At 42.9% G+C, this 67,500-nt stretch overlaps 4 protein-coding genes and 1 long non-coding RNA gene across 25 annotated transcripts in view; 3 read left to right on the top strand and 2 right to left on the bottom strand.

Moving 5' to 3' along the window:
- The window catches only part of LOC135102659 (ankyrin repeat domain-containing protein 29-like), a 93,335-nt gene extending 82,453 nt beyond the window's left edge, over positions 1 to 10,882 (top strand). The window contains exons 2-8 of the mRNA XM_064008012.1: positions 4,582 to 4,692; positions 5,763 to 5,861; positions 6,443 to 6,541; positions 6,780 to 6,959; positions 7,287 to 7,403; positions 7,614 to 7,709; positions 8,380 to 10,882. Coding sequence (XP_063864082.1) covers positions 4,582 to 4,692; positions 5,763 to 5,861; positions 6,443 to 6,541; positions 6,780 to 6,959; positions 7,287 to 7,403; positions 7,614 to 7,709; positions 8,380 to 9,069 — 1,392 coding nt within the window. The 3' untranslated portion in view covers positions 9,070 to 10,882. The remainder of the gene's footprint in view (positions 1 to 4,581; positions 4,693 to 5,762; positions 5,862 to 6,442; positions 6,542 to 6,779; positions 6,960 to 7,286; positions 7,404 to 7,613; positions 7,710 to 8,379) is intronic.
- A 3,887-nt stretch (positions 10,883 to 14,769) lies between these two features.
- Positions 14,770 to 22,733, top strand: LOC135102658 (uncharacterized). 7 transcript variants are annotated; one of them, XM_064008007.1, is made up of 4 exons: positions 14,770 to 15,548; positions 20,311 to 20,510; positions 20,917 to 21,117; positions 21,465 to 22,733. In XM_064008007.1, the coding sequence occupies exons 2-4, from the start codon at positions 20,311 to 20,313 to the stop codon at positions 21,631 to 21,633; spliced, it is 570 nt and encodes a 189-aa protein (XP_063864077.1). In that variant the 5' UTR covers positions 14,770 to 15,548; the 3' UTR covers positions 21,634 to 22,733. The 7 variants fall into 7 exon arrangements, with proteins under 7 accessions (XP_063864077.1, XP_063864079.1, XP_063864076.1 ...); XM_064008009.1 differs by lacking the exon at positions 14,770 to 15,548 and adding an exon at positions 18,098 to 18,244; XM_064008006.1 differs by lacking the exon at positions 14,770 to 15,548 and adding an exon at positions 18,918 to 19,017.
- Positions 22,734 to 24,139: 1,406 nt separating this feature from the next.
- LOC135102656 (uncharacterized) lies at positions 24,140 to 37,094 on the bottom strand. Of its 8 annotated transcripts, none has more exons than XM_064008003.1 (12): positions 36,946 to 37,000; positions 35,754 to 35,776; positions 35,066 to 35,265; positions 34,275 to 34,382; positions 33,579 to 33,785; positions 32,569 to 32,740; positions 31,612 to 31,902; positions 30,802 to 30,950; positions 30,372 to 30,441; positions 30,098 to 30,260; positions 29,471 to 29,521; positions 24,140 to 29,291 (listed from the first exon to the last, which is right to left on the bottom strand). In XM_064008003.1, the coding sequence occupies exons 3-12, from the start codon at positions 35,090 to 35,092 to the stop codon at positions 28,787 to 28,789; spliced, it is 1,743 nt and encodes a 580-aa protein (XP_063864073.1). In that variant the 5' UTR covers positions 35,093 to 35,265; positions 35,754 to 35,776; positions 36,946 to 37,000; the 3' UTR covers positions 24,140 to 28,786. The 8 variants fall into 8 exon arrangements, with proteins under 8 accessions (XP_063864073.1, XP_063864072.1, XP_063864070.1 ...); XM_064008002.1 differs by having other exon boundaries at positions 35,692 to 35,776; positions 36,946 to 36,980; XM_064008000.1 differs by lacking the exon at positions 35,754 to 35,776 and having other exon boundaries at positions 36,946 to 37,094.
- A 520-nt stretch (positions 37,095 to 37,614) lies between these two features.
- LOC135102651 (ubiquitin carboxyl-terminal hydrolase CYLD-like) lies at positions 37,615 to 56,557 on the top strand. 8 transcript variants are annotated; one of them, XM_064007975.1, is made up of 18 exons: positions 37,615 to 37,733; positions 39,354 to 39,464; positions 40,555 to 40,623; positions 41,003 to 41,145; positions 41,381 to 41,572; positions 41,979 to 42,158; positions 43,319 to 43,529; positions 44,306 to 44,432; positions 44,745 to 44,820; positions 45,433 to 45,586; positions 47,721 to 47,880; positions 48,121 to 48,317; positions 48,945 to 49,132; positions 49,545 to 49,653; positions 50,537 to 50,652; positions 50,764 to 50,832; positions 51,438 to 51,591; positions 51,791 to 56,557. In XM_064007975.1, exons 2-18 carry the CDS (start codon positions 39,428 to 39,430, stop codon positions 51,979 to 51,981), a joined length of 2,373 nt encoding a protein of 790 aa, XP_063864045.1. In that variant the 5' UTR covers positions 37,615 to 37,733; positions 39,354 to 39,427; the 3' UTR covers positions 51,982 to 56,557. The 8 variants fall into 8 exon arrangements, with proteins under 8 accessions (XP_063864045.1, XP_063864044.1, XP_063864052.1 ...); XM_064007974.1 differs by having other exon boundaries at positions 51,438 to 51,596; positions 51,796 to 56,557; XM_064007982.1 differs by having other exon boundaries at positions 37,623 to 37,733; positions 39,354 to 39,393.
- LOC135102655 (uncharacterized) lies at positions 56,367 to 58,039 on the bottom strand. The gene is made up of 2 exons (XR_010269720.1): positions 57,774 to 58,039; positions 56,367 to 57,279 (listed from the first exon to the last, which is right to left on the bottom strand). It is a non-coding gene; the product is annotated as an uncharacterized LOC135102655 (long non-coding RNA).
- Between the last annotated feature and the right edge of the window lie 9,461 nt (positions 58,040 to 67,500).

The raw sequence follows: 67,500 nt of genomic DNA, 5'->3' as shown, positions 1-67,500 counted from the left end.
TGTGTGTGTGTGTGTGTGTGTGTAAGTTCTTTGCCTAAGCTTTCTCATTTCCCCATTCTCTCTCTCTCTCTCTCTCTCTCTCTCTCTCTCTCTCTCTCTCTCTGCCAATCACTTTTCTACTCTTTCTTTCTTTCGCTAATCTTTTTTCCTTCCTTATTTTCCTTTCTTTTATCTTCATCTTTCCTCATTTCCTCCTTGCTTCCTTTTTTTTCTTCTCTCTCTCTCTCTCTCTCTCTCTCTCTCTCTCTCTCTCTCTCTCTCTCTCTCTCTCTCTCTCTCTCTCTCTCTCTCTCTCTCTCTCTCTCTCTCTCTCTCTCTTTCAAATCAGCTCTTTTATCAGTTGTCATTTTCTTTTCCTCCTTTCTTTCTTTCCTCCTTCATTTCCTTTGGTTTCTCTCGTTTCCTCCCTCCATGTTCTCTAGCTTTCTTTCTTCCCTCCTTCTCTCCTTTCATCTAACTCTCCTACCAGTTCCTTTCTTCATTTATTCTTTTAATTTCCTTCTTTTTTCCTTCCTTTCCTTCCCTGCCCTCCTTTCCACTTCTCTCTCTCTCTCCTTCATTTACTTCAGTTTCCATTCCTTCCTTTTTTTCTCTTCATTTTTCTTCCTTCCATCTTTTCTTTTCTTTCCTCTCCTCCTTTTTCACTTTCTATCTATTCTATCCTCCTCTCTTTCTACCTTTTCCTCCAGTTTTCCCTTCTTCCCTTCATCTTTCCTTCTTCTCTTTTCTCCCTTTATTTCCTTTCTTCCCTCTTCTCTTCTTTTACTTCCTCTTTCATTTGTTTCTCACTTTCATTCTTCATTCTCTTCTTCATTTCCTTCAGTTCCCCCTTCCCTCCTCCATCTTTTCTCCTTACCTCATTCTCTTTTAAAGCTCTTTTCTCTATTTTCCTTCCTCCCTTCCATTCTTCCTTCGTTCTCTTCCGTTTTCTCTTTTTTTCTTTTATCTTTCACTAGTTCCTCTCTTTCAACCTTTCGTTACCTTTCACTTTTCCTTCCCTTCATCTTTCCATCTCGTTCTCCTTTTCTTCCTCCTCCTCTTTCTCCTCCAGTTTCCCTTCTCTCCATCCTCTCCGGTTTCCCTCTTTCCTTCTCTCCTCCTCCTTCTCCTCCTCCTCCTCCTCCCTTATTTTCCTCAAAGCTTCCTCCTCCCAGACAGAATCATTTCCGTAGCGGCAAGACAGAGGTGGGTGAGTGAGAACCCGCCCCTGTTGCCTCCCCTCTGCACTCTACCACTGCCTTTACATGTCGCTCCCTCCGCATGTACTCCTCGTGTCCCAGTGTCCCAGTGTCCCCGTGTCCCCGTGTTTCCGTGTAAAATATACGGGATATTTTATTTAGTTTTGAGAGTTTGTTGTGTGTCTGTGTGTGTGTGTGTGTGTGTGTGTGTGTGTGTTTCGAGGCAAATAAGAGATTTTTTGAGGTTTTTGGGTTTGCTTTGTAGGGTTTTGTCTTCGTGTCTTCGTGTTTCCGTGTGTAAAAGATGTGTTTTTTTGGGGGGGCGGAATATATTTTTGTTTGTTGTGCTTTTTTTTTCTTTTTCACGCCAAACAAGAAAGATTTTTTGAGTGTTTGTCCTTGTTTTGTGGGTCGTTATGGTTTGACCCCGTGTACGCATATAAAAAAGACGTGTTTTTTTATTTTTTTTTGTGTGTTTTAGGCGTTTATTTATGTTTATTTATTTATTTATTCTTTTTAGCCAAACAAGATATATTTTTAAGTTTACCGTTTGTTCTGTGAGTCGTGAAGTTCTGTCCCTGTGTCCTCTCTGTGTCCTCGTCTTCCCGTTTCCTCGTCCCCCTGTGTCCCCGTGTCTGTGTCTCCGTGTGTTGGAGGGATTAGATCGGAGGGAGAGGCGAGGCAGCGGGGGAGAGAGGAGGGGATAAGGAAGGCAAGTGTAAAGGAGAGAAGAGTGAGGGGTTGTGTCGTGGCTAGGAGAGAGAGAGAGAGAGAGAGAGAGAGAGAGAGAGAGAGAGAGAGAGAGAGAGAGAGAGAGAGAGAGGGGGGGGGGTGTCTTTATCAGAGGAGAGGAGGAGGAAAAAAAGGGGAAAGGAAATGAAAAGGTAAATTTGTGAGAGAAAGGAAAGTTTTGGAGGAAGGGAAGGAGAGAGAGAGAGAGAGAGAGAGAGAGAGAGAGAGAGAGAGAGAGAGAGAGAGAGAGAGAGAGAGAGAGAGAGAATGTCTTTATCAGGGAAGGAAAGGAGAGCATGTAAAAGATTGTGTGAAGAAGAAAAAGAAAGAAAACTAAGTAAAAAAAATAAAAGAAGAAATAAGAAAAAAGTTTAGTGAAGGAAGGAAGGAAAAAAGAAGTGGAAAAGGAAGAAAAGAGAGAGAGAGAGAGAGAGAGAGAGAGAGAGAGAGAGAGAGAGAGAGAGAGAGAGAGAGAGAGAGAGAGAGAAGTAAATGAGAGGTAAATATGATGAATAGTGAACATTCATTTGGAAAGCAGGAACAGAGGGTAGGAAGGAAATTATTGGCGTATGGGGGGAGGACTAAGTTAATAAGGAGTTGTATTGGCGAGTATCCGGTGAAGTTTAGCGTGTGTGAAGAAAATGGTGGAGAAACAAGTGGACCTGAGGAAAAGATGGAAGGGAGAGAAGAAGAAAAAAGGAGCACAGGAGAGAAGACGAGGAGGAGAGGAGGGAGAGAGATAGAGAGTCTGGAGTTTAGTCGAAAGAAGTGAATGAAGGAAAACAAAAAGAAAAGAATGAAGTAGGAAGAAGAGGAGGAAGAGGAGAGAAAAAAGGAGGAGGAGGAGGAAGAGGAGGAGGAAGAAAAAGCAAGAACAAGAGGAAGAAGAGGAGGAGGACGAGTTTGGTCGAGAAGCAGAAAATTAAGTTCAAAAAGAGGAGAATGGAGAAAAGAGAAGAGGAGGAAGAGGGGAAGGAGGAGAAAGAAGAAGAAGAAAGAAGGAAAGGTAGAGAGAGAAGCAGAATATTGCGAACAAAAAGGAAGAATGAAGGAGAAAAGGGAAGGGGAAGAGGAGGAGGAGGAGGAGGAGGAGGAGGAGGAGGAGGAGGAAGAAGAAGAAGAGAAGGTAGAGAGAAGCAGATAACTACGAATAAAAGGGAAGAATGAAGTAGAAAAAGAGAAGAGGACGAGGAAGAGATAGAGGAGGAAGAGGAAGGGGAGGAGGAGGAGAAAGAAAACAAGAGAAGGTAGAGAGAAGCAGAAAATTACGAAGAAAAAGAGAAGAATGAAGGAGAAAAAGAGAAGAGGAGGACGAGGAGGAAGAGGAAAATAAGAAAAAGAGGAGAAGAAGGAGGAAGAATAAGAATAAGAAGAAGAAGAAGAGGAGGAGGAGGAGGAGGAAAAAAAGAAGGAGGAAGAGGAGGAATGTGGGTTGGTTCCTGCACTTCCCCCCTTCCCCCTTTTCCCCCCACCCATCTCCCCCACCCCCGCGCTCCAGGTCTTCCGCATAAAGGAACTTTTATCAACCAACTATTTGACTTGTGCGGGAATTTAGACCTGTGCATTTGAGAGCCGAGGTGGTGGTGGTGGTGGTGGTGGTGATGGTGGTGGTGGTGGTAGAAGAGGAGAATGGGGAGCAGGAAGAAGAAGAGGAGGAAATTATATAGAGAATGTTTTGCTTTCTATCCTTATTTAATATTATTCGTTATATTCCGTGGTATTACTGCTAAGAGGATTTAGTTTTTAATCCTTCATTTATGTGTTCATTTATTCATTACTTTATTTTCTGCGTGCACATATATTCACCTTCTCAGTTATAAGTGTGTCTCTTTTATTCGTATGTGTATTTTTTGTAATGGCGCTGAGAGAACCGTGTAAACGTAGGCAGAGTATTGACAAACATTCCCATCCTCTCCCCTGCTTGCCGTGATACACACCCTGCACTGCCTGCTGGGAGAACAATGCTGACTTCAACTTTCTCGTCTCGGTAACCTCCCAGTGAAGGACAAGGAAACATTAAAGTCTCCTGCTTCATGTCTGTTTAGCAAGTAACCGTCCAGCACAGAAGCGCTCCAGGCCCTCTGTCACACCTCCCCCAGGGCCGCAACTCCTCCACTGGTACTTAAGGGAAAATATTAACCTGGTATTAGAAATGAATGAAAAAAAAAGGGAAAACTGTGATGTATTTTGGCAGCATAAGGAAAGTGTTAACCCTCAGCAGTAATACGACTTGACTCGACCCGGCACCCGAAGCACCGAAACCCGAACATGTGAAGCACCGAGTAACATAAACAAGACAGGCACAGTTGTGGCGCCTCAGCTCACGCACACTGGGGAGTCACAAGGAGGGAGGGAAAGGAGATGAACACGAGTAGCTAGCTATCTATGCAGAACATTGGCAAGTGTTCTGTGTGGTGGTGTCCTTGGCGTGGTGTTTGCAGTCACTACACTTCGTTTTTATGTTTTCGTCTTTGAAGTGGGTTCTTTTGGGGGGGCAGGGGTTTATGTACTGGTGATAATCTATACCTTGCATAATGTATCTGATAATCTTTTTCCCTCCGCCATTCCTATTCTGCATGACTCTCTCTCTCTCTCTCTCTCTCTCTCTCTCTCTCTCTCTCTCTCTCTCTCTCTCTCTCTCTCTCTGAGCTGACGCAGTGTTGTGTTTCAGGTGTGCACGAGGCTGGACCAGCGGCTGCACGCGGCGGCCGTCAAGGGGGAGGTGGAGGAGGCGGTGCGCGTGCTGGACACTGGCCGCGTGCACGTAGACTGTGCGGACCGCGTGAGTGTTCCGCCTCGCCTCGCCCCGCCCCGGCAAGACCCTGACGTGGCGTGGCGTGGCGTGGAGGTGTCCTGAAGGCATAATGTCGTGCGCCTGTGTGTCATGATCTTTTTTTTTTTTTGCGTCTCTAATTTTGTAAGAGGCATTTATGAGTTTAAGAGAATGCTATGAGTTTTCTTCCTTCCTCCTTCATATACTGCTACTTTTCTTCCGTGCTCCTTCGCTCTTTCTCTCGTACTTTAGCTCTTCTTGGTGTTCTAGGGTAAATACACATACAAAGAGAATGCAAAGGGATACCTAGTCTAACCTTTCTTCCTGTACATTTCTCTTTTTGGCTCAGGGCGAAGTGACCCAAGAATGCGAAATGCTAGCCAGTCTACTCTTTCTTCCTCAGCCTTTTCATTTTTACCTTTAGGCGGCTCACGTACAGTACACCATCTCTTCCCCCTATCCATCAGTATAAAATCTTGAACAGCCTTCTTACTGAGACGTGTTTGCTTAGTTTGTCATAATGCGAGTGAGTCTTTGTGAGGCTCATGAGAGGAAGCATGATTTAGCAGCGAAAGAGTTCATTTTTAATGCTCTGTCTTGCTTGAACGTGTCAGTAGGAGTTTTGTTTGATTCACTGACTTATAACCGCCTTTGTTAAACTGCTATAGAGGCTGACATACTGGAGATCCTTAAGTCATTATTTCTCGTCATCACAGGTAGCTATTTCTGGTCCACTGCAAAATAGACCCGTGTTTCTCTCTCTCTCTCTCTCTCTCTCTCTCTCTCTCTCTCTCTCTCTCTCTCTCTCTCTCTCTCTCTCTCTCTCTCTCTCTCGTGGAACTTTACTCTCCCACCTTCTTTCGTCTTATTTTTGCTTGAGTCTCATTTTTCACCCTTACCTCGCTCGCCATCTGTTGCCGCCCGCCTTTGTAACATGACTGCTTGAGCTTTACAGGTGAGAGAGAGAGAGAGAGAGAGAGAGAGAGAGAGAGAGAGAGAGAGAGAGAGAGAGAGAGAGAGAGAGAGAGAGATGTGTGTGTGTGTGTGTGAGGAGGCAGTAAACAAGTGTCATGCCGCAGGATGGGACAACGCCGCTCATCCTCGCAGCCGCCAACAGCCACGTGGAGCTGGTGCGGGAGCTGCTGGACCAGGGCGCTGAACCCAACGCCACCAGACACGTTAGTACCTCCACCTCAAGAAATTCGCTCTTTTCCACCCTTCAGGCACTCCTTCCCCCTTCCCCAGACGTTCTTTCTACCCCTCCACACCCTTCTCTTTTCCAGTACCCCCTCCACCCACTCCCAGTCACCCTTTCCCCTGCTCATACTCCCTCCTCTTTCCCCAAACACTATTCTCCCCTTCCCCACTCACTCTCCCCTTCCCAAAGCACCTTAAGCTCTCTCTCTCTCTCTCTCTCTCTCTCTCTCTCTCTCTCTCTCTCTCTCTCTCTCTCTCTCTCTCTCTCTCTCTCTCTCTCTCTCCCCCCCCAACACCCTTTCCTCCCCCCCACATTGCCGCCGCCCGATGAAATATGGGAGTATGCAATCATTAGTCTGTGACACATCGAAATTGTAGTGCACACCCCACTTTTTTTTTTTCGTAGTTTGTTATTAATGGCTTGATCAATGTGAATATATATTGTACTTTGTGAGTGATGCGAAGGACGGAGTAGTGATGATGGTGTGTGTGTGTGTGTGTGTGTGTGTGTGTGTGTGTGTGTGTGTGTGTGTGTGTGTGTGTGTGTGTGTGTGCCCCGCAGACCGGCACGGGGGCGCTGTTCTTCGCGGCGCAGGGAGGCTTCCTGGACATCGTGACGCTGCTGCTGGACCGAGGCTGCTCCATCAACCAGGCCTCTAAGGTACTCCCCCCTCCTCTGTCTGTCTGTCTGTTTGTCTGTCTGTCTAGACGTCTGTCTGTCACTCACTCTTGTTGTTGTCACAAAATACCTTGAGCACAACAGTCTTGCCACTCTGTAAACCCGCGAGGTGACCTTTGGCGGCACAGTTAGCGGCGTGCCGAGTGCAGGTGAGGTGCTGGCTGTGTGTGGTGCACGTGCCGCCTTGCAGCCGTGAGGTCAGTAGTGTGTGTCGCGGCAGGACGGGGGCACGGCGCTCATCGTGGCGGCCCAGTGCGGCCACATGGACGTAGTGCAGGAGCTGCTGCGTCGCGGGGCGGACCCTCACGCCGCCATGAAGGACCGCGCCACGGCAGTCTTCGTGGCCTCCCAGAACGGCCACACTAGCGTCGTCCGGACACTGCTGACAGCGGGAGCCAAGGTGTGTACTACGCCTCGTGCCGCCCCTGTAGCTGTTTCTCACTAGTCTGGCTAACACTGCCCTGGCGCAGCAGCAGCAGCAGGTGTCTCTGTTAACACATTGCGTGTCTCGTTGTCATGAAATGTTATAAGAACTGCTGTTGCATATTCACCAGAACTACCTTGCACAGCGCTGCTCTCTCTTGCTGAGAGAGAGAGAGAGAGAGAGAGAGAGAGAGAGAGAGAGAGAGAGAGAGAGAGAGAGAGAGAGAGAGAGAGTCAGCGTCTGGGCATGCAGGTGGTCGTGTTCGTGATGACGCCTCACCCTGACGTGTGTTGCGCCTTCCAGGCTCACGTGCGGCGGATGGACGGCGCCAGTCCGCTCTGGATCGCCTCTCAGATGGGTCACCAGGGCGTGGTGCGCCTCCTGCTGGGCCACGGAGTCAACCCTGACGTCACCAGACACGTGAGTCACCTCGCCTATCCACCTTAAAGATGATGTCACTCAGCGGGCCGCGGTGCCTCGGTGCCTGGGGCGGCGGGGCCTCCTCGGCACACCGCTGTGCCGCCACCCTGCCCTCAGCCACTGCTGTGGGAACCTGCTGCGTCAGGTTGAATTACCACTGATATTTATGCTTGAGATTGAGGTTCTGAGGTTGTGTATCTTGTATTGCAGGACGGCGCCACCCCGCTGTTCAAGGCGGCTCACAAGGGACACGTGGAGGTGGTACACGAACTGCTGCCCTACAACCCCTGCCTCGGCCTCCTAAAGGTAACACTGGCTGGGGCCTCCTGCCGTGCTGCCCGCGAGAGTGGTGCGGGGAGGGAGTATTTAGCACCGGGAGGAATGCACCGGCACCGTGGCGTCAGAAAATCGTGACTTGGGGGTTTGTGCATGAGGGATGGGTGTGGGAAGCTTTTCCTCCTGCCTCATCAGAGCTGGGCAAGGCACCGGCGCCTGTGTGGTGACGAGCCGCCGTGTCTTTGAAACTGTGAGCAAGTTGAGGTCTGGGCCGAGCCAGGCAATCAGTCTTCTTTAATGTGTGCACTTTTGTAACCCTAAGGACTGCGTGTTAGTACAAGTCTCTCTCTCTCTCTCTCTCTCTCTCTCTCTCTCTCTCTCTCTCTCTCTCTCTCTCTCTCTCTCTCTCTCTCTCTCTCTCTCTCTCTCTCTCAGCCAACACAGCAGTCACAGTGTCCTGTGTGCTCGCAGGATCTCTATCCGTGAAAACACAACAGACAGACACACGTACCTCAGCAGGGCACACTGGGACAGGCTGGGACATGATGTACTTGAGTTTTCTTACAAAGGAAGATGTGGGAGTGCTGCACAGCGCAGTCAACACTCATTGTATTAAGTGGTATGTTCATTGACTGTGACTGTCATTTAGAGGAGCATCTCGCCAGTCAGTGTCAACCTGTCACTTTCCTTCCACTTTCAGAATGGTGAGTCTGCACTTCACGCCGCAGCCTTATACGGTCACCTCCGCGTGCTGAAGGCCCTGGTGCAGGCCGGCGCTGACCCGGGACTCAAGAATGACCAAGGACTCACTCCCATACAAATCGCTGCCCAGGCTCGCCACTACGAAGCCGTCCAGCTACTGAAAGACGCCCTGGCCAAAAAGAAGGAGAAGGGTCCCCCCACCCCGAAGACGTCGCCTGGGCCACGATCCCCGCGGCTGGTGCACAGCACGTCTGGGGTGCCGGTGCCGCCGGGCATGCAGAGCCAGAGCAGCAGTCGCGGCTCGTCCAGGAACAGCTCACTGGGCACCATCGTGGAGACCAGCCCCGTGCTGCCGCGCTCCGTCAGCTCGCCCAGCAACTCCCGCCCCGCGCAGTACGTGTCCTGCGAGTTGAGCAACATGGTGGACGGCGGCGCGCGGCCCAGAGCCAACCTGGCCACGGGCTCCTGCACCTCCGTGGGGGGGCGCACGCCGTGTTCCTCCAACCCCTCCCCCTCCCCGAGCATCTCCAGCGAGCCCCCGCAGTCCATGATCGCCGCCCTTCAGAAGGCTCCCCGCCACGCCTCCCACACGGACGTGAGCAGCGTTAAGAATATTTTCCGCCGAACTCTCGCCTCCTTCCGGCGGCCCACTATAGTTAAAAGGAACGACAAGCCGCCAGAGCCATGACAGCCTTCCCCGCTGAGTTTTGCTTTGTTTGTATCTGTTTCATGATTTATTTTCAAACTGTGCAGGTTTCAGTACAAATGCCTAATAATTCACTGGTGATATTAGGTTAGAGATGATAATGTGACGATTCACTTGCTGGGAAAGTCACCGTATATCAGTTTTATGTTCGAATGACGCGGCGTGGTGGAGAGAGGTGGAATCCGGCCGCCGCCCCTCCGCGGCTTCCCCGCGCTGGGCGGCGGACCGGGCGACGGGCGGGTGGTGTGAGTGTTTAGGTACAACCTATGCAAGGTAATTCATATCAATTTTAACCTTTATTTACTCATTTGACTGTAATTATGATTTAACTAATTATTTGAATAATTGTACTGATCTGCCTTGGCGAGGAGGAAGCCTTGAGTGGTGGAGCCGTGCCGCCCTGACGCCAACACACCGCCGCCTCGCCCCGCGGCTGTCAGGCGCCCGCCCACCAGCGGGTCTTGCCTCTTGACTACGTCAAGTTCTTCCTTTTATAACTAAAAAACATATGCAACACCTTTAGCAGTTCTTTTCTTTTCTTTTCTTTTTCCCATACTCGCGGGCCTCGGCGGCGTCCCGCGGGCCGCGGCGGTGCTCAGGCTGCCGCGCGCGAGGCTGGGGAAGCTCAAGGTTGTGATGGTGGTGGCGGCAGGATGGACGTAACCCTTTTTTAATACACACCTGAGGACAGTTGCGTGAAGCTGACTCACGAGCTTGCATCGCCACTTGCTGCGGCACGAGAGGAAGCGCCCTCGTGCATACTCCCCCCCCACGGCGCCGTGCTGCGGGTCCCTGCCTGCCACCCACTGTCCGGGCCGCCGCCTGGGGCTGAACCATGTGCCTGGTGGTCAATACTCTTAAGAGCTCACGACGCAGGTTTTGTAATGTGTGTGTGCGGTACACGACGCGTGGCTCCGGTGCGACGCTTGGCCAGGAACACCCTCGATCACATGTCCAGTCCAAATCAATCTTCATTGCCTTTCTTTTCCACACCGCTGCTAAACACTAAATATCCAAACTCAAAACTACTTTTTTTGACAGCGTTGTGCAACATTAATACAGCGTTTGATGAATGAACGCTGCAGTAATGTTGTAGCTGACGTTGTGGAGTGGCTTAGGCAAACAGTGTCTGAGGAGGAGGCGAGGGTGGCCGTGCTGGCCTGCCGCTCGCTCACTGGAATGCTGGGATGGAGGGAGGAGCAGGAGGAAGAGGAGGCGCCGCATGTCACACAGGAGTCCGTAAGCTTCAGCAGAAATATTAGCAGGTTCTAACATGTCTGCCTATGTGAAGAACTGAAACTGTAACAGACAAGATAATGCTTTAACAATAGGACAATATATACACCCGTTGCTTGCCTTGGATATCCACGTACACCTTGCCGAGCTGCTGTGTGTTAGCCTGTGTGATGCAGACACCCGAGTCCACACCACTGGCGGCAGCGGCTCCCTGCATCGTAAAGCTGTGTGTGTGTGGAACCTTCACCGTGATGTGTAGTTACGTATATTATTCCAGCCAAGGCACTGCTGCTGCTGATGATGTTGTTGGAAGCCGAGTTTGTAGCCACCGTCCAGTTTGTGCCGCGACTCGCTAATTTCACGTTGTTGTTGGGGAGAGTCGCGCACACAGCCAGTCTGGCGAGGCGTGTCCCGCCGCAGGGATCCTGGGTTGTGAGGAATGTGTAGTGTATGTACGTATGTAGAGGTCACGGTAAGCTTGATGGCGTCTGAGTCACATCACTTCTCCTTTCCTACTTAATCCTGTAGCACCCAAGAAATATAATGAATGATATAAAAACACTTTATGCATATCATCTTCAGTCATTAATTACAGGAATGTGCCAAGCCCTGAGTGGTGGCGGCTGTTCTGTGACCTCCCAGCCTCCCCGTGCAGGGCGGCAGTGGAAGGCGGTGCGGTGCTCGGGAGGTGCTTCTCATGGCCCGGCCACGACCCTGTGCTTCGTGCGAGGCTCAGGGAACTGAAACACTTTATTCCTTAATTAATCTAGAGCGACAGACGATATTCCACTGTCGCCCTGCCGCGGGGCGTGCTGGCCTCCGCACCCCGCCTCACATGCACAGGGCGGGGGCGGGGGTGGCCTGACGGGGCAGAGCGACCCACGCCCGCAGCAGACGTGAGGATATTGACTGAATGTTTTGAAGGATCTCTCAAGTTGTCACCGCAGTAATGTTACGCACAATGACGTCCTCAGGGGGCCTGGGAGGGTGTTGCTGCCCAGAACCTCAAGATATACCTGTGGTCAATTATAAAACAAGAACCAGTCTGCTGCTTCATTTATCATGTGTGCGAGTGACAAACATCCGTATTGGTTATCATGGAACTGGGAGCGGGGTCTTCCTTGCCAGGCTGTGGGCGCCACATCCATTGTTTTTCCTTTTGATTTTTTTATTTTTTTTTTTTTTCATCTGTTTTCCCCGCCTCGGTCACCTGCCAAGGCTGAGCGATGCGCCCCCTCCCCAAAGGTGGACCTCCCCCCTCAGGGAGAAATTACCTTTTCTTGTCGCTGGAAGCAGGTACTGAAGCTCCTTGACCGCTAATAAGAGCATATCTCAGCTCCTAAGCAACATAGTTAACTTGATACAGTTGTCTCCAGCATCACAACGTGGTCAGGCTACATCGTTTGAACACCTGAGCTTGACCCCGCAGCTCCGCGCCTCACCACCGGGGAGGCGCGGCTGTCCAAGGAGTCCTGTTGATAAGTCTCCAGTTTGACAATCCTGAGATGTATAGTGGACAGCAACCAATTAAAGCTTTTGCTAGAAAACAATTGTTAATATTATAGATGAAGCTCCGTGCCTCTAGTTTTACAATGTTGTGACTAAACCATTTTTGTTCGGCATTCATTTGCACTGAACAATAAAAGTAACACTAACATTCTCCACGGGGCGGAGGTGACATCATGGCAACCTGACTGGTGGAGAGGATTTTAGTCCCTCGCGTGCTCTTACATGATTTGATAAACAGATAGGAGACTCCCTCACCTTACGCAGCCTCGTCTGACACACTGCAAAGCATTACCTAACTGACCCAGGAAAATGTGCCTGACTCCTCAAGAGACGTCCCACATCGCTCCGCCTTGACGCTATTGATAGATTTTCGTTCACCAAAAAGTAACGAAAACCGACCATTTTTTTACTTTTTTTTCTTTACTTCTCCTCCACCCACCCCCCCATCTGTGTGTGTGTGTGTGTGTGTGTGTCTGTGTGTGTGTGTGTGTGTGTTAAAAACCAGTCTCGCTCACCAATCAAGGAGACCCCGCCAGGAGACTTCCCCATCGCCGCCAGTGCCTACAGTCCTCACCGGTAGTAAGTTCTTTAGTGTGTTGACGGACGAGGGATTAGGAGAGCTTGCACGTCAGGAGAGGAACATGGTCTGGTGTGGCCTTGCATACAATAAGAGTAAAGGAGGAAGAAGAAATGAATAAATAAATGAAGATAAAATAAAATTCGTGTGTAGGTATGGGTGAGAATGGTTAATATCTGAACAGCCTAATCACTGATATTCCCGGCCTGAGAAGCGTTTTATTACAGCAGACTGTACACACACACCAGCCAGCAGGGCGGTGCAGAGTAAGTCTCAAGTACCGCAACCGCCTGTCAGCAGAAAATATTATAAGTCCTGTAGTATTCACTAGAAAACAAGCAAACAGTATATTTGAAATAATCAGATACTTTAATCATATTTATTAAATAAAAACAATGAATATAAACTATGCGTACACTAATCAATTAAAAACACTTGCTTGACCTTGGAGGAGCGGGTGTAAACAAACACTACAGCTGTGAGCGGTCACTAGTGATGAGTGAGTAAGAGTGTGGCGTGAGCCGTGTTGTGCCACGTGCAGGCAGTGTGTTTGAACCAGGCACGTCTAAGGGTAAGAGGTGAGGGAAGGCAAAGAGCGAAGTGAGCGGCCTGGTACGAGTATATGTGAGGGACACTTCTTCCACAACCACTAGTTATTTTGGTGTGAACACGTCAGTACTGATATTCCAGTTTCTCTCAAGATTTCAGTGCCACAGCCTCCCTGCACTGCCCTTTGAGATTCTGAGATCAACTGTATGGCCCACGTGCACGAAAACTGCTGGAAAGTTAGGGTGTCTTGGCCATCTAGTCGTGGGATAGCACTTTCATATCTGCCCAGCATCGTCAAGAGTTCCGGACGCCAGCTGGCTGGCCGCGCCGAGGGCTCGCCAGCACAGGGCCCATCACTGAGGACCCGGCGGCAGCCTCATCCTGATTACACAGACGATAAAATCTTGGCTGTTCAGTGAAGTAGAGAGGGAGAGAGGTTATGGATTCCTTTACTGAGCAGATATCGACAGACAAAAGAAAACGCCTGTGAGAGCAATGAAAGATTAAAAAACATGAAATACGGAAGAGGAGAATAAATACTAAAATAAAACTTCAAAAGACTTCAGTAAAATTGCTTGTGCAGGCAATGGGAGATAAAAAGAAGAAAAAAAACGAAATACGGAAAAGGAGAGAAAAGGGAAAAAATCATGAGACTTCCACGAAAAGGAAGGAACGAGTAAGACCAGGTAAGTCTAATTAATTGCGTGTTTACTCATTTATGATAAATGGATGGATAGGGATTATTTCTTATACAATAATGATATAACAGCGACACACACACTAATTATCTCAAGACAGGCAGGCGTCGCGTCAGTTCATTACCTACTGATGTGCGTGAAGGGTACATGGGTTATGTGCATCACCATTTAGGATTGACTTGTGTTTCTTTTAGGAGGATGCTTTCATGTCTATTATTATTATCTACTTATGTATTTTATATTACCCGTCTAACTGGCAGTCTTTTTTTTTTCTGTCTCTCCCTCTCTCTCTACTTCCCTACTGGTAGTCAAAGCTGCAGCCACCGCGACGTAACAATAATCTGAGCATCTCAACAAACCTGATCAACTTGAGCACGCACCAAAACATTAGTTCCTGTAAATCACGGTGACTGGCAACACACGAGGGAGCTCCTTTGTGGCTGCAGATCCTGAACTACACTTACTAATAGTCCTCATGAACAGCGTGTATTAAGCAGGGGGTTTCTCTCTCTCTCTCTCTCTCTCTCTCTCTCTCTCTCTCTCTCTCTCTCTCTCTCTCTCTCTCTCTTCGTTGCATTAACTTCGTATGAGTATATTCGTCTTGTTTTGTCTCCGTATCTTTTTAGCCAGTGTAGTTTTTGGTTATATTTTACGCTTACAGTATGAATGATCACACGCCACTCTTGAAGTATTAGTGAAAGGACGTAGTTTCATTGCATCGTCTCGTTTTTATTTACACGCCAGTAACGCAAAACATAGTAGCCTAGTTTGCAGTTGTTTTGGAAATTTCAAAGAAAACTAAAGAGGATGTGGATGGGGAGGTTACTTAGTCATACAAAACATACAGTAGGTCTAGCTTGCCGTTGCTGTTTTGGAAACTTAAAGAAGAGAAAGAAGTATAGAGGAGGTGAATGCCGGAGGTTACTCAGCCGTGCGCCTCTCAGGTATGCGCGATGTGCGCCTCTGAAGTGCGTCGTTAAGGCACTTTATCTCCGAGATGCCCAAGAAATCGATGCTTTCCACTCACCCCACGACCCACTAGTGACTCCCACAGCCTCACCAGTGCAGTAGTTCAGGGAGTGACGAGCGTGTGTGCGGCAACACCCGTGACGCAGGCCACGCTACTGTGGAAGTGCTGTGATGGAAACCACGCCACACAAAGACTTTTACTTTCTCTCTCCGAAGAGAATCCAAGTGTAATCAGACAGGGTTCCGGTTACTTATCTTCATAAGTGGAATAAGATTGTTTTTTTCTTTTTTTTTATGGATTTCGGTGTTTGCACCAATTAACGTTTGCAGTAATTGTGCAGTTTTATAGCTCGTCGTCGGTGTAGCATGTCAAATATCCTATAATATTTATGCAGCAAGAGCGCCAGAAAATTAAATGAACCTTTTTTCCGGAAAATATAGTTTCACCATGAAATTGGCAGGATGAGACTCATCGAAAATTTACCGTTGTGTTCTCTCCCTTCTTTCCCTGTTTTCCGTATTTTCTTTCCCCTTCCTTGCTTCCTCAACTCCTTCAAGGGACGGCTAAGGCAGAGGGCATCTAGGCTACATTGCATCATAGTTAGCCGCTTTGTCCTCTTCTGTGGTGTCCAGTGTATTCCTCTCACAACTTTAACGTGCAGGAGGCTGGGCCACGCCGCGCCTTCCTTCCTCCCTGCCCCTCATCGCCACTTCCGGGTCCCGCAGCACCAATTAACAGCTTCCGCGAAGTGCCTGGCGTGACACACACCGAACGCCGTCATGAAGATGTGACCGTGCTAGGCGTCAGCAGGCGGCTCAAGGTGACACTTTCACTGGTGAGGCAAGGAGCTGCTACATAAGAGACGCGCGGGGGATGGCGGCGCATTGGTGGCTCGTCCCACGTGAGTCGTGGTACCGCAAAGGTGAGTGTTGGCGTGCAGGACAGAAACATCAATGTGACGTGTGCAGCTCATTTACTGTCCCTCAAGGCGCTCAGGTTGAGAAGTTGTTCTGTACAGGTGTGAGGTGTGAAGCAGCGAGGCCGGGATGAGAGCGTACAGTCCATTTAAATGACGAGGTAAATGTGCACCGAGTAATCACCCCCTCACCGGTGTTGAGGACCTGAGGTGAGGCTCAGAGCGCCGGGGCGGGGAAGGAAGCGTGTGCAGCACAGGTTGCACGTGTTGTAGGCGCCTGCGCCTTGACTTGAACCTGTTAACTCTTCTGATATTCATATTTTTTTTAGGAACAGTTTTCAGTGGTAGGACAAATATAAAAAAAAAAAAAAAAACATCAATTTTCAGCAAGATGCTTTCATAAATTACAGCAGTTTTGAGCGTATACTTCGGAAATTCCGACTGTTTTTGGTCTCAAGACAGGACCAGAGCGTGGCCAGGCTATACGTAGGTATTGGCTGCCGGAGAAAGGCAGTGGCAGTGCGCGCAGTGGTGGGAGCTTGGAGGATAGCAGGCCCATTCAGCAAGTTTTATTCTACTTTTTTTTATAGTTGTGGAACAAAATGATGCCTATCATAAAATTTAATGGAACAACACGAAACTATTTCTCCCTTCCGAAGTGTGTGTGTGTGTGTGTGTGTGTGTGTGTGTGTGTCCAGAGTGGCAGAGGCACCGTCAGAACAGATCAGCTTGCGTCCCGGTCAGCGCGGGTCTGAGGGCGTGGTGAATGTTGCTGCCGACACTTCTGCCATCTCACGCCTCACGTGGCGCTGAGTGAACTTCATCACTGGGACATCGCGAACTGAATATGCAGCTTTCGGACATTCTGCTCTCTCTCTCTCTCTCTCTCTCTCTCTCTTGACTTTTTTTTTCACTGTTATAGATTGTTTTTCAAGTAATACCACTATTCAGACGCTTCGGTGCATCAACACAACTATTAAAAGACCAGTGGAAGTTATGAGAATCTTTCATGGATGCCTTCATAATTCCAGTATTAATCTAATCACAGTAGGAAAAAATCACCACTGAGAATCCGACTTTAATAATCATCTCTGTGTCATCTGAAAATAGCCCTGATGAGTCCGAATCGTTTCAAAGTATTTACCTGCAGGCCTTAGTGTCTATAATTTGCGTCTCAACGAATAAGTAAATTAATAGAAAATAATATAAACCATTAGATAAACAAATAAACCATTCTCCCTAGCATATACAGCTGAACACAAGACTGGTAGGTGCAGTGGCCAGCGAAAGGAGTGCTTTCCATGGCGTGCGCTGAACATGGATGAGGAAACGATGTGTGCTGAGGTAACCTTCCCACAAGCGACGTAAGGAGGCGACGGCTGGGTGTAGGGAGTTGTGTTGGGACATCCTGACGAAAGTAATTCTCTCTCTCTCTCTCTCTCTCTCTCTCTCTCTCTCTCTCTCTCTCTCTCTCTCTCTCTCTCTCTCTCTCTCTCTCTTTTATTCTCATCGCTAACTTTCTTGTAGATGTTTATAAAAAACTTCACGCATTGCTAATTGTTTCGTGTGACAGTGAAAGGGTTAAATTAATAAGATATCAAGCACTCAATCATGTTTCAGTGTTTCAAACAGCCACCCTTTGCTGCGATAGGAGTGTGTAGCAAGGCATCTGTGTAACACGCGTGTCTGTTTACTCTAGACTCCTTGTGTGTGTCCCTGAAGGCCTGTCCACTCTTAGGAAACATTATTTGGAAACAATGTTTGCAAACAGTTTGCAAACTGTTTGTAAACAGTTTACAAACTATTTGGAAACATTATTCGAAATTGTTTGCAAACTGTTTGGAAACATTGTTCGCAAATTGTTTCCAAACAGTTTGCAAACTGTTTGCAAACAATCTTTCATGCGTATTTGTTTCCCATCGAGAATGGGAAATGTGTGTGTGTGTGTGTGTGTGTGCGATGGAGGTGACGATGAATTAGTAGTGTTGCCAGATTGTCAATAATCTCTGGGGACCTGAAATTTTTATCTTTTGTCAGGATTTAAGAAATCAGATATTGTAAAATCTGAAGTTTTAACCTGTGGGATGCATATCTTTAAAAGTATTTCAGTCAGTCGTGGACATCCGAAGAAAACTGGTGAAACCTGCTCCATCTACCTCACTCCGCCAGAAACAAGTCACCATAAAAGGTTCCTTTATCTAAAAAATTCCTCACTCATCCCTTTTTCTTTTTCTTGCCCTTCCATGAATTTATCAAATGTGCCAAGTAAAATACAGAGGCTGCCGCAGCGCCTTTACACTCATCGCAGGCAGGACGGCAACTGAGGCCTGGACAGGAAACACTGCTTGGAAAGTTTGCTAACTGTTTGAAAACAGTTCTTACCTTCACTGGTCTCAACAGACTCCAATGGTAGTTATAGAGTGTCTTCATGATTCCAGTGATAGACTAACAAATACTCTCCATTATCGGTAAGGAAAAATAGCTATGAGAACCTGATTCATGATCCCTGAGGCTTCTGGAAACAGTCGTGAAGAGAGAATGGAGCGTTTAGAAATATTGGCTGGGCGTGGTGCGTGAGGGGAAAACCTGAGTTGGCTAAATGAGCTCCGTGGATTGTTGTTATTGTTTTCCTTGACGACAGAATGGTCTTGGTGGTGTGATTGCCTCGCCTACCATCAGACACCAACACAACTTCGGCTTTGGTTATTATTACAAGTTTCTGAGATAATTATTTGACGGTATTCTCTTCCTCTTCCTACTTCTTCTTACTATTATTATTTTTCATTATCATCATTCCTCTTCTCCCTATTATTATTATTATTATTATTATTATTATTATTAGTAGTAGTAGTAGTAGTAGTAGTAGTAGTAGTGGTGGTGGTGGTGGTGGTGGTAGTGTAGTGTTACCATTATTATTTGTTCATCTGAATGTAATTTGGATTTTTATATTCTGCTTACTTCTTAAATCTTTATTTGTTTATTTATATATTTATTTACTTATTTATTTATTTATTTATTTATTTACTTTTTTTACATTTAGGCACTCCGATTCCTTTCCCTGTTGACACACCTGTCAATCTCGTTATCGTCATGTTGTAGGACTGCCGGCCGGTATAAAGTCTGAAACACTTCTACGCCACTATTTTCAAAGGCTCAAGTTGAAGTTCCAAGGGTTTTTAAGGGTGTCTTTACGGTTCTAGTGACAGATTAACAAGACTTCTACGTTATTAATAGGAGAAACACTCATAAAAACCCGGCTATTCATCTCTGTAACCTTTGGAAATAGTCGTGGTGAAAGCAGACTGTTTCAGAATACGGGCCATAGGTGGAAACTTTAGTGTCACACGAGGCTTTTCATCTTTACTTCTCATTACATTTTTTGCTGGTAGGTTAGTGCCATGTAATTACCGAGGGGAGTAAGCTGTGGACCCAGACAGTGATGGGAACCCTCGCAGGTCTTGGCCAACTCAAGCTGGTGAGAGGCGCGCGGCTGTTGCAATGCCATGGTTCCCGTGGGGTGGAGCGCGGGCCGTTACTGCCGTTGCTAAAGTGTTTGCCTCGCACGTACTCCTCCATCCACCAACGGCCGCTTCGTGTCGTCAGAGTCGTTGATATTACGCGGAAGTATCGTAAAATAGTGGAAGCTCAGTCATTCTCAGCGAGTAAGTTAAGAGGTAATGGGGGTGGGATATACTAGATTAAATGAAGAAACTATTTAAGTAACGTAATCTACCTAAGTACTCGTAAGTGTTAATGCAGTTCATCTTCATGTGACCCGAGATTATGATAGGGCTGTACTGTATGGCCGGGTATGGGTCAAGTACTCGGTTACGTCCAAACTCATTTGAATTTACTGCGAGGTGTGGTAATCATAAATATCGTCAAGTTCTTGGAATCTCTGTCACTTTTACCATAAGTCTATCTTCCAAGACTTAAAGTGTAGACTGACGATTCAAATGATAAATACAGCCTGATTTTGGAGTTGATTATGTCCCAACACGTTGTCTGCTCTGAGAATATAAAATGAACACTAAGAAGTTGCAAGAAGCCGATAGGTCTTTACGTGGCATTCCCTTTAGCTCTTCGGGCTGTCCAATCGAATGCTGCCTGATTGCTTTTGACAAGGTACTTTAGCGCATTACTCTCGGCACAAGCGAAGCAGCTGTCCTACAACGGCACTCTTCGGAAATGGAGTTTACTGGGCATGAAAAGTGAAGGTGTGTGTACTAATGTGTAGCATGTGACGCTGTTCACTGGTGAGCACCGCGGCGCGACATTCCTCAGCAGTGCAATGGGTGCGTTAAGCCACAGGGATGCGCAGGCTTACACACAACACCTAGACAGTTACTTAACTTTATTTCAGATCTGCACTTTTTTTCGTAACCAGATCATTATATCCAAATAAATTACCGTGATATACGAAGCATGATATAATGATATGCTTATCCTCATCCGCCACACTCATCCGTCAGACACACTTCACTTTTTGGCGTCCCCTCTCAAGGCCACTCTATTGTCAAGTCCCTGCCATGCCATTTTCCCTCCCCTCCTTCCCTTCCAGCCAGCCATTAGATGCGGCACACGACCTACAAAAGAGTTAACAACGCCAATGGGAGGAAGTGTGGTGATTACCTGTGACGCATAACTCGCTGACATAAGAACAAAGATGCTTCACTTGCATTGTGCTAATGAGAGGGGTGTGAGATGTGACACACACACACACACACACACACAAAGTTTCATGGTTCTGTCACCTCGTCTTCCTCAGATGCGTGTGTGTGCAGTGGTGGTAGCGCTGTTCCTGGCGGCGGCAGTGGTGGTGGCAGATCCCCGTCCCAAGCCCCAGCGTGTTGGCGTGCAGATTGACAACAACGTGCTCTTCACGGCTGGCGCTGGCTTGCTGCTCGCCGGCCTCGCCTTCCACGCCGGCCGCCGCAGTGCCTACAACGAGAAGAACGGCGGTGGCTCGTGAGCATTCCACCTGCTCTTTAAACTAAACTGTTGTAATGCTGAGGCAAAGCTTGCACTTGATGCTTAGTAGAGAGTTGCAACACGGCAGCTGTTGGCTATTGACTACCGCATTGCAAATCTCGCCAGGATTCATCTGGAGTCTCCGGATGAACAGACAACAAGGAAAAGGGACTCAGTAATCACTCTGATAACATAAGCTTACATTCTTTGTTCTGCAGTCTTCCTGTTTTTGTTTAAGTATTTACGCTAAACTCATTCAAAGCAGAATTTATTGAACAGTACAGTTTTCCCGATCAGAAGAACGGAGGACGCGTAAACATTATGGTAACATTGTTATTTGCCCACATAATCTTTGCCATCAAAAGTCAGGTCTTAACTTACAATATGGTCACTATTCACCCAGCGGCGGATCATTCGGCTTCTTTCCCTTCCGCCGCCGCCGCCACGCTGGCCCTGAACCGCTGGATCCTCGCGTGGAACAAATCTTGGAGTCAGCCTTGGAGAAAGATCCGGCGGGCTGTGTCCTGCAGCTGACCTGCGCCGTGGGCACCATTCCCCAGGCTGCCCTCACTGGCCGCATCAAGGACCTTCACACCATACTGAGGTTGGTCCACGTTCTGTTATTTATATATATATATATATATATATATATATATATATATATATATATATATATATATATATATATATATATATATATATATATTTTTTTTTTTTTTTTTAGATTTTAATGCACTTTATTGGTGGTGTGGCTGACATGGCTCAGGAGCTCTTCATCAAGGATTGGGGACATCATTTATTTTGGCGTTTACCTCCGTACCTTTACTGACCTGAAGAGGGAATATGAGTGGAACGCGTTATATTAAATAACCAACAATTCAGTGACGTCTTTTGCCGTCCCCACGTAATAGAGATTTAATACATATAAGAGGTATGCATTTCTTAACACAGCTCAGCAGGCGGCAATGGGGCGCAGGACGTGGTGTCAGAATACCAGGCGGCACTGTCTCTGGGCCGGCGAGGCAGTGACTGTGACCGCCTGTTCCCCCGCTGCCCAGCGCCCTCCCCGCTCCTCGTGGATCAGTTCCAGACCATGGAGATTGTGGAGTATTACCCATAATCTCTCAAGATACGTACATTTATGTTTGTTGATTTATACAACTTATGATGCGGATGCGGCGCACACTTCTTGACCACACTAACAAATTAGTATGAGCTAGATCGGCGTTGGACAAATTGAATAAGTATCAGTGTGAGGATGCAGGTACAGTACAAAATGACACTTCAGTATTAGCAGAGAGAAATTTTAAGAAATTGTGCATGAAACTTAAATCAATATATTCAAATAGAATTGTGTTCTTTCATTCTTCATTCTCATAAGATCTAGCAAATGTTACCTCAGCTTATGAATGGTAGCTGTGAAAGTTGGTTTTTGCTGCATTGTGTTGTACATTGTATCCCTGTATACATCTGGGAGGAACACATTAATTTTATCTATCATTTTAAGTAGATTTTTTTTTGAGATATTAAAAGTAGTATTTATTAAGAAATTTTCAAATGATACTGTGGTTCCAAAATGGCCAAGTTGTATCATTACCAAAAGGGAAAGGTGTGAGAGTAGTTAGCTGTGTAGATCCTTTTCTGGATATCCTGTGTTTGTGTTGTACCGCGCTTCCTGCAGAGTACTCCAGGAGGCACTGTAACACACGAGTAAGGTGCACACAGGTCGGGGAGGATGTGTGGTTCAGGACTGCTGGCTCAGATCCACCACACACCCGCCTTCCACTCAGGGAACCAGCAATCTCTGCCCAGGATGCTTGTTACACTCCAGCCTCCACTGTGGCTTGTCCTTAATTTATTGCAGTGGATAGTTTTTGTGTAGTTATATTTACCTATTTGTTGTTCACAAGGCCTGGGATACACTTATGTGGTGCTGTCTGTGTTTGAACCGTTTTTCTCCCCAGTTGATGTACCCTCCATGCCTCATTCACCTCTTATCAATTTCAGATGTTTATTTTGATAGGGAGGCTGTATTTGTGTTATTCAAATGTCTCACCTTTTGTAGTCGATATGAAGTAACACTACATGATGTATAACCAGACACTCCTATGCTACCAATAAGATTCAGTCCCATGGCATAAGGGTGTAAGTTCCCTGTATGTACAGTATAGAGGAAGTGGCTTAGTACAGGCATGAAAAATAAATGTTTCCTTACTGATACATCATGTCATTCCTTATCATCAAGTTCTCTAGTCTTTAAATTACAGCACATAAAAAAAAAGAAATGTTGTGGTGTCAAAACTTAAGAATAGGATGGTGCCAAGGTGGACTACGTAGATCAAGGGTGTATGTTGGAAGAAATGTGGTTGCCCAGAACAACTCCTTTTTCCTCATACATAGAAGTCCACCTGGTGTTCTCCACTCTCAGCCATTCCATCTACTCCTTATTTTTCTCTTACACCCACTACCTCACTACTTCCTTTCCATTCATATGTACAACTACCACTGTCCTTCTCTCTCCTAAATCCATAATATCCTCATCTTCTCACTCTCTCTCTCACATCTTGTAATTACTGCTGCATACACACAAGTCCATGCATACCTGTCCATCCCTACTCTTCCATGCTGTAAGGGACATGATAAGTACATGTTTCTTTCCCTCATCCTTCCAGCTTCTCCTCATCCATTCACCCAACCTTTGCCCCCATTTCTCTTCTTGTTTCTGCTATAACTCTTCATTCCATCTCTTTGTATGCCCCAAAAATCTAAATAAAATGTTTCTCCATCCATTCCACATGACACCACTCTTCTTTCCATCCCCTCCCACACCTCTCTCATTTCCATTCATCCAGTTGCACATTTCAGGACATTTCAAGTCTTTCACTCCTAGTATGTCTGTCCTTCCATTCCATACACTATTACCTGCTTCTGTTCACTTCTAATCAGCATTCATTCCATTTACATTTATCAAGGTCTCTCAAAACTCTCCTGTCCCTCCCATGGCAAGATGAAGCCTCCTCTCTATCCATAGATGTGTCTTCCTCTCCACAGGGAATAAGTGGTTGTTGGCAGGGCTGGTGCAGTGCTCTTCCTGGAGGGACATGAGCCACCAGACTGTCTGCTGAAACATGCTGCTCAATTAAAGCTATCTTTTGCAAATCCAGCATCATAATAATTAAAAATAATAAAAGTGAGAATTAAAAATAAGATAGAATAAATGTGAAAAAAGCTGAAAATATTGAAAAACCTACTGGTGGTGGCTGCATTATCCCCCCAACTATGCTGCCTCACCTACACATTCATCAGCATTTTCTTCTCTCCAGTCTGCTGGGGCAGCTTGTGCCCTGGAGAGTGACCAGTCCCATGGGGCAGCTTTTGCCTTGCTGTGCCTCTAATGTGTGACTAGATTTGTATACTGCAACAGGACAGTGTGTGTTAAGAATGTCAGACTGGCTTGTATCCAAAGAAGTGTCTGTTTCTTTTTTCTTTCTTTTTTTTTTTTTTTTTTTTTTTTGAATCCACTATTATACACTGTTGGGTTAACATTTCACACATGAACACTTGATATGCATGTAGGGCTTGATGAGGTGTAATGCTGGAGCTAATACAATTCAAACACATTTGAGTAACAATTATATTTCTTCATTGTTCTTGCCTTGATGTGTGTTACAAGGGTTCACATTCTGATGAAACTGTATCAGCATACAGATTCTTTGTGTCATGATGTGTCTAGTGCTGCATGAGTATGGATCCATGTACCCTTCTAACACAGCAGTGTTGTGCTTGTGAATGTAACATGTTATATAAATGGTATACTGGTAATTTTACATTATTGTCGTACCAAAATCTGAGTGTCATGTGGCATACACAGAAAGTCTTGCTTTAGTTCATATTCTGTATTATCCTTTTCTTAATTAGTTGCTCAATTTAAAATCTTTTTGGAAAAAAAGTGATATAGCCATTGGTGTCCCCACTGTAAGTAAGGCCGCACTCCATCTCAGGGATACATGTCTGATTCCTACTGTGCAACTTTTCCCACCAAGTTATAGCCACTCTTCTTCACAAACCTTCACCGTGTTCCCCAACTGTTGATTTCCATCAATGCCTGTTCTTCTCTTTCATCTCTTGTACATCCACACAGTCCATCCCTTTCCAGAAACTTTATCACTGTTCTTCTAAACACATCCCATAACTTGTCCCAACATGCCCAGTGCCCCGTGCCACTTAAGTCTTCTTTCATGATCTTTCTGTGTTGTTTCCATAACCATTTCGTGTCTCCTAATTTCTCATCACATCACACTGTTACTTCACATATTCATCTCAGTATTTTTATTTATATCATATTCAGTTCCACTTGCTTTCTCACAAGTTGGATTTCTGCCTTGTGGCATCACAGGCCTTGCCAATAAAATATCTACATACCATATACATATGAAATATATCCATCTGCTTCTTGATACTAAGTATATATTATGTAATCTTTCAAGAATTCATATTTCATCAGTTGACAAAATTTCAAGAAAGGAAACAAGGGTTTACTGTACAGTTCTTGCATCACAACCTACGTACATTGTGCCATTACCTTGATCCCTCAAAGAACCCAAACACCTGAACTGAGGTGCTTGCACGTAGCACTTGAGAAGTGAGGCACTCCCGAGAGGTGCCTTGCCTGGTGCTGACAGGTGGCTGCATTGTTCAGCAAGCACTACTGTGTTTGGCAGCAAATTAACCTGAATAACAAGTAGTATTATCACCACATGTGTCTATGTGTTCACTTTATTCAGTAGTATTGTTAAGAAGGCAGAAGCTGGCCGTGACTTGATTCAGGTGTTAATCATCCAAAACATTTACCCTCAGACGACTCCTTGTCCACTAATTGGTGCAAAAAATTAATACATAAGCCTATTCTATTATGGAGGTCAAGCCTACATCTATTCATTTCCAAAACAAAAGTGGATGTGCAACATACAACATACTTCTCTGCTATTCTCTATACAATAGGAAAACATTGCAAAAGTCAGATATATCTATATAGTAACCTACATATGTAGAATCACAAACTCAGTGAAAAATCTATTGGCATTAACACCATAATTACTCAGATACAAGCCTCTCATATGTACCAATGTCCATCATTCATTAAAATTTTGAGGTTTACAACTTATGATTGAGGAATTTTGTGGTTTGTATCCCTGTTAATTTAGTTTAGGAAAATTAGCCCCTGAGGTGACACTCTCACTCTCACATCCACAGCTGGGGAGTCAAGTTGTGTGTTATGGTCAGCAAAAAAAATGAGACCTTCAGACATCGTCACTCTTGTTGCTTCACAGCCTGCATGCAGCTACACTACAGTGCTATCTATTTATTGCTGAAACTTACTGAAGTGCTGTGCATTACATTACCTCCATGTATGGGGGTCTGCTCTCCTCTCCCGGCCATGTATAGCGCTACACTACTCTTGATACGGAAAGAATATTTTAAAAAATTTTGACACTGTTCCCCGTGTCTTGGCCACAACCCTGTTTGTCTGTAAGTGACATTTTTTTTATTGTTTAGGAAAAGTATTTTTAGTAATCATACTAAATATGCTACTTCATCATGAACACTCCTTGTGGCACCATTCCAACAATGGGAGTGGAATAGAATCCCGTACATACATCACCTAACTACACGATTCCTTCACAGCGGCTTGCCCTTGTGTGGCAATGTGTATAGAGCAGCCAGGAAACAGCATGTCCTGCACCAGCACCACCACCACCACCAGGCCCAGATACTCCTTGAGATAATGTAATGCACATCAAGACAAAGGCATTACTCAAAAGTCTAGTTTATTAGCAAATATGTGACAAGTGACCAGTATATTTATAACAAACTGGTCAATCCTATCCAGCCATAAGAACATGACTAACACAACCTGCTTTACTGTTTTGCTAATGGTTGTAAGCAGTTACCCAGAAGCTTCCTTTTACAGCAGATAACTAGTGTTGCTTTGCTAATCATGCTTGATTATAGACAGTTTATAGCAGTGGCAGATCTAAAGGAAGGACGGACCACAGAGAAATAAATGAGAACCCCTGCTTTGGTGAGTTGCTGAGGAGAGCTGTGAGGAGTTTGTAGTAATGCTTCAGATTTGGTGTGAAATCACTACATAACACTACTATGGAACCTGAAAACTCTATTTTTTCGCTGAATTGTGGACATCTGTGAATTTTTTTTATCTATACATATTTTCTTTTATAGTCTAATGTATGAAGATGATGGAAATTTCTCTACTGACACCAGTTCCTCCAGAAGGTGTCAATCATCATGCAAGTCCCAGTGGAAAGTTATTAAAAAAGCCTTAGAGTTATGGAAGAAACATAATATGGCATTTATTTAAGAGGCAAAAAACAGCAAACGATATTGCTGCGTGGAGTTTTAAAATGGAGCCGTGGAACTGGAAATGTTATTGGTAGGATATAATGGCATGTAGGTAATAATTCCCCTTGAAAACCTTGGATCAAAATTTTGGGGAGTGTTTGAGTGCCTCTGTATCGATAATTGGAATCTATCTATCAAGGCTAAGTGGAGTCAGAAAATACAGAACTTGCTACCACTGCTCAGCTGCGTATGCCTCAAATAGTCACCCTTCCTTGTCTGTGTCACAATGTAACAAATGCTGAGTGTTCTACCGACTATGCTCATTTCCTTCAAGTATTGGAGTCTCCAGATAACTACAGCTTTATCCAGATAACCTCAAGTGGAAATGCACGTCTAACACCACACTCTACTTTCCTTCATAACAGTTATCACAAACGAGTCTCTTCTTTGTATTTGTACTCGGCTAAAACGCTTTGTGATAGAGTACCACTAGATACAAAAATAAGTTTTCTCTAAGTAGACTCACAAGTTATGAACGTAACATATACCACGTACAGTATAGCAACAAAGCAGAGCCAAATGTACCCACCACTCTGCTCAGTCCAGTGACAGTGGCACCATGCACATTGCACCAGGAGACACTGGCGGCACCAAGCTACCTTGCATTGTGCTCTGCCAGGGTGTTCCTCAACACATGAACCTGTGTCTATATTCAAAATGCACCGCTAGCACACAGCCTTACAGTGCTGCTGCTGAGGCGCTGGTCTGGTGCTTGCCGTGTGACAGGCAGCACCTCAGTTGTGGGTGTCCTCACCAGTGTGTCAGATTAACAGACTGTGTGGCTGCCGACAGCTGGCGGGCTGATTGTTCTCTGAATGCATCTCAATCTTTGTATGATGTCTCAATATTTTCAGAGGTACACCCAAAGTTCCCATCTCTCTACTTAGTCAATTACAAATAAGCTCACAGTCTGTACAAGGACTGAAGAGCATAACATATAGTCTACATATAATGAACAGCTGGGGACAGATAAGCACAGAAGAATCTTGCTTAAATGATGCTTCTGGTACTCTCCAGAAACCTTATATTAAGCTTTTCTAGTACAGTTGCAGGTAAAACAAAACTTACACCTTTCTTTGGTGACATAACCATTTCCTCTTAAAAATTCTTTAAAAATTTAAAGGCTTCATGATGAGCTATTTCATTCATGAAATGTGTTTATATCTCATTACAATGTGCATAGGTATACTAAGGCAAGGAATACACTACATATTTTCCTGCCTTACTAAGAGTACAGCATTACTGTACTGTTTCTGTTTTTGAAGCTCTGTTGATGCGTCATTCAAGTAAACAAGATTTTTCTGCACTTCCAACTTGTGCCTTCCCTTTATACACAGGCTAACTCAGGGTCTTCATATAAACCATTAAAACTTCTAGTTCCTCTTCAAATACTAATTAATCTTGGTCCATAGCAACACTCACACACTCTGTACATCAGATGAGTAGGTATTGTAGGTTATGTTCCATAAATAACGTGCCTAAGGTTTAAATAATTCTGCACTATTCCATTGGTGTAATGGAAGTAACTGAAGGTGTAATCATGGTAATGTAACTTGAGCCACTGGCACCACTGACACAATCATACAACAGTCTGAAATGACTTGTTACACAAATCATAAATATGCTTCAGTATAATTTTGAAACACTTTCTTTAAAATTCTGGGAAATGAATGATTTATGTTAGGATAAGACTGCCCCTCAGATATCCCACTTGCTCAAAATATGACTGTTTCTACTTGAGAGGAGATGCAATACTTCCCTCACATGGGGAAAGATTTCTGTTCCTTTGGAATTTCTTTTGTAAAGAAATGCCACTTTAGGTATAAGAAAAGATACAATTTAGAATTCTTTCATCACCTATTCTCATTGAATCTTTTCTTCACATCGGGAGGATATGAGACGTAGATGAAGCTATCGCTGTGTTCTCGGCTTAAACTAGAAGTGTCATAATACTTATCAGATTCTGGAAAATCTTGATAATTATCATAGTCGTCTAAATAGTTGTAGCGATTTCGTCTTAGTCGTCGTTGCTCGTAGTTGGGCATGAAGGTGGTGGCGTAGTTGAACATCCTTTCCTCGGAGATGTAGTACTTGTGTCCATGAGGATAGTCTTCTGGTGCGTATGAGAGTCTGGAGTCCTCTGAGTAGTGCCTTGAGCGGTAAGACTGTCCGTCGTAGTCGGTGTAGACGTGGGTGTCGCCCGCGTCGGGGTACGGCGGCCCCTCATTGAAGCCAGAGTCTCGACACTCACTCTCGGACTCTGTGGCAGCCGAGTGTCTGAGCTTGGTGGACCTGAGTGGTGGGATGTCCCCTGCCTCGTGCACGCTGCCTGGTGTGCTGCCTCCCCCGTCCTGGGACCTGCGGCCACACCACAAGCATCAGTCTCTGGTTCATGGTAGTGGGTCATGTAACAAATGGTTCACCTCTATGCATATTGGTGCTTGTTTTTGCCAGCAGCATAAGCATAAAAAAAAGCTTAAGCACTTGCATGATTTAGTCAATATTTGAAGCAATTTTTCCACTAATACAATGATTACCTCTTTTCAAAGCCATGTTCAGCCTTGGAAGTACTGTAAGAGTCTTGGCTTCTGTGTGTAACAGGGAAGCAAAAAAGTAAAAAAAAGTCCAGATACATAAAAATTCATCAAAATATTTTAGTACAGTACTGTCTCACAAAATATTTAGCCACTTGCTGCAATTGATTCAATGAATTTGTATACAAGTTTCTCAAAAATTAATATCATAATAATTTTTTATGATTGTTAATTGACAGGGTATTGACAGTGCAATACTGACAGCTATTTGTATATCAGCAACAATGAAAGTCATCAAAAGCATGACCCATTCTTGTGAATTACTGACTCATAATCAATTGGTGCAATTTCCTGTTACGCTCCTTCAGTTTTTGCAAAGGTGAGTGACTGGACAACTCTTGTGCTCAAGTGTTACTTTCATCTTCACTAATCATCAATTTATCTGTTGTTTCCTGTTGTTTGTGGGTTACAAGTATTCCTTGATCATATTTTAGTTTTAAACTGAGGATGTCTCAAATATTTATCATGTATTTTCAAAAAAGATATGCACAGGTGTGGAAATGTACATTATTAGACTGAAGTTTCCATTGTGAGTGGAGAGGACGGGACAGGAGTGAGGGACACACTTACTCGCACAGCACCCACACAATGTAGTAGGCGAGGGAGATGCCCAGTGTGAGCAGCAGCACCAAGCCAGTGACCAGGCCCCATGGAAACTCTGGCGGCTCCATGGTGCCCGCCTCCCAATAGCGGTCACACGTCAGGTACCAACACACCGCCCGGCTCAACGCCCCTGCAACACCACCAATGCTGCAATCTGGCCATCCCTTCATCACACAGACATGTGTAGCTTCTTCATACTGTTTCACATACAAGTCTAGGAGGCTGTGTTTCCATGCCTTACCTTCTACTTCCTTGAACTGCTCCAGTGTGAGGTTAAGCAGCAGACCTCCAATGCACTGCTGAATTAATTGCTGCAAAGGAAAATTAATTGTGTTGTCATGACCAGATATGTAAGTACTGTTCTTCATTTTTTATTTGGTTACTTATTTATTCATTTATTTATTGTTTTTTATGTAAGAGGGAACTCTGACCTAAGGCAACAAAAAGGTTATAAAAAATGCTCAGTGGAGGTGCCAGTTCCCAAAGAATGTAGTCAAATTCAGAGTGAATGAAGTGTGCAGGACAGAAGTAGACCCAGCTTGTGTTGGTTGCCACATCCAGCCACACAACATTCTCACTGCTGCATCCCACCTCCACTGCTCCTCACCACTGACAAGACTAATGAGTGTAGGAACAAAAACATAGCAATGGCTAACAGAACACTCACTCACCTGACACTTGACTCTCAGCTCGGCCAGGTGCTCCTCGTTGCAGGTGTCCCGCCAGGAGTGCAGGGGGTGGAGAGGCAGCTCCCGCGGGCCGCCCGTCACATGGCCACTTTCGTCTGGTGGGCGAGGCACAGGCGCCAAACAGTCAGTGTCTTTATAAGGATAAACTCAGTCTTAATAAGTGAATTACAAGCAGTACACAATTTGCAGCACAGAATTGGTCATAATAGCATATGTACACAGATTCAGTGCACCTAGTACATCTGTATATGGAATGAGAATCCAGATTTAGATGACTGTTGTACACCAATTGCTTGTTGAGTTGATGGTCTGTTTTGGCATCACGTCAGTTGGCTTGAAGGCTCATCAACCTTTCATTGTATCTCCACAATAAGGTAATAGCTTCTCTGCATTTTATTTCTTGGCTCTTCATCATAAAAGATCATTAATTTTTTTTCAATTTAGCTTGATTTGCCTTTCATTGGCACCAAGCACTAATGTTATTGTTGGTGGCAAGAGTGTGACAGTGCTGCAGGGCACAGCAGTGGAGGGGCTTGCAGGGGGAAATGTTAGCATTCAGGGGCTGAAATTATGGAAGAGGGCATGGCTTTTTAATTAAAACCTTAATATACCATACTTAACCTTAGAGATTTTTCAGAAAGGAATTTCTTTTGTACAGGACTCCATTAATGGTGGTGGCAGAGAGTGGCAGGTGTGTGATGAGGTAATGAAATGTGAGGAACCATCCTGAAGTGAGGCCGAGGCTCAGTGTGGGTGATGCACAACACAACACAACACAAGACATGAGCTCACTGTTGGTATCCTCTGATGTGGTGTGGCAGTCACCCTCATCGCCCTCACAGCTGCCGTGCTCCCCCTGCTCCACCACCTCCCTCCGCTCCTCCCCCTCATGTTCCCCAGAGAGGTCTGGGGCGAGGATGGGCTGTGGGGGGCTGGCGGGGGGCGGGCGAGGGGGGTCGTGGTGGCGGAGGCGGGACTGTCGGGTCCACTGGTACCATGGCTGTGACGAGTGTGAGGAGCGGATGAGGCTGCGGGGCAGGGCGCGCTCCACGGCTTGGTCTGGAACAACACTCCACTGCCAGTCTTGGGAATGACACCAGGGGCTTAATGTCACGTCACACACTCATCGGTTCACAGTATTTCAGGTATTTTTGCACTCATTATATGTTATATGCAAATACTTCAGTTATTATTATATGTAAAATCATTAGAGTACCTACTGGTAATTCATATGGAAACAGATCTTAAAATTGTAGCTTCAGGATGTACACTTTGTTTGATAATTATGGAGTGACATTTGTCAGTTGTGAATTTTGACAAAACATGTAAAAATAGGTAACTGAAGGTGTAATTATGGTAAATATGACTCGAGCTGCTGCCACCACCGACACAATTCTAAAAAGTATAAACAGTCAAAAAAAAAGAAGGTGATGTGCTCACTTGTGGCTGGGAAAGTGCAACAACAAGTGCATCAGTGTGTTTGTTTGTAACATACAGGACTTGCTTGTGTGTGTGTGTGTGTGTGTGTGTGTGTGCATGGATAGATGGGCAGGTGCATGGGTGGGTTGGTGTCGGTAGGTGTGTGCATAGGTGGATGGGTTTGTGTTGGTGGGTGTGTGCATAGGTGGGTAGGTTGTTGTCGGTGGGTGTATTCATGGGTGGGTGGGCAGGTGCATGGGTGGGTGGGTGGGTGCATGGGTGTGTGCATGCACCTACAGTATGCGTGCCTGTGCAGATATCAAGCTGTACCTGGGTGTGCCTGGGACTGGTGCATGGAGGGGGAGGACAGCAGGAGGGGTTGATGCCAGAGGTCCAGGGCAGTGGCGGAGGGAGGGGTGTCATCAAAGTCCCGCATCCTCTCCAGCAGCACCTCACAGCGCATCACGTCACAGAAGTCTGCCAGGCACACCACGTCCTCGCCCTGCAGCACACCAAAGATTTCAACACATTTATCCTTTAATTTCTGACGATTGCTTCTGACTGTGTTTGGGGACCGGCACCTCAGTGGGCCTTTTTTCCTTATAATTTTGTTACCCTTGGCCAATGCCCCTCCTACATATGAAAAAAAAATAAATAAAAATAAATAAATAAATAAATAAATAAAAAGGGGGAAGAGGTATTAGTTCTGCTTCTGGGACCCCAATGTGTTCAATCCAGCATAACTCACTAGGCAAGACAGGTTAACCTCACTAATACACTATGAAAAGTGTCAGTTTAATACAGCAGTGTGTGATCCATGGCTGGAGAAATGATACTAAAGGCACTGTGTTTACAAGCCTGTTCAAGTCAGGCAGTAGAAAGGAAAGTCCAAAGTTGCCTCACTAAAGATCAAAGATAAATAACAAATGATGTGGTGAGTCAGTGGCTAGGAAAGACAGTTTGTGCTTTCATCTATGAGAGACACACTTCATTTTACCATTCACTTCCAGGCAACTGAAAATAATAGGCACCAGTAAAACATGAAGCAATATATAATGAACAGATGTAGTGACAAGTACATAACACACACACTGCTGCTGCCACACGTCAAACTCATCTGGAAGCCCCGCCTCCTGCCCTCTTGCTACACTAGCCAAACAAAAACATCTAAAAAAAAAAAAAAAAAAAAAAAAAGTAGCAAGAGCATTATGCATCCACCAACTAGCTGCTCTGACTAAATATGGGAGCAGGCAGAGGGTGTGAGGGTGTGGCTTCTGTGTGAGCTAGGCCAGGGGTGACAGCAGTGTGGGTGTGTGGTGGGAGCACCAGCAGCGCCTCACATTGTTGAGGTAGTCCTCGTGCCGGTTGTCCAGGTGGCGGTCCAGGTGAGCCTCGTGGTAGAAGGCCTTGCCACACAGGCCACATGTCCACTGGGGTGGCACGTGCACCTTAGCGGCCTCCTGCTGGGCGAACACGTCCCGGGCGGCATGCAGGGGGCACTCTAGGGGCAGCGTCACTCCATACTTGTCCAGCACTGGCAGCCACCTCTGGCAGGCACAGGGAATGCTAGTACTCCACTCTTGTTGGTCTGTAGTGATCTTTGCACATTTGATACAGTAATCCATGATACTGTCCATTTCTACCAGGGCCAACTGGGTGAGAGTGAGATGATGTGTGTGCAGAGTGTGTGGTGCTTTGTCTGGCCACCCAATTTGGAATTACTGGCCAGATATAGAGATACATTCACAGAAAACTGACTGAATACTATGACTGATGATCATGAAATTTGCTGCTGTGAAGGCATTATACCTCTTGCACAGAAAAAAACAATAACCACAGACAAAATCATTAATCACAGGAATGACTGGATAAGCACTGAAAATAGCTGAAACACATTAATGTACTTAAACTTGCTGAACCTAAATCTGCAAGAAAGTGTGTGACAGGGTGATGCAAACTGTAGATAATGTGTTCCTCCCTCCCATGTCCTTCTGTGACCTGGCAGCCTTACCCTCCCTGCCTGCCCTGACACCCACCTTGTTAACCAGCTTCCTGACCAGTGCTGCCTTGTCTCTCGCACATGCCGGTCGAGGCTCCAGCGGGCCGGGCCAGGGCACCAGGGTCAGCAGCAGCACGACCACCACCTGCAACACACTCCACACTGGTCCACTGCCCTCCACCTCACACCTCACATGCCAGTCCTGCCTGTGATGAGTGATGTCCCCTCCCATGCAGTGATGCTTGGTCTGTTTGGTTTAATGGGCCTACAATTCATGTTATTTATCTCCATTAGGTTTAGTGTCTGGCTGTCCTGTTATGTGGTGATTTAATGGCAAAGTGATTCATGTCCTTTATTTCTTTCAGATGATTCCTCTTCGTGTCCTATTCTGATCTGTGCATTAATTTTTTAAGGTAGTTTAATAGCAGTGATTCATGTGCCTTGTTTCTATCATGTCATCCATCCCACTGGTCTGTTCTGGTCTCTGCACCCTTAGTTCTGTTGCATGCATTTGTTGTGTTATTCTATGTAATCGTTATTCATCTCAGCGTCCTAATCTGATCTGCACATTAATCTTTAAACAGGCTCAATGGGGAAATGATTCATGTTCTTCATCAAGTTATTCATCTCACTGACCTGTTCTGACCTGCACATCACTACCTTTGTACCATGCACTAATAAAACAATCCTGTGTTAAACCAAAGACTGCACAGGGACCAAAACAACATGTACTGCACCAAGGTGTTCCAGTACTAATTAGCCACGCAACACAGCACACCAGGACAGGCAGTACTGGGAGGGGGTGGGTGGCGTCCTGGCAGCACCTACCTCAACCTTCCGTCGGCAAGCGGCCATAGCTAGCAGCGGGGCGGACAGGCGGCAAGGAGAGCAGAGTCATGCGGTGTGGCCTCCGCTGCCGCCGCCACGGACACTACCACACTGCAGCAGCGGGCCAGCTCAGCCTCCCACCACTGCTCCACTCTGCCTTGGGGGCCACCGGGGGTCTCAAGGCCAGGAAGCAGAGTACACTACCGCAGGGGAACCAAGTCGTCAGGTTAGTGGCTACAGGGAGTCCTTGCAAATGAGTTAGTAGCAGTGAAGCAAAGTAAACTACACCAGGGAAATCAAATTGTGAGGTTAATGCCAACAGAGAGGTCTTGTAAGTTGATACCACTGCTAGTTAATGCCAACAGAGAGGTCTTGTAAATTGATACCACTGCTAGCAAGAAGAGAGTGTTAGTTTGCAGTACAGGTGGGCGAGGTGAGCAGCTTCCTCACTCACACCTAGAGATGTTAGTCAAATGTTCTTAGACCTGTCCTGTGTGTGTTTGGCATTACAAGGCACACACATACAGACACAACAGTACATGGCTGCTACACCACTAACTTCACTACCACCTTCAAGTCTCAAGCCACAGACTAGTGTAGAAATCTTCCCATCTCCTTCAGCTCACCGATAAATAGATTAGTTTGTGCAAAGATTCGTGTTGCCTGAGTATAGACACGCTGTTCATACCTACTGTGGTGGCCTCTGTACCCCTGGAAGTAAAGAGTGACACTTGCAGGTATACAGCACTCATGAAGGCTGCTGAGGGAGTGATTAGTGCAAGGATAAGACAATCACACACACACACACACACACACACACACACACACACACACTTGAAGCCTCACACACAGATCACAGTCACTAATAAAGGCTGATTAGAGAGTGATTAGAGCAAGGGTAAGAAAGTCACACACACACACACACACACACACACACACACACACACACACACACACACACACACACACACACACTATATCACTAAATATCACTCATACTGACTCACTCTACCTCTTACAAGAAAGAAGAAAATCACACACACACACACACACTAACACACTCCCATCACTCACACTGAATCCTACCATCTCTAGTGGCTGAGGTCAAACAGAGAAAGGCATGGCCTGACGTGACCTTGGCTAGCTTGACTGGCAATCTGACATGACCTCACATCACACACACACACACACACACACACACACATCCTGCCATCACTGGCCCATATCCCTTCTAGTGCCTGACATGACCTCCCTGGCTTGATTGACATGACCTCCTTACACACACACACACACACACACACACACACACCCTACCATTAAACATAGCCGCATCATTGGTGTCAAACTGAGGAAGCAAATGACATGACCTTGGCTGCACTGACATGACCTCACCTAAGTTCCATTATAACACACACACACACACACACACACACACACGTACAGGACCAAATTCATACACGCAGAAGTCACACACACACACACACACACACTCTATACAAACATTACACTACCACTCATGAAATCAAGCAAAAAACTTATATAAAATTACAACATACATGAAATAATTGATGTATGAGTTATATACAAGTTAACCCTTCATTAACCACGTGTTGGGCAGCCGGACGCACGCCAATGATAAGCCGGGAAGCTCTCTTGCACTAAACACAAGGCACAATATCTACTTATTCCTCCTCCTGAGATTTGTTTTGAAGCATTTCCCTGCCTTCCGAATTCCAGCACCAAACTTTGCAATCAATGTGGTTGAATTTTAATGTTTGGCTTACTAACAACCCCGCCAGTCTGTTTCCGCCTCTAATTGGGCTGGTGGATGCTCGCCTGACTCGACCTGGGGGAGGAGGAATGCCATTGAACATATTTACCTAACGCCCAACAGCACCGCATCCTCCAGGAATTTTGCCGATTTTCACGTCACTGGGATCCGCTGTCGTCTGCTGTCAAGGCGGTCGTGAGTGTAAAGTGTGGAGTGGTCTCTGGATAAAGGGACGTATTTGAGTGTGATTTTGGGCTGTGTTGGATTGTTTTAATTGTGTAATGATGGTTTTATGGGTATTTATTTTTATTTTAGTTTTAGTGGGGATGAGTATAAAGCTTGCTCTTTTGTAGGGTATAACAGAATTGACTTACATATTCTGTTCATATGCACAGTTATATTGAAAATATACATTCTCCCATTATAAATATTTACCATAGTCTTTACAGCCATTAATTAAAATAAATGCTTGTATTATACACATATCTGACTTAACTTGACAGAAGACTTTCACTATCAGACATGAAAGAAACAATAATCCGGCAAAAGACACTAAGCTGTCAGTGTACCAATAGTGTACCAATAACAATTTAAAACTAGCATAAATAAAAAAAAAAAGTGTCATGTGGAAAAGGCATTGCAAACGTACGCAACATAAAATAAGCCCAAGAATAATAAGCATGGTGGCTATGAAAGTCATAGATTCGACTAGCGAGTCCTGCCATCAATAAAAATAATCTAAAAGAGGCAGTGATATTTTTAGCCTCTTTACACTCCTAGTCCCTGGCATGTGCCCCAAACAAGCACCAATGTTTACGTCGATGAGTCAGTCGAGAGCTGAGTGACGGGAGGTGGGGAGCACGCTGTCATCCTCCTGACTTCCGGCTGTCACCCCAGGTATGCCCGTTACTACCTGTCACCACTTATTACACAGGTGTGGAGTGAATCCCTGTGTATTACTGAGCACTGTCTGATGTAATTAGCTGCTGGGTAGAGGTAATATTTCCTGCCATCTCTTATTACAGTTCTTGTGGGATATTTTTCCTAGAGTATTTTTAAGATTTGCCAGTTCAGTAATAAGTGTGGAAAAGAATAATTATAGACAATGTTTAATGTACAGGCGTATCCGTAACAGCAATTAGTAATCAAGGTTGTCTATTTTTTATTTATTTTTTTTCCCCCGTGCTGTGGTCCTTTAACATTTAGAAAGTCAAAGCTGGAAGGACGGGAAACGAAGCCCCGTCATTTTAACTTTTAGACAGAAAAAGAAGCTCCATCATTTTAACCCTCGTGCCGGCAACTAACATTCATGCAGTCACGAAAAGAAGTACTATTATTTAACTTCTGGTCCAGTTACTGACATTGATTGAGGCAGGAAAATGAAGGACAGGAAAAGAAAGTGTATTGTTGTAACTCTCGTGCCGGCAACTAACATTCATGCAGTCACGAAAAGAAGTACTATTATTTAACTTCTGGGCCAGTTAATGATATTTATTGAGGCAGGAGAACGAAGGACAGGAAAAGAAAGTGTATCACAGTAACTCTCATATTGCCTTAACTTCTGGGCCAGTGACTCGCACTTACCGAGGCAGGAAGGTGAAGGACAGGGAAAGAAAGTGTTAACTCACGGCTCAGTGACTAACCTCCATTGATTCAGGAAGTGGAAGAAACAGGAATATAAGTTGTATTTTTGTAACTCTGTGATGGGGTTACATATTAGCCATACCAGTGCTTGTTTAGTGTCCACCCACTCTTCAGCACACTCTATACAAATATTCTTCTATGTATGTCTTTATATTTAGACATAGGAGTGTGATATTAATTAATTGTTTTGTTCCCCTGCAAACTCAATGAATAAATACTCTTTGGTGATTGTAATTGTCTGTAATCTTTTCCCTGTCATATCAGTTATTATTATTTTTTTTTTTCCAGACTTTGACAGAACACTTTAGATTATTATAGAGAGGAAAGGTCTCCATTCTTTTTTTCTTCTCTTTATATGTTTGTCTGTATATCTACACATTTTAACATATTAATTGATAGTGCTCCTAATTAGTACATTCTGTGAACAAATATTCTTCCATGTTTATACACCCACACACTTAAACAGCACAGTGACTGACTGTTTTGTTGCTGATCACATTCCAGGAACAAGTGTTCTTTCATATATGACATCACTCTCTCAATTTAAGCTCCATATTCATTATATATATATATATATATATATATATATATATATATATATATATATATATATATATATATATATATATATATATATATATATATATATATATATATATATACTGCACACATTCTATCACCAAATATAATTTCACATTCAGACATCATATCAATACAGTCTTTCACATCAAAATCCCATGCAAGGTGTTCATCTGAGTTCATGTTAATTCACTTTCTTCCTCAGCACATTCCATCACCAAATATTCCTTCATGTACATCTTTGCACCCACACACTCATGCACCACTGACTCACTCTCGTATCAAAACCCCAAGGTGTTCATCTGAGTCCCCTCCGTGGCAAGTGTCGCTGCGTGTGAGTACTCCCCTGCCCCGGCGAGAGACTGGGGATGGAGGGCTGGCTGTGCACCACCTCACACTGCTCTAGTACTAACCTGTGTGCTTCAGTAGGCTGGACTTGATATCTGCTCAGGCTCAAGTCAATACACATGTCGTCTCTTGGTCAAAGGTTTCTCTGCTTCAAAGTACTGGAATATAATTGATGGAACAGCGTGAAGTCACTCTCTCTCTCCTGTGTGCTCAGTGTATTGCATGGGAGTAAATTGTTGTCTCAACTTTGTGTCTTCAGGAGGAAGTACTCATGCTGATCTTGATTTTAAGGAGATCAGTAATTCTTCTCGTTTAGATGATTCATAAAGTGAGAAGGATGTTCTCAAGTGTAGTTTTGTTTAAGTATGAAAAGTGAAGCTTTACCGGCTAAACTTGAATGTGCATTATGTGATGGTTATATGAGCAATGGAAACCAAGGCATTATTGTCATCCTTGCTGGAGTTTATTGTTTTGCATAAGATATCAGACCTGTTTACATCCCATGGATAGTCACTGATGTTATGTGTGGGAGGCTGCCACCAGCCTAGTGTGTGTGAGTGTGTGTCACTGACTGAAGGAAGTGTTAGCCTCACCAGACACAGATATCAATTTCCTTTGATAGACTATTAGTAAATAAACATTTGCTTGCAGAGGTAAGTGAAAATGTGGTGTGTGTTGAATGCCACAAAGCACTGTGTTCCTTGCTGCACTGAGCTGTCAATGTGTGTTGCTTGTGTCCACTTACTAACACCTGAGACCGCTGTGTGACTGTGCTGAGCGACGGACTTGCCTGTGCGGTGGACCAAGGCCGGCGGCACAGCGAGCGTTGCACCTCCGCATGTGCCGCGTGGCCCACTGCTGTACAGGCTCCTCAGGCAGCTGGAGTGCACTGCTTGCTAGAATATCAGGGAGCTTGGTGTGAGTGAGGGTAGGAGCCTGTGAAGTGACTGTAGAGCAGAGCTGTCTGTAACATGACTTGATTGTTCTGAGTGAGAGAGAAACAGCTCCCAAGAAGCAGCCCTTGCCGGGGAGGTGAAGCGCCACCTAGCGTGCAGCAACACCACTTCCTCAGCCGGTCAGGGCAAGGTGGTGACCCAGCGCTACACTTCCCACTGTTGTGATGAGACCGTCTGTTGCACCCTTTCAGACTCATGTAACACACCTCCCGCCGCCATGGAGGGAGGCCGCCGCAAGCTACACACCACCGCCGGCAAAGGTGTGTGTGTTTCATTGATAAGTTATGAAGTTTTAATTTTTTTTTTCATTCTTTGACTCTGTGACTCTATGACTTATAAGATGTTTAGTTTATTCATCCTCTGTTTATTAATTTATATGTGTGCATGTGGATTCCATCACTGTATGTATTGTTGTATGTATTCATGTTGACTCCTCACTAAACTAATCATACATTTTGGTATTTTTGTTTCTTTGTTGTATACATAAGGTGTTTAAATATAGCATCTTTATCATGTGTTCTTAAAAATGCATTGAATATTTCTTATCATGATTTTCATCAGCATATTTATTTACAGTTCTTATCTTATCTGTTATCAGTTGAGTGTGGCAGTGTTGTAACCCTTCTACCACACACACAGGAGGAAGCGATGAGTGTGCGCTGAGTGTTGGGGACAAGGTGGTGTGGCTCAGTGACGACTACCCAGAGTTTGGCATGGTGCGGTGGACGGGCAAGCTGCCGGGCGGCGGCGAGTCTGGCGGCTGGAAGGTGGGCGTGGAATTTGTGAGTACCTCGGCCCGGCTTTGTCTGGTATGCGTGTGACGACTGGCACTGGACATTGAACCAGGAGCCATATTTCACTGAGTCATCAAATACTTTCTAGTTTGATGCTTCTGTTCAACTCATAATGCCCAGAGGCTGAGTGTGACATGCTTGATAAGTGAAGTCCATGCTGTCATCACTACTGCAGATGGAGTTGTATGATTGAGTTCGTAAAGATGTCTGTCACCCATTTCAGGACAACCCGGTAGGGAACGACAACCACAAGGTGAATGGGCGGCTGCTGTTTGAGGCAGAACCCGGCCACGCCTCGGTGCTGCCGGTCAACAATCTGATGAAGGCGGAGGACCTGCTGGGCAAGGAGTCCCTCACGCCAGAGCATGGCGGCCGCCCTGCCCCTCCCAAGCGCCCCACCCACGTCATCACCAAGGTAATGCCTCACTGCTTCACTCATCCCACCAGGAACACTTATCACAAAAAGTTTGTGTTTGTATTGGAAAATCAAGGATTGAACTTTTGTGACAGGAAATTTGGTGGACTTTTGTTTGGAAATTGAAGACTGAACATTAAAAAAAAGTTAGTCAAAGTATTAAATTTTGTCTGAATGCTAATATTACCAAGACTGAACCTTGTGTGTCTTTGCAACAGCAAAGCATACTGTAGCAATTATGACTTAAGGGTTCCCTTTTGATCCCTTGCCACAAACAACAGTAGTCTTCCTCTGCTTCAGTGGTGTGACTAATGAATATTACTTGGGCCTTTTGATTCTTTGCCTCAAACATCAATACACTTCTTTCTCAGTGGTGTGAGTAATGAATATTTCTTGTCTTCCTCAGAGTGACAACCAGCTGGGGGCAGACATGAACAGCATGACTCCCTTCCACATGCTGGCCTTTGAGCAGCTCACCACTCCCACCAGCCAGCGTGGACCCGGGCCTCCGCCTTCGTACTCAGAGAAGGAGTGGGAGCTGCTGCCTCACATGACCTATGGACAGAAGAACTCCATGAGCAACAAGGTTAGGGATGCTGCCACTCACCAGAGCGTCTCCACTCTGCCACTCACTGTTTGTCTGTGGGCTGTACTCTGAAACACTTTTGCACCACACTTCCACTGTATTCAAAAGGCTCCAGTTAAAGTTACATGCATTTTTAAAGATGTTTGTATGGTTACAGTGATAAATTTACAGGATTTCCACATTTATAAGAGGGAAAACTCTCTTGAAAACCCAGCTAATTATCTGTGTGACCTTTGAAAATAGTGTTGGTGAGAGAGCAGAGTGTTTCAGAATCTGTGTACCAGGCCAGCAGTGCCACAGAGAGGGTGGTCCTCAAATACACACACACACACACACACACACACACACACACACACACACACACACACACACACACACACACACACACACATTCATACTCTTAGCCCTGTCAGACCCTGGTGGAAGGGGACAGTCTTGTGGTCCATCATATTAACCTAAAGTGAAATCATTGCCTTTTCTCACCTATATGTTGGTTAGGCAGTGCTTGTGATGTAGTGAATAAATAAACAAGAGAAAATGCATAACTAGGAGAAAAACATACATGATGAAATAAAACAGAAGCAGGAAGTATTGCCACTCGTGGTAATATTGATTCAACACAATGGTTCTACATCCCAGGGCTAGAAGGTGGTGTGGTGTGCTGTGGTGTGCTGTGCTGTGTGGTGTGGAGGGGTGGAGTTTGCTGCCAGGATTGCCTTGTGACTGAAGACTTGAGCACTGCATGACTGAAGGTGTTTGTCATGTCAGTGTGTGATGGTGGACGTGCTGCTGTTCTCTGCTGGCTTTGAGACACACTTCTGCCTCAAGTATACTTAGAGGGAGAAGGATTAACCCACAGCATCTCCCTATTCTCCATCTTTTTATACACATTTCCACCTTAAGTATATTTTTTGGGAAAGGGAATGACACACAGCTTTTCTACTCTCCATTATTATACACATTTCTGTCCCAACCATATATTTTTTCCAAGGCATTTATCCTCTTGTTTTGGATGAACCTTTTGATCCTTCTGTTGGGACCGGCACCTGAATGGGCAGTTATTTATTCATTTACTAATTGCTCTTTGTGTTGCCCTTAGCCACTGCAACTCTTACATAGGAAAAAATAAAGCTTCATGTAACCTTCCCTTGCCTCGCCAGGACTCAGGACACGACCACAAGCCACGCCAGAGGGACAAGGGCAAGATTCTGAACCGCAACATGGAGAAGAAGAACAACAAGTGGAAGTCGTCGGGGTGCACCAGCGGGCGCCCCCTGCAGGTGAACAGCGAGCCAGAGCAGACTCATCCTGTGGGCAGTTTTGGGGACTCAGACCTCCCTGTCCACCCGCTGTGCCACCTGTCTCTGCACGGTGAGTCCCCAGCAGCCCACCCTTTGCATCCTGACACTTGCATCAGAATGGAGGTTTTACTTTTTAGCTGATTAATTTAGTAATTACACTTATATTTTTCTTACTGTATTTGTCACTAACACACATTAACAGCCAAATAGAAGAGGTAGATGCTAGGAATGTAAATTAGCATCAGTACTTTATGTAACAGTATTTTGACAGTTATCAAGCAAATTGTGTGTCAAGTTATACATCATAACTTTATGTTAGGAGCAAACGGCAGCATCCTTATTACAAGACTTCGATTTGGCTACCTGAGAGAGAGAGAGAGAGAGAGAGAGAGAGAGAGAGAGAGAGAGAGAGAGAGAGAGAGAGAGAGAGAGAGAGAGAGAGAGAGACTAACAGAAGAGCAGATAAACATAAGAGAAAGATGCAGGACACAAGATTTTTGTTTGGCTACCAGAGAGAGAGAGAGAGAGAGAGAGAGAGAGAGAGAGAGAGAGAGAGACTAACAGAAGAGCAGATAAACATAAGAGAAAGATGCAGGACACAAGATTTTTGTTTGGCTACCAGAGAGAGAGAGAGAGAGAGAGAGAGGCAGACTGACAGAAGAACAGATAAACATAAGATAAAGGTAATTTGGCTACCAGAGAGAGAGAGAGGACAGGTAAACATAAGCAGAGAAAGGAATGTAGCAGAAACTTCATGCACAGTCATACAACTATGCTCCAGTGACTGACACTACATAGAAATAGATAGATGGATAAAGTAATGATGTGTATGTGTGTCCATGGCAGGAATAGACCAGCTGGAGGTGGTGTCTGACGGTGACGGCGTGTACGACACTCCTGAGGGCAGCTTGGATGGGGAGGAGGACCTGGATATCGGCTCTATGGTGGAGGTGGTCATCAAGGAGGTGCCCAGGTCAGTGCCTCACACCCTTAACATTTGTGATGCTGCCATTTCACAAGTATTCTTTAGCTTTCACTAGTTTTCCCACAGCACTGTATATCTGCATTAAGTATTTCTCATGTGTATGGATGTAGTGTGGATGAAGGTGAAAGGGAGATGATTGGAAGAATGTTTGTGGAGAGCAAGTTGGATGTGTCAGTATGGAATGGAACAAAGGTGAAAGGAAGGAGTGAATGTGTGTTTGAACGTATTAGTGAAAGGTAGAGCCGCCCCTTGTGGGATTGCCAGACAGACAGATAGAAGTGTATTTTCATTCACCTGCAGGTTTGGTGTCATTCGCTGGATTGGCAACATACCCGGAGACAAGAAGGATGGACGGAAGGCAGCGGGTGTGGAAATGGTGAGTGAGTGAGTGAGTGCAGAGGCTGTGGGACAGAACTCACTTTGCTGTACCAGTGACAGCAGGGACAGAATGTGTCTTGGGCAGGGTGTGGAGCAGCAGGGTTTGGTTGACAGAAACATAAGGGAAGGTACAAGAAGCCATCAGACTTACTTGTGGCAGTCCCTGTATGAGACAAACTTACCTACTTCCACCTATCTTCTAAAGCTTTCTAATGACTCAGCACTAACAACTTGATTACCTTGTGTATTCCATTCATGTACCTCTTTTTGAGAACCAAATCCTACTCATCTCTTTTTATATATATATAACTATATGAACTTAATAGTTAGTTGTGAAGGAGCTGTATTTTTTAATATTGGCTGCAATACAGTATCTGCTCTTGAGTTTGACTGAATACCATGAATGGCATTCCAGTGATGTATTTTATTACCTATTTTGCATCATGGCAGTGTTGTAGTCATTGAGGTAAAACAAAGTTGCATCCTCTCATTACTGTTGTGAAGAGATAAACCTCAAGTGTTGAGAAAAGTTACTTGGGAGAATAGACCTGTGTATTCTTTTCAAGTGGCAAACCAGCCCAGTACAGTTGGTTATGTTTGCCCTGTGCAGGAGGACTCAGAGGACGGGTTGTCGGACGGAACCTTCAGCGGCAAGAGGTACTTCAGCTGTGCTCCCGGCAAGGCTCTGTTTGTGCTGCTGCGTATGTGCCACAAGGACAGCCGCTTCCTGGAGTCCGTCTCCTCCAACCCAAGGGCCAGCCTAGGTGAGATGAGGTCATGCCAGCCAGAGAAGGTCACATCAGCCTCAACATGTCCACTTCTCACTTCCAAACTCAGTAGTGTTACATAATTTCAGTAGAATCCCTTTTGACTGAATGATGCAATAAGGCGCAGATCAGTTAAGTCAGGAATTTACATAACCAGGATTTCAGTTTTTAGATCTTCCATATATGCCTAGATTGCTGAAGATGTTAGGTACAACCCTCCTACAAAAATGTCTATTATATTCACTTTACTGAAAGCTAAACAGTTCAAGTTTTGTGAATCCAAGTACAGAGGTTTGCTCATGTAAGGTTTTTGGATTGCTAAGGTTCTGTTAAGTGGGATTCTGCTGTGTTCCTTCACACGTCTCAGTTTATGTTCCTTTTATATTCCTTTTATTATCTTATTAGCTCATTTTTATTTTATTTACTTTGTATCCACAGAAAATGTTTGGCCATTTATCAATTGCTGTATTTTGAAGCCTGGCCTGTTCTTTTGTAACTGCAAAAGTGGAAGTCAGAGTGTCCTGGTCCCGTTCACACACTGAATCTTTGCACACTTTTGTATCCTCCTCTCCTCTCAAACACTCCATCGTTGGTGATGCTTTGTCATCAGGCACCACAGAATCTACACCATGCACGCCCTTCTTGTCATACACTCATCCTTTCTCTCAGAGTGACTAGATCTTCTCCAGATGCTGTATTTAAACACTTCCACCAGTCCACAATTTATTCCTTCTTCCTTACTAAAACAAACCACAGCTTTCATATATACTTGTACTTCCTTTGCCATCCAGTCTGTTTCTTCCTTCAGCACTTCTCAGATAATTTCTACTGCATGGATGTTAAATGATTCTCACTGCTAGTCAGGGTGTCACTCCACATGTCAGTGTTGAGACAAGTACTGTACAATCACACGGTGTCTGTCAGAGATGTGTTTGGTGTCTGAATTCAAAGACCCACATGTGTGTTTCAGGATTCCAGGCTTCATGTATTTGACAGATTGGGATGTGGGAGTCAGTTTTGAGAAAAGTGTATGTGAATGTTAATATAAGATTATGACATCTTGTTATTCAGTTTTCTTTTGTATGTTCACCATGTTCTCTTTGTACATGAAGTCAGAAATGTGGATGGGTATTTTGCCACTAACAGACGTGGATCTGAAAAAATTGTGGATATGCAGACATCTAGTACATTGCTAGTAGCCATACACATGCTCAGTGTGTGGAAGCCTGGTGGTTTTCTCAGGAAAGTAGAATACATTAGGTACATCCACAGAAGCTTGTAGGTCAACTTTCCTAAACATGAGGGTGTGACAGAGCCTCCTCCCCTCCTCTCTGCCACACTGTCCTCACATGACACTCCTCCTCTTGCTGGCTTGAATCCCTCCGTCTTATTCCTTACTTGTTTAGTGCTCCTTGTGATATCATTGTCTTTTTTCTTGATTTGTCACAAATTTTATAAATGTTTTTCTTTGCTTGTTTTAAAGAAGGCTTGTTGGTAGCACTTTAAACTTCAGTAGTTAAAACTTTGATGACCGAGTGCTTGTTATCTTAATAATTCAAGTTAAAGGATATGAATAAATGATGTTCTGCCTTTGTTTCAGGGAGTCTTCTCGCGGTGCTTGCTGGAATAAATTTTGTTTGAAAAATTAGCTCTTGACAGTGTTGTAGTCTAGTCAATATTCTGATTATTTTGAAACCTTGAATCTTTTCCTTGGTTCAGGTTAGTGAGAGAGAGAAAGAGAGAGAGTGTATGTATGCAGTTATTGTGCCTGCATCTGCATTCTCAGTTGCTTGTTATTATATTGGAATGTATTCTCTGGCTTGTAACAAGCATTCCAGGCTGATGACAACTTGAGTGTAATGACACATTAACCTCTGTTCTAGCAAGAGTTATAGTTCCTGTGTTGCATGACACAACTAATATTGTATTGGCAATTTTTTTTTTCAAAACTGTTAATTACATACAGTTACTTTATAGAACAGATGCTTCTCTGTGATATAATTCCATCAGATAGACAGATAGATAGATACTCGTATACACACATATATGCAGGTAGGTTATCATCACATTGACTTATATGATTAAACTTGCAAAATTACACAAAGTTCATTCTTTGTTTCTCAACATGCAGCCTTTGGAAGCATGGATTGCCAGCCGGTGGGTGGGAGTGTGGCTCCCCTGTCTGCCCCGGATGATGTGAGGGCAATGTTTGGCAAGAACCGAGGCATTCAGGGGCACCAGAACTCATGTTACCTGGACGCCACACTCTTCAGCATGTTTGCATTCACCAGGTAATTCACGACATGCAGTGTTTGGGGCATAACTTCACCACATCTTTCAGGATTCTCATACTGAGTTTTATTTTCTTTTTCTCTCTCCTGACTTTTAATTTCAGACATGAAAATGATGTGTGTGTGTGTGTGTGGTGTCTTGTGTGGGACAACTTGTGGGATTGATATGAAAATTATATAGAAGATAATTAAGCCAAAACAGAGGCCATTCACAATGAAGGTAACACTTTATGTGTGCAGCGTGTTTGACAACCTGCTGTTCCGGCCACAAACGGCGCACGACATCAAGGAGTACAACGAGGTGCAGCGAGTGTTGAGGGAGGAGATCGTCAATCCGCTGCGGGCAAACCTGTTTGTGCGTGCCGACCGCATCATGAAGCTGCGCACCATGCTGGACCACCTGTCCTCCGTGCGTGGCCTCACTACTGAGGAGAAAGGTGAACACCCACTTCATCACCACATAACCACACCACCACACTGCTTTGTCATCATGGTCCAGATGATTTTTATTTATTTATTTATTTATTTATTTATTTATTTATTTATTTATTTATTTTATTTTTATATGTAAGAGGAGTATTGGTCAAGAATAAGAGAATATATATAAAAAAAAGGTCCATTGAGGTGCCAGCCTGTAAAGAGGAGACAAAAGTTTTAGTCATAATTGGAGGAGTGCCTTGCAACCTCCCTCTTGGAAAAAATTCAAGTTGTAGGAAGGGGGAGATACAGAAACAGGTGGGGTGTTTCAGTGCTCACCATTGAAAGGGATGAAAGATTGAAATATGGAGATGATTACTGTTATCACATCTCCATTACTGTATTGTGGTGTCTGGTTTCTTCCTTGCCTTGATGGTTGATGAATGATGATGGAATAGACTTGGTGATCAGGTTGTTGGTGCCAAGTCATCAGGGAGCTTTAAAAGATTAGACAAATTTTATGGATGGGGATGATAGGTGGAAATAGGTAGGCATGTTTCATTCAGGGACTGCCATGTGTAGGCCTGATGGCTTCTTGCAGCTTTCCTTATTTTCTAACATTCTTATTGTGTTGATCCAATTTTCAGATCCGGAAGAGTTCCTCCACTCGTTACTGGCACAGATCCTGCAAGCTGAGCCTCTCCTGCAGCTGTCGTCTGGCCAAGAAGCCTACCACTACCAGCTGTTTGTGGACAAAGATGAGAAGCTGAACCTGCCTTCTGTCCAGACTCTCTTTGACCAGTCTTTCCTCACCTCAGACATTAAGCTTAAACAAGTAAGGCTTGCACAGCTTTGGTTATAATAGCTGTTTCTTCCTTGTGTTTGTTTATGAGACCTTATGGCTCTCTCCATATCTGTCCATCTGTATGTATGTTATAAATAGAGGTACCCATCCACAACACTTGGCTCCCTCCTTGGCAAACCAGCAACACCAGGAGGATGTGAAGCTCTGTACAGAAAATTTGCATAGCCATTTCAGCTTTTATTCTGATGTGTATTAGAAAAGACTCACTCTGCCTTTGTATCTTTGTTTCATTTAATTTCATTTTATTTTTATCTTTTTTTATTTATTTATTTATTTGATTTTGTTTGTTTATATTATTTTACTTTATTTTATTTATATATTTTTAATTGTGCACATACTATGCCAAATAAGTGAATCCATTACTGAGAGCAAAGTTTTTCAGGTTCCGTCCTGCTTGATCATCCAGATGCCTCGCTTTGGGAAGGACTACAAGATGTACCCTCGCATTCTGCCCTCCATGGTGCTGGATGTCACTGATGTCATAGAGGATTGTGAGTGTTGCCAGCTGCCACGAACGACAGATGCTGTTTTATTGCCTCTATTCTGAAACGCTTTGCTCCCTCATCACAACTATTTTCAAAGGCCACAGAGATGATTAGCTGGGTTCTCAAGACTGTTTCTTCACTTAATAATGTAGAAATTTTGTCAGTCTGTCACTAAAACTGTAAAAACACCCTTAAAAACTCATATAACTTCAACTAGAACCTTTTGAAGTAGTGAAGGCGCAGTGCAAAAGTGTTTAAGAATATGTTATGCTGTATTGTCACACATCCTCTGTTATTTATTTACCTTTTTCTTTTCAATGTGTTTTTATAGTTGACTAAATATCTGCTCTTTGTCAACTGCAAACCTCAGCACCCTTACATACACAATATTCAAGTGTATATATATATATATATATATATATATATATATATATATATATATATATATATATATATATATATATATATATATATATATATATATATATATATATATATATATATATATATATATATATATATATATATATATATATAAGCTTAGTACCATAAAATCTATCCATATATCAGGCTGAGACTCCATTAAGGGGAAGTTTTACAGCCATTTTTTTTTTATGTAGGTTAGAAGTGACCATTGAATTGAAATAACCTTTTTTATTTTGTTTTATTTTGAGGGCAGGAGTACTTTCTCTCCTCCATCAGGTGCCAAAGGGCTGAGAGAGTGGTGGGAATGAGTGTGAATGTGAAAGTTTTGTGCCTTGTCTTCTCTACCCCTCTTTTTGTGGGAGACAGCCTTGGTATATCTATGTATTTTGGGTTTGTAAGTATTAGACACTGGTATGAAGCAGTTGGTTTTGTTCAGCTGATGTATTGATGTTCTCGTTGGCAGCTCCCCGGCAGTGCATCATCTGTGGCAAGCTAGCAGAGTACGAGTGCCGGGAATGCTTCGGGCAGTGTGGCTCGGGCCTGGAGAGTATCGCGTTCTGTGCCAAGTGCATGGATAAGGTGAGTGTTTGAACCACTTACTTGACGGAGGGAAATGTTAAGTGGCAGGAATGAATTTGTTTTTGTCTTTTGAAGTTTCCTTTTCTTATTATTCTTGTATCAAAATTGCAGGTCCACAGCCACAAGAAGAGAGGCGCCCATGCATCAACACGCAGGCTGAAGGTTCCCCCAGACTTCCAGGTACTGTGACTGACCCACCCACCACCAAGCAAAACTCATTCCCTTCAGTGCACATCTGCTGGCTCAAACATTATGTTATACACCCTCAATTCTTCATATTTTCTGTTACTGATTGATATATTTATTTATTTATTTATTTATTTATTTATATATTTTATTTTATTTTATTTTATTTTATTTTATTTATTTATTTATTTATTTTTCTTTATGTTGCCTCAATGCACTGGAAGTTATGAGAAACTAAAAAAAATGTAAGATCCTGCATGTAGTATCACTTTGTGTCAGCACATGTTCTCATCTCTGGGTTTTTATCGTCTGTGATGGGTAAAGGTGTGTGTGATGTCACAAGTCACTGTACCACACCTTCCCCAGGAACATGAAATTTCTACGACCTCATTGACCTCATAATAAACGTGCTGCAGATTAATGGCAACCTTCATCTTTGTCATTATTCTTATAATTGTAATCAGCAGTTTTTGATACTATTTGAATTCAAATTTCCCAGTTGTTTCCCTTATGCCTTAGAGGATTTCTCTGTGTTCATAAATATGGTAGCCAGGAGTGGTGTAAGTTAGGTAGATGCTGATAGAACACTTTGTCTTCAGATGCTGGCTGACCACTGCGGCACAATACCAAGGGTGTACATGGAGCTGTTTGCCGTGGTGTGCATCGAGACTTCTCACTACGTGGCCTTCACCCGCTGTGGCTCCGGTGCTGATGCCACCTGGTGCTTCTTTGACTCCATGGCAGACAGGAAAGGTGAGGTGGGAGGCACACTGGTCACCCTTCATTGGTTTGGTAATGTTTGTGTTTATTTTTAAGCAACTTTGTTAGCTTGTGAGATTTATCTACATATCTGTCTTCATGCCAAAAATGTGCCACGGAGATGTTGGGGTTTATTATGCAGTTATTCAGATGTTGGTAGTAGTATGAAGGCTTACTAGTCAATGCTGTACAGGTGAGCAGCACGGGTACAACATCCCCACGGTGGTGGAGTGTGGGGACCTGATGCAGTGGGTGGGGGATGAGGGCAGCCAGATGCTGCACGCCGTCACGGACAACAAGGCACTGCCGGACCTGCCACGCCGCCTGCTTTGCGATGCCTACATGTGCTTCTACCAGAGTCCCAAGGTCATGATGTACAGATAAAGATGAGTACGTTATTTTTATAATGTAAATATAGACTTTATATTGACCTTGTCAACTCAACATTATCAGTCGTTAATAATGAGATGCTTTATTGCATGTTGTGTAAATACTACATTATTTATATTGACTCCCATCTGAGATGTTGAAAATTGAAAATGGATTTCTTACAATAATCCAGCATATTTCTATCAATATGAAGTGCACTGTGAACCTTGAATGCTATGATATACTTGTTAAGTGCATAAAACACTAAATGAATATGAAATATGCATATGATATATATATATATATATATATATATATATATATATATATATATATATATATATATATATATATATATATATATATATATATATATATATATATGCACAATGCAATTTGTTTTGCAACATGCCTTGTGCTGAAGATAAGCTTGTATTTATATTTAACATTTTATTTATTTGAAAATGGAACACAGCCGTGATTGTTGTCCGTGTGTCTGGCAGTCACCTGTCAAGATGTTAGGAATGAATGAATGACGTACACTTGGCAGTTTAACTGAACAAAAAATCTTGAGTTGTTCCAAATGTTTTGATTTTATGTATTTATAAGTGCCAATGAAAAGTTATGTGACTGAGATAATGAAATAGATTCATGATGTGAACTTTTCATACCAGCTTTTGAAACATAATGTTGAACTGTGTTGCTTAATTTCAGAAGCAGTTGTGGTGCATGAATGTGGTTTGTACTTTCCATGTTTGTGTGAATCATTGTAACAATCTGTGTCCAATGAAGAGAGCGGGCATCAGAGAGACAGCTTTCCTTGGCTTGCTTGCAAGATCTCACTATTTTGTTTCTAATTTTCTGTAAGATGTTACTGGGCGTTAGTGAGCCATATTGTGTCTTCCTTGGAGGGGTGGTGGAGAACTGGCACTGGCGTTCAGGACGAGAGGAAGTTTCTGATTGAGAGCCTTGAGCTGCAGGTTGATTTCATGTGTTTACTTCCTGGAAAACCCATGTCATGCTAGATAAGTTGGCAGGACCAAAAAAAAAAAAAAAATAGAAATCCACCTCAACAAACACACACACACACACACACACACACACACACACACACACACACACACACACACACACACACACACGCAGTTTATCAAATTCCCTTTCCATTTCATAAATTAGTCACGTCAGACATTAACAAAATACAAATGTTAAAATTATAGGCTTATTTTGCTAGTAGATCTTTCTTACAGTTTGGTAATTTTGGAGTCAGGAAAGTGGCAGGTTATATGAAAACCCACAGGAGCCTTATTGTCTTGATTAACCATTTTGTTTGTGTGTGTGTGTGTGTGTGTGTGTGTGACAACCTTTGTGTTGGCAGTGTCACAATTGGACTGTTGTGTTGTTGGGCTTCAGGTCTGTACTCTGGAACACTTTGGTCTCTCACTACAACTATTTCCTCTCAGTGACAGACTGAATTGATAGGATGCCATGATGTCCTCTCCCATTAATATTTCTCCAGGCAACAGAGGTGTTTCATAGGGTCCTCATGATGTTTTCTCCTATTAACAACAGAATTCTTGTTAATCAGTTACTGGAGTCCTTTGAAAAGCCCATTAACTTCCACTGGAGACTGATACATGTAGTCAAAGTAAGGAGTCAAAATATTTGTGAATACAGATCTGGGCCTTCCTTATCATGTTGATGGCACTTATCTTTGCTTTAACCCTCTGACTGCTGCTGCATCTTGAACATGACATAATGTAAGATATGTGAGTTGCCACTGGTGGATACCATGGTGTGGTGGGAAGCTCAGCCGCCCTCTTGTGTGAGTTGCCACCGGAGGGTACTGTGTTGTGGTGGGAAGCTTAGCCGCCCAGCAAACAGAAGGTCCGGGGTTCAGTCCCTGAGTGGTGCTTACTTTTCTGGACACTCCCTCACTCCTGCAACACTTGAGGCAAAATGTGTGATCAAGTAGTTCAAACTTTTTAGTGCCTAGAAACTTACTTTTTTGTTCTGTGAAATTGTCAAAGATTATTCAAGTGAAGTGCTGCTGACAAGAATTGTATTGTCACTAGCAGTCAAATGGTTAAGTGGTCCTGGAACATTGCTGTTGTTGTGAGCAAGGGAATTGTGTAAATGAAAGCTTTTCAAGTTTGATATACAGTATTAAATTCTAACGCTGATGATAACCCATAACAAATTTTGCAATTGTAACACCTGTAATAATTTATGGTACATAGTGTGTTTACATGAGTCTTTGTGAAGGGTATTTGCTGTTAAAGTCTTGCAACACTGCATGCAAGAAATGTGTGATTTTTAAGTGAATGCAAGAAGTGTGTGATTGTATGGTTAGTGCAGAGCTGTCTCACATGGTTCATTGTACACTTTGTATGCTTTCTTATATGAAAGGAACATTTCACTCTAGTCAGTCTCTTTCATAGACTACATTTCTTGGTTGTAAGTAGGTGTACTTTGAATGCTTCGTTATTATTACTTTTTTATATCTATTTATCTTTTTAGAGTCCTGTAGTGTTCCATCTTGTGTTATGCTGTAAGATTTTGTGTGCAAGAGAAGCAAGGGAGTGTTGTTCAATTTTTCATACTATGACTATACATTAGAAACATACACACCTTCACTTCAAAATTGACCTTGAGATGCCTGGAGAGAGAGAAACACTTCCCACCTGTAGAGTTTGAAATGTGGACTCATTGTGTGCTGAACTTTAAGTTATGGGACTAGTGTGCATCTCAAACACTGGATTTGCTGTCACTCACTTCAGCTTCCTCAGATGATGATTATCTTCAGTGTGCTTAGGTGTGTGTTTCCTGGTCACAAGGGAATTGGTGGCCCTCCAGAATATGCTTGATAAGTGCAGGGATCCCTCATAACTATATCTATATACCAGCCCGGCAGTCCCACACACATTGTTCCAGACAGAGCACCACTCATTTACTTACACACATGGAGATTTAATAAACATCTGTAGAATGATGAATGGTATGGAAAATGTGGACAAAGAATGCTTTATAAATTTAGATTTAGAGAGTACAAGGAAACTTAGTATAAAGTTGAAGAGAGTTAACTGTAGAAGAGACATCAAGAAGTATAGTTTTTCTCACAGAAGTGTGAACAAATGGAGTGAACTCAGTGAAGACATTGTGAATGCCAAAACTGTCCATGGTTTTAAAAGATCAAACTGGATAGATATAGAGACGGAATACTACTCGTATGAGATTACTCACCTCTCGTAAACCACAACTAGGTAAATACATCATGCACAATCTTACCCTTATTGGCTCCTGGTGGAAAGGGACAGACTCTTGGACCACCATACTTAACTGAACTGCTAAAAGAGCCATGCTTTTCTGGAGATAAAAAGTGATCTTGGCCAATAGGTATCCATCCCTCATTACAGTACTTGTGTTGTGATCCCTGGTCCCTGGAATTCAGTAACTAAGCCACCAGAAGTCATGTCACCAAATATCACAATAGAAACTCTCCTGAAAGACTGATGACAAATTTCCATCTCCTTTGCTTGCCTGCACAGTTTCCTTGCACCACAGTGCTCTCATTGCCCCAATGTATTGCTTTCTCACACAGTTTAGTTGTCTCTTCATTTCTAAAATGCATATATCCAAAGAACACAGGGCAGTTTCTGAATTTCTTGTCTGCTGTTTGCTATGATTCTCCTCAACACAGACATAACCAAACACAGCAGATTAGGTGCACCACAGTGTATCTAGTGGCAGTGTGAACCATGCAACATAAGGAAACAAGTTCTTTCACTAGTTAAGGGAAGTAAAATTCAGGCAGATGATGTTACATGAAGAGAAGTGTCATTAGTTACTGAAGTATAGAAATATTTAGACACTTTGTGCCTCATAATGATGTATATTAAACATCTCAAAAACAGAGAAGCAAGCAATTCATCTTGACAGGACCACCAGGCGACATTATTTGATGTCCGCCCTGCACTGTGACAGATTACACTGCAGGCTGTTGTTTACTGGTTAAGTTTTGGGGACTTAGACAGAATTTGATGTACAGGTGAGATGAAAAAATAAACACAATAAAATAAAATAGAAAGCAAAAGGTTACCTCAACTGGATCTTTCATTGCTAGCACTGACAAAATTTGCTGTACACGTGAAATGAAGGAAATAATACAATGAAACAAAAACAAGAAAGTAAAAGGGTATTCCAGCTGGGTCTTTCATTACTAGTGTAGTATTCTGAGGAAAAAAAAAATCTTGTACAAAAATCAATGTTGATCTAAATTGTTGTATTAAGACTATATTAATTAAATAGCCATAGTGGTACTTGGTGGTGACTGGAAATGTTTGGTTGTTATGAGGCAGTGGATCAGCTGGTGATGGAGCGTAGCCTGAGTGGATTACGTATCTCTCTCTCTCTCTCTCTCTCTCTCTCTCTCTCTCTCTCTCTCTCTCTCTCCATAAGCTGAGGGTGTTCTGTCCTGTCATGCTGTCCTTCCACTCCCCTCATGTATGCAAGAATCATGAAGACAGTGGACAGTGTTAATATTATCAATTCTGGAACTTACAACCATTACTAAAGAAATTTGATCATTTGAGTGGTTCTTTTTCTGTCATCAAATCCTTATTAGCCTTAAGCGTGTTGATGGACGGCAGATAATTGAGTGTCACGATGGTGGGGGCACTCGAGGGCTTGGGGAGGAGAGGTTGTGAGTGTAACTGTACTCGGAAAGACTTCACACTCTGCTCTCCCACTACGACAATTTTCAAAGGCAACAGATGATTAGCCGGATTCTCAGGACTGTTTCTCTTCTTAATAATGTAGAAATTTTATTAATCTGCCACTAGAGCCGTAAAAACATCTTAAAGAAAAACCGCGTAGCTTTAACTAGGGTCTCCTGAAAGTAGTGGTGTGGCTTAGAAGTGTTTCAGAACAGCGGTGCAAGACTAAAGATCACGTCTCAGTACATGCTGTGGAATGAATAAGGTGTGGCTGTCTTCGTTATTGTCAAGCTAAAATTCTCTCTCTCTCTCTCTCTCTCTCTCTCTCTCTCTCTCCCTCTCAGCCACACTAAGCTTTCAGTATAGCTCTTTTATAGCGATATACGTCAACTAATAGCTACAATTGAGTATTTTTCTATTGATGTGATGTAGATCATTCCCCTGTCATATATTCAGCTGTACTATATGTAGTGGCCAGGAAGGAATGTCATAACGCCAGCAAGGGGTAGTTATTTAGGAAGGTAATGATGACTTGCACCGGGAGGGACACGTGTCAAGGCGTGGCCAGAGTGGTGAGAGGTGATAAATTACGTGAATTCTGAAAAGGAGAGAAAAAAAAAAAAAAAATTGTCAGATGGAAAAAAAAACTTGATTAATGGTTCTTTCTGCTTACCACATACATTTTTTTTTTTATCGTTATTCACCTTATGAAACCCAACTGTCAATAAGAAAAGAAAAAAAAAGAAAAGAAAGATGCATAGAAACATTAATTCAGAATTTTAGAGAGAGAGAGAGAGAGAGAGAAAGTAACTTAATAAAAGAGAAAGATACACGAAAAAAGAACTCTAAAACAGTAATTCACAACTCTACAACACCTATATTGTGATCTCCATAAAATAACATCAGAAAAATGCAAAAAAAAAAAAAAAAAGAAAATCCTTAACTTTACAAAGAGAAAGATATACGAAAAAAAGAACGCTAAAAACAGTAATTTACATATAGCACCCCATACAGTAATATTCATAAAAACAGATAAATAAACAGATGTAGGTTTATATTCATCCTCCCTGAGCTTCCAAGCAGTGTAGTCACCATTCGGATGAGTGACGTGAGACTGATCGTCCAGTGTAGTGTTAATATCTTGTGCATCCCGCTGCTCCTTCACGGCCTTGACTGACACGCAAGGCGACTGGCTGGCGGCCCCTCCACAAGATCCCTGTGAGTACATATACAAGCCAAAAACTGTATTGATATATATGCAAGTATGTTTAATGAACCAAGTGTTGCATTTCATGGCGAACGAGTGTTTTTAATTAGCTTATCAGTACTCGTGTTTACCTGATTGTGTTTACATGTTCCGCGATATCAGCGAGTACACAAGGCAAAGATAATATTGTATATATGGATGTATAGTTATCAAAATACTAGTTGAAGTGGGCGAAGACTTGGCTAGCTATGTAATTAGTCCAGTTATCCAATACTCGTGGTTGTCTGTGTGTTTACATGGTACGCAAGGCAAAGGTGGTACTGATATGCACTTTGTATATAATTATCATGCACTTTATATGTAATTATCAAAATAGTACATGAGTTAGGCGGAGACTTGACCAGGTAATCAGTTTTTATATAATCAACCAGTAACCACCCTTGTTCACATGTTCATATTTGTAGTCACTCAAAAAGTTGGTGAGGGTCCGTGTGTGTGTGTAATAATAATAATAATAATAATAATAATAATAATAAACGGTTTATTCTTTAGGCAGTCAACAAACTGAAAATGTACATTGGGGGTGGGGGAATACTTGACATTAATCCTAAAGGTAAGTCAAATCTAGAAGAGACACACACACACACACACACACACACACACACACACACACACACACACACACTTGAGTCCACGATACCAGTGACTATACAAGGCAGATAACATTATGTCTAATCAACAAAACATTACTTAACTTGTGAGGGACGAAGAACTGGGCAGGTAAGCAGTCTTTACGTGATCATCCAGTAGTTGCTAGTGTGCCTGTTGGTGTCTCTGGGCCTCGGCGCGACAGTCAGGCGTCATGAGGGTGTATAATCAGCTTGTTATATGCAGCGAGGAGTGTTGAGGGAAGGGTAATGAGTGAGGCTATGGAGAGGCAGGCCTGTGTGTGTGTGTGTGTGTGTGTTGCCTCCTACTTCAAGGTGAATTTTATCTGAAGTGCTTGTTTCTGTTTGGGTGGTGAGATTAAGGGAATTTGTTTATTTGTTTGTTTGTTTGTTTGTCTGTTTTTGTGTCATGATGATTTGGAATATTGTCCTTCGTAAGTTTGTTGTTATATACGCAAAAATAAATAGATACATAAATAAATAAATGATAATAATAATAATGATAATAATGATAATAATGATAATAACAATAATAACAAAACAACAACAACAATAACAACAACAACAACAACGATAATAAAAGGTAATTACCATGCAAAGTTAAAAAGGTGTAATTTCAGAATGGTTCAGTTTGGTGGGGCGTACTGACAACACCATTAAATTTCTACAACGGCGGTCCCTTAGCGGTGAAAATTATTATGATTACTTGTTTTCAGTTTTGCACGGTGTAAAATGTTCTTCGTTTTTATATACGTAAAAGAAAAGAAAATGGAGAAAACTGTATGTAATTTTAAAGTAATTCCCTGCTTGTTTTTTTTCTTGTATGTAATTTTAAAGTAATTTCCTGCTTGTTTTTTTTTTTATGGATTATTTTCAGTTTAATGGGATTTAGAATGTTATTTTTGTTACATATGGCCAAAAAAAAAGAATCCTTATCCGGTAGAGTGAAATAATAAAAAAAAAGAAAAGCTTGTGTAATTTTAGAATGTATGTAATTTCCTTCCTTTTTTCCTGTTTGCCGTAATGCTGTTGTTGTTATTTATCTATTTATTGTTATTGTAATTATTATTATTATTATTATTATTATTATTATTATTATTATTATTATTATTATTATTATTATTATTATTATTACCTCCACGTTTTGTTTCATTCGATGTAAAATTTTAAGCTCTGTTGTGTACGCCAAAAAAGAAAAGGAAAAAAAAGAAAAAGGAAAGAAAAAGAAAAATGAAAAAAATGGAAGAAAAAAATGAAAAAACGAAAAAACGAAAGGAAGAAAAAAAAATTAAAAAAGAAAGAAAAAAGAAAAAAAAAAATGAAAAAAAAATCAACGGATGTAATTTCAAGAGAGAATTCTTGGCTCGTTGTTTGCGCTGGCTTATCTAATCTGTATCCCTTTGTGTATATCGGAGAATGCATTTTTCGTTGTAGTTTACGTCAAAAGTTTCCTCTCAATCCGACAGAGGGGAAAAAACAAACAAGCAAGACACTTATCAATTTTTGACCACTGCTTTGACCCTTTTATGGGACTGGCATTTCAGTGGGCATATTTTTTTTAATTGGATTTTTGTTGCCCTTGGCCAGTGTCCTTCCTGCATAAAAAAAACAAACAAACAAACAAATAAACAAACAAACAAACAAACAAACGTGCGGGTGATTTAAAGATAATTACGCGTTTGCTGCTGTTTGGGGAGAAAATATTTACTTAGCGTTTTCATCTAATGTAAAAAAGTCAGACTCCTGTGTGACTGAATAAAACAAATAAAGAAAATAATGAATCGTCCGGTACAAGGAAAAGAAAAGAGAAGGAAAAGAAAAAAAAAGAAACAGGCGGAAGTTTAAAGATAGTTTCCTGTTTGTTGAGTTCATTAGCAAGGCCATCCATCCTCATCAGCGGGCCTCGTAAAGTGGTGTTTTTTATGTTTTTATTTTTTATTTTTTTTATTGTTTTATACGATGTAGACTGGTGTTCGTTGCTACATACGCCAAAAGTTTCTGGTTCGATAAAAAAAAAAAAAGGTGGGGGGTGGGGAAATAAAGGGTGTATTTTTAGGTTAATTTCCTGTTCTGTATTCGAGGTTTATTTATTTATTTATGTATTTATTTATTTATTCATTTATTTATTTTTTTTTTATGTAAAATGTTAAACTCCATTGTTATATGCGTTAAAAAAAATCTTACCCGGCACACACACACACACACACACACACACACACACACACACACACACACACACACACACACACACACACACACAAATAAAAAAAAAATAAAATAAATGAATGAATAAAATAAAATAAAACAAAACAAGGAGTGATTTTAATTCCGTGTTTGGTGTTAAGGGTTTATTAATTTTCTGTTTAATTTGATGTAAAATGTTAAATTCCTTTGTTATATACGTAAAAAAAAAAGTTTTACCCGGCATAAAAAAAAAAAAAAATCGTAAGTTTAAGATAATTTTGGTGAGCGCCATTAGCAAGTCCACCCACTCATCCTGCCTCGCCAGGGCGGCCCCTTCATTAGGAGTATTTGTATTTATGTGTTATAAAATGCAAAACGTTCGCTGTTGTTATACATATACACCAAAAAAAAAAAAGTCTTATTCGGGAAAAAAATAAATAAATAAATAAAATGAGCGTAATTTTAAGATAATCCCGCGTTTTGCTATTTGAAGTTTATTTATTTTCTGCTTTATTCGATGCTAAATATCAAATTCCTTTATACAATACCTAAAAAAAGGTTAACCAGCACTAGAAACACTGGTAACTTTAAGACAATTCCCTGTTTGTTGAGAGCCATCACCGGGCCATCCATGCTGACGGCGAACACACACACACACACACACACACACACTGCAGCAACACCCCATGGTCAAGATGCAGCTCCAGAATGGCCGTAGGTTGTCACGTCATGAATATCTTACGGTACTAAGGAAAAAAAAAGACAGCGAGGCATTACCATTTATCTCAATGAGTGGCGGCCATTACCGGGTCACTGAACTTCAAATTACATAGAAGTGTTTATGAATGCTGCACGCTACCTCACCAGGAACAGTGCTGGTAGTAGTAGTAATAGTAGTAGTAGAAGAGAAGAAGTGTGTGTGTGTGGAGCAAGACGTGAAGATCTTGATTAAAACACTGGTCCATATTCTGAAACACACCTGCGCCACACCTCCACTACTTTCAAATGGCTCTAGTTGAAGTTTCACAGGTTGTTAGTTAAGGGTGCTGTTTTACGGTTCTATTGACAGATGAACAAGATCTCTGCATTACGAACAGGAGAAACACTCGCGGCAACCCTGCAAACCAATGTTGTGGCCTTTGAAAGGAACTTGTGATGAGAGAACGAAGTGTTTCAGAATACTAGTCCTCTGTGGTGGGGTGCCCAGAGTGCCGCCAGGACAGCACCAGACACCCGGGACACACAAAGACCCGTATGTAGGAAATGAAGATGGGATTATTGCAAGGCCTGATTTTTCTTAACATTAGTCGAGGCTGGCCGGAAAAAAAGACCAATCACCATGCAGTATTGGGAAAAAATAAAAATGAATAAATAAATGAGGTGCGTATGGATTTATTTATTAAGAGTGTGATGGAAGATTAATTAGACAAAGAGAAGGGAAGATAATTGATTTTTTTTTTAAACATTTTATCTCATTTGCTCTGTACGAGGTTACAATGTTTTTTTTTTCTTCTTCTTCTTCTTTTTCTTCTTCTTCTTCTTCTTCTTCTTCTTCTTCTTCTTCTTCTTCTTCTTCTTCTTCTTCTTCTTCTTCTTCTTCTTCTTCTTCTTCTTCTTCTTCTTCTTCTTCTGTTCTTTTTTTCTTCTTCTTCCTCTTCTTCTTCTTCTTCTTTTTCTTGTTCTTGTTCTTGTTCTTGTTCTTATTATTATTATTTCGCTTCAGATAGCCTTGGTTTCTCTCTCTCTCTCTCTCTCTCTCTCTCTCTCTCTCTCTCTCTCTCTCTCTCTCTCTCTCTCTCTCTCTCTCTCTCTCTCTCTCTCTCTCTCTCTCTCAAACTCGCTGGTAATCTTACTTATTTATCTTATTTTATTATATTTTTTACTTTTATTTACTTATTTATTTATTTATTTATTTATTTATTTATTATTTTTTTTTTTCATAGTTTGAGCCAGCATTGCTTGAATCATGGCTGCTTTTACGGCGCTCCTTCGTCATTCACGTCAGCCACTGCTTTACTACACTACCACAGCGTCATTCACGTCAGCCACTGCTTTACTACACTACCACAGCGTCATTCACGTCAGCCACTGCTTTACTACACTACCACAGCGTCATTCACGTCAGCCACTGCTTTACTACACTGCCACAGCGTCATTCACGTCAGCCACTGCTTTACTACACTGCCACAGCGTCATTCACGTCAGCCACTGCTTTACTACACTGCCACAGCGTCATTCACGTCAGCCACTGCTTTACTACACTACCACAGCGTCATTCACGTCAGCCACTGCTTTACTACACTACCACAGCGTCATTCACGTCAGCCACTGCTTTACTACACTGCCACAGCGTCATTCACGTCAGCCACTGCTTTACTACACTACCACAGCGGAGAGAACAGTCTACATCGAAAAAGAAAAAAAAAAGAAAAAAAATAATAATAAGTAAAATGAATAAATAGATAAATAAAAATAGGTAAATAGATAAATTACAATATTCCCCGCAAAATTAAAAAAAAAAATAAATAAATAAAATTGCACCCGTTTTTTTTCGTTTTTTTTTTTTTTTTTTTTTTTTTCTGCCGCATCAACATTTTTTTTTAACACCTTCAAAGTGCATCAACATTTTTTTTATACCTTCAAAGTGCATGAACATTTTTTTTATACCTTCAAAGTGCATCAACATTTTTTTTTTTCTTCAAAACACCACGTGACGAGAGAGAGACCTCAACGACCAACCGCCCTTCCTGACTTCACAGGTTCACGACTCCCGGTAAAACACTGGTTAGGGATTGCAAATGATGAGTTAGCAGCTGGTTTCTGTGGTGATGATGATGATGATGATGATGATGATGATGATGATGATGATGGTGATGATTCTGTTATACGTTGGTGTAGAAATGTGTCAAAATTACCCTTAGAGAGGTTTTATTGGTGTTTTCATCATTATCGGTGTGTGTGTGTGTGTGTGTGTGTGTGTGTGTGTGTGTATGCTTTAGTTAGTTTGACATGATATTGGTTTTGCATTGTGGATGAGTTGAGCTGTACAGAATAGTTGTTGTGTCTGTTTATTTAAAGATGGATGGGTGGATGGGTGGATGGATGAATTTATTTATTTGTTTACTTGCTTATTTACTTATTTATTTGTCTTATTTATTTATTTATTCGTCTATCTATCTATATGTATTTATCTATGTACCTACTAACACCCATCTATCTGTTTACTTATTCACTAACTTAATCTAGGAAGGCAACCCCAGAAAGCATATTTTACAAACTGCACCGAATTATGGAGTCAATGATCTTTGCTTCCCATGAAGGAGAACTAACACACACACACACACACACACACACACACACACACACACTGCAGGTAAACCAAAGTGAACCAAAGTGGAATTCAGTACTGCTTCAGTTAAACGGTTCGTACAGCAAGTGAACCTTCCCATGAAACGCTTTGTCTTACTTTTTTATTGAATTAATTTTGATGTTTTATTTATTTATTTATTTTGTAAGCATTCCTTGTAGCGTGTTTAGTTTTTCCTTTATTACTGAATTCCTTTGCGTCATTTTATGCAGTGAGGGCCAATGCAATGAAAGCGTCAAATGAACTCGATTAAAGAGGAAAGACCAGACATATTTGGGGCGCGCTGTGTGAGCTTCATTTCTTAGGGCCAGTGCACTCTACAGGGACGGTCACACTCGAGTCACAATCCACTCACGGCCCACTCACAATAACCGCAAGCATTTCACTGGAAGCATTCACAACTGGCACTCACGGTCCACATTGATATGCACGTAACAATATATGGCTGGACCGTGACGTGAGCCTGACCGCCCCTATGGTAATGTGCAGAGGCCCTAATAACTGAGCCTCACACAGCCTCTCTTTAATTCAGCTCATTTGACGCTTTCATTTTTCATTCCCACACACAAGGGTAACACTGTAATCATCCTCTGCAGCCTGCTTGGTGTTACATATTTCATTCCCACACACGAGTAACACTAATCATTCTCTATCCTTGTATTGAGGTCACTCCGTGCTTCTATATTTCATTCCAGCGCTGCAGAATAACATTGCAAACATTCCCAATTGCTTGCTTGGTCTTGCCTCTCTTTTGAGTTCATTTGACGTTTTCATATTTCATCCCCACACCGCTCAGTAACATTGTAAACATTCCCAGCACCCTCAGTCCGTTGTGTCTGGTGCCTCGGTCACTATTCTATTGATCACTGTTATGGCTGGGCACCTTCATTGTGTTACTCAGCCTAACTTACTGCTACCCTCGCTGCAGGTTTGGCTTTCTGCACCGCCCTCACTCCGCTGCCAAGCCTTACTGTCATCTGAATCTCTTAAATATTCGTTTTTTCTTTTCTTTTCAGTGCTGTGTTTGTATTCATTCGCGTGGGTTTTCTATTTTGCTGATACACTTCTAGTTGATTAAGTGACGAGTTTTAAGACATTTGTATTTATGTAATGCGTCTTTTTCAGTGTCTTTCTCTTGCGGGAGGGAAAATTATTGTGTCTTCTTTCTACATCTTTTCTTGTTTTTAATCTTTTTTTTTTCGTTTTCGTTTCATTTTCGTGATTTTTTTTTTCAAGGCATCTGTACGTCTCTAATGCGTCTTTTTTCAGTGTCTTTCTCTTGTGGGAGGGAAAATTATTGTCTTCTTTCTACATCTTTTCTTGTTTTCAATTTTTTTTTTCATTTTCTTTTCCTTTTCCTGATTTTTTTTTATAATTTTTCTTTTCTTTGTTTCCAGCTTGTTGTGTTTAATCTCATTCTTTCCCGTTTCTTTTTAATTTTCTTTTATTTTCTTCATTTTTTTTCTTTTTCTTGAGATCTTTCGTCCCCTGCACATGTAAGGAAAGTTCTGATAACTCAAACCTAAGGCAGTCCAAGTTGACGTACATTCCAGCGTCACCACACTCCCAGATCCCGAGGCTGGTGACACAAGGGCAGACCATTACACCAATATTGTGCGCCGATTCGCGGAAAAACAGACCGGTGTCGTAATGCTTTGGACAACATTTTGAAACACTGCGCCGCACCTCCACTCAGTTCAAAAGCCTTTAATTAATAGCTGAAGGCTGTCTTTACGGTTCTAGTGACAGATGAACGAGATATATACATTATAAACAGGAGAAACACTCTTGTAAACCCTTTGAAAATAGTGGTGCTGAAGTGAAGTTTTTTAAGGTGTTTCTACGGTTCTAGTGACAGATTAACAAGATATTTACATTATTAATAGGAGAAACACTTGTGAACCTGGCTAATCATCTGTGGCCTTTGAAAACAGTGGTGGTGAAGTGACACGTGTTTTTTAAGGTGTTTTTTACGGTTCTAGTGACAGATTAACAAGATATTTACATTATTAATAGGAGAAACACTTGTGAACCTGGCTAATCATCTGTGGCCTTTGAAAACAGTCGTGATGTGAGAGCAAAGCGTTTCAGGTAGCGGCAATGGTGGTGGTGGTGGTGGTGGACACAGGCCTAGTAATGTCAGTCTGTCAGTGGTGAGTGCAGCACAACAATACCTCTCGTTTTTCACTGCGCACTGTTTAAATTCGCCGTTTGTAACTCGTGGGTTCAGAGTTAGTGATGTGATGTGATGTTGCGTCACTTCTGCACTGTTGCTCTTGACATTTGAACGTTCTTAGTAAAGTGGTGGTGGTGGTGGTAGTGGCAGTGTAAGTTATAGTATATTTAGTGGTAGTGGCAATAGTGTTGTGGTAGTAGTAGTAATTTCTGTTGTCGTTGCTGTATTTGTTGTTGTTCGAGTAGTAGTGGTAGTAGTAGTAGTAGTAGTATATGTAGTGGTAGTAGTAATTGCAGCGTTGTGATGGTGGTAGTAATTTTTGTTGTCGTTGCTGTATTAGTAGTAGTAGTAGTAGTAGTAATAGTAGTAGTAGTAGTTTCTCACAGTAGTTTCTGTTGTTGCTGTTCCTTTTTTTATCATTTTTCACACTTTTATTCATTCATTTTTAATTTTCAGTATTCTTATCATCTCCCTCCCTCTTATCAAGCTCATGTTGTGGATCACTTTAAGCCTTAACACCTTGAATTTTGTGAGTTCCTCCTTGTTAATATTCTCCCTCTATAAAAATACCCTTATCAAAATCGCCTTCTTAATGTTCAAAGAATTACAAGTTTATGATAATCCTCTCCGTAATCAGAAATGCTTTGTTCTCTCTCTCTCTCTCTCTCTCTCTCTCTCTCTCTCTCTCTCTCTCTCTCTCTCTCTCTCTCTCTCTCTCTCTCACCGCGACTGTTTTCGAAGGCCACAGAGTTCTCAAGACAATTTCTCCTTTTGATAACGTAGAAATCTTGTTAATCTGTCACTAGCACCATAAAAACACCCTTAAAAACCCGCGTAGCTTCAACTACAGCCTTTTGAAAGTAGCGGAAAATATGACGTCACGCTTTGCCTGATAACACGACTGACTGACTGACTGACTGACGCACACAATGACTGATACTAACTGATAACCCAACTGACTGACTGACTGACTGACTGACTGACGCACGCAATGACTGATGCTATTACCTCTTGCGTCATGAAGTAATCTAAAGTAAGGAGGAGTGATGAGAATTCCTGAGCCAATTCACAGGAGTGTTTCAGAAAGACGGTGGTGATTGGCTGAGGATTGTGAAAGGTATGGATGGTTGGTTTGGGGTTGGCTGGCGGCGTCACGTGGCCCGGCCGTGTGTGTGTGTGTGTGTGTGTGTGTGTGTGTGTGTGTGTTTTGCTTTTAT

The sequence above is a fragment of the Scylla paramamosain genome, chromosome 8 (genome assembly GCF_035594125.1).
Source record: "Scylla paramamosain isolate STU-SP2022 chromosome 8, ASM3559412v1, whole genome shotgun sequence".
In the NCBI taxonomy this organism is placed as follows: Eukaryota; Metazoa; Arthropoda; class Malacostraca; order Decapoda; family Portunidae; genus Scylla; species Scylla paramamosain.
Note: the sequence above shows the minus strand (reverse complement) of the source record. Positions and strands in the feature narration are given on the sequence as shown.

What these genes read in the sequence shown, in the direction of transcription:
- LOC135102658 (XM_064008004.1), top strand. Translation starts at nt 19,981, where the DNA reads ATGCTTATCCTCATCCGCCACACTCATCCGTCAGACACACTTCACTTT. An exon ending in CGCCAATGGGAGGAAGTGTG is followed by an intron (nt 20,167 to 20,310) that starts GTGATTACCTGT and finishes CGTCTTCCTCAG; the next exon opens with ATGCGTGTGTGTGCAGTGGT. An exon ending in GACCTTCACACCATACTGAG is followed by an intron (nt 21,118 to 21,464) that starts GTTGGTCCACGT and finishes TTCTTAACACAG; the next exon opens with CTCAGCAGGCGGCAATGGGG.
- LOC135102656 (XM_064007995.1), bottom strand. Translation starts at nt 35,817, where the DNA reads ATGAGTGCTGTATACCTGCAAGTGTCACTCTTTACTTCCAGGGGTACA. An exon ending in TCAGGAAGCTGGTTAACAAG is followed by an intron (nt 33,786 to 34,274) that starts GTGGGTGTCAGG and finishes TGTGCCTGCCAG; the next exon opens with AGGTGGCTGCCAGTGCTGGA. An exon ending in ATTGTGTGGGTGCTGTGCGA is followed by an intron (nt 29,522 to 30,097) that starts GTAAGTGTGTCC and finishes TGTTACACACAG; the next exon opens with AAGCCAAGACTCTTACAGTA.
- LOC135102651 (XM_064007975.1), top strand. Translation starts at nt 39,428, where the DNA reads ATGGAGGGCTGGCTGTGCACCACCTCACACTGCTCTA. An exon ending in CACCACCTCACACTGCTCTA is followed by an intron (nt 39,465 to 40,554) that starts GTACTAACCTGT and finishes GCACCCTTTCAG; the next exon opens with ACTCATGTAACACACCTCCC. An exon ending in AGCATGTTTGCATTCACCAG is followed by an intron (nt 47,881 to 48,120) that starts GTAATTCACGAC and finishes TTATGTGTGCAG; the next exon opens with CGTGTTTGACAACCTGCTGT.